Consider the following 60,948-nt stretch of genomic DNA (forward strand, 5'->3'; position numbering starts at 1 on the left):
TCATTTTTGGAGAGGGATAAGAAATGACAAAACGTAATTTACGGAGTTTGTACAGTTAACCACTAAATTGTTGTGAATAGAAAGTCTGCTGAAAACTGGTGAAAGAAGTAGAAACGTCACATATCGGCAGTAGGGCAAAGATGGGATACATCGACCAAATTTCTATTTTAACAGTGAATGATAAATGAAGAGAAGCTATTTACGGTTCTCCAGACAAGCACGCTAACTTTCACAGTGTTTTTTTTATGACATTTGGCCGTCTATGATTTATGTGTAGTCGGTTCTCTCGTATATAGATAGTGATTACTGCTTGGATAAAACAGTCTGTGGTTCCGGTAGGACGTACCTGAAAACAGCCTAAATATAGCGTGGCACTTGCATCTGACATGTTACCCATCCATGGTTCTCATCAGCCCTAAATAAGTACATACGTCTAAAGGCGTCCTTGTCACCGTGAATGTATCCTAAATCTTTGACTGGTTATCGTTAATCTTTATTTGCACCAAGTGACACTTTCACTATTTTTAACTAATTCTTACACTTTACCACCTCTTGATAGCAAATATGGGATGATGTACAATGTACACAGAATTTAATGTCATGTGAGTTTTAATTTCGTATGAAATTTTGTTTTTGAGCTTTGACTAGCAAAATTTATAACTTCTATACGAGTTTCTTAAATTTTCAGAAGAAATTTAAACGAATCTAAGATATCTTTCATCAACTAAATGAAAATATTTCTTTTTTTTTGACACGCTCTAAAGAAGACAGCCATTTTGTTGCGCCACTTTTTTCAATTTATAACGTAACTTCATTGTCTACATTATGACATGAGAATTATTTTCTGCCTGAATAACGCTTCACGGTATATTACACACGTGATAAATACGCGAAACGATTGCATGGATGATTTCACTGTATAACCGGAAAATTTTGTGATAAATCAATGTTTTGCTGATATATTTTCTTGCATTGATTTTATTTCTTATTTCCACGAAGATACATGAAATAATATGCACACACGTGCATCCCGTTTTTCAAGCCACGTCATCAAAACTTCCTTATAAAATAACAACAATCAAGTGCAACACTGACAATGGTAAGGGAGACACGAAAACGGAACACCGGTAAATAAGCATAGTTCTGATAGGCCTGCTTGTTGTTATGAATAGGCAGGTATACTAAAACAAGAAAACGATACGTAAATGACTGTTTAAAGATCAAACATAGATACAAATCTGCCTTATTATATAAGCGGAAATTGTTGACTGTATCTTTGTACCTGTTAATATATTATGTATCAAACAATCTCTTATCATCAGAAAATAATGGTGTTTGTAAGATATATATATACTGGAGTTTGTAGTATACACTAAAGGAGATCAGGCTAACAAACGCAAATTTACAGTCTGCGCTTTCACATCTGCAAGTAACTACATGAAATATGTCTATATACTAGTTATACATACCACCGTGAATGCTATAAACGCTGTTCAGTGCCTGTATAACTGGTGATGGAACTGACAGGTTAAGTCCTCTCATATCTGTGTGTATAAATGTTGGTTGTATTAAAGCGACATCAATGTAAAACAATTTCAGTACTGATTTTAAAAACAATTGCATCACCTATGAACAATGGCAGTCGGTTTCCGATAAAATATGCAGATAGAGAGGTTAATTACTAACTATAAAGAGGATGTCCTTATCTGTTGATCAACAGTTTGGATATGTAGTTTTTTTAGTAAAAAACGATAACGCATACATACAAAACACCATCGTCTGTAATCAAAAATGACTTCCCGCCGAAATCAGTTGGCGATTAATGTTCCTAGAATTATCAAATAACATTTGTCTAGGCTATGTTAAAAAATCGATGCAAAAACGGGATTTTACTGACTGTGTCACTACTGCCGCTGTCATTTCTACATGTCATCAATTGTTCGTGTTTACAAAATAAACTGCATTGTTTTCAAAACTATCGCGTGACGTTATCAGCGCTAAATTTAGAGATGGGTTTTCCGAACCAAAGAAGTGGTCAAGCTGGACATTGGAAATCGGCTGTGAATATTGTATCAGCATCGAAGCGTAACTGGAAGTATAAAGTACTGAAGAAATCAATTAATCAATTTAGTGTTTTAACGTGATCTTTTTCTTGTCAGCCTGTCTCCATGATGTATTGTCTTATACTGTCATTCGCGTTTACATTCTGTTTGATACAATATCATATGGAAGTGTGCATAACAACAAATCGCATAGGAAATGATGAAGACCATCACAAATATGTTGCTAAGGAGATGTCAGAGAGCCTCACAAATGTGTTACTAGGAGATGTTCGAGAGCCACACAAATGTGTTACTAAGGAGTTGTCGGAGAGCCTCCCAAATATGGTACTACCCAATATGTTACTAAGAAGATGTCGGAGAGGCTCCCAAATATGTTACGTAGGAGATGTCGGAGAGCCTCAATAATGTGTTACTAAGGAGATGTCGGAAAGCTTTGCGAATGTGTTACTAACGAGATGTCGGAAAGTCTCACAAATAAGTTGTTGGGGATATGTTGGAGAACCTCACATAGGTGTTATTTAAGAGATGGCGGACAACATTACATATTTGTTACTAGAGAGACAAGTGTTCTCTTAGGAGAGTCGGATTGCCTCAAAAGTTTGTTACTAAGATGTCAGAACATATTGATAGTGTGTTTATAAGGAAATGACCGAGAACCCAGCTACAATGTTACTTATTAGATAATGGAGATTCTAGCCATTGTGTTACTAAGGAGATGTCAAAGAGCTTCGCTCGTGTGTTACTAAGGAGATAATGGATAACCTCTCACAGATGTAACCTTCGAGATGTTGGAGAGCCTCGTTTGTGTGCCACTTAAGGATACTAAGGAGATGACGGTTCACAGTGCCAATGTGTAACTGAGGAGATGATGGTAAAATGTGACAATGCTTCTTATTACCAATGAATTTCTGATCTGATAATGTAGGAACGACACTAAATGGACGACAAATAACAGTGGTGACTTTTATATCGTGGGCTATTTGTCGATTACTGAGTACAGAAAATTATGTTTTAAATATGGAAATGGAGTACACAATGAAAAATACATGTTTGTTATTCATTAGAATTAAATCAATACCCATGTGATTTGTTGCTATCAATTAATTGTTGTATTAAACTATGCATACATGTAGTTATATTTTTCCCGACTAAAATCGTTGACTTCTTCACGTCGAAACTGCCTATCAATGGGGATCTGGAAACTGGAAAAAAAAAAGTCGTTTTATCATAGTTCGAATATTGCGTTCGGTTCCGAGTTAAACAGTTGTGCGTTTACAATATTACCATGGGGATAAGTCAAATCCTGTCGAAGATAGCCGATAAAAGGGTGTTTACGAAATTGTTTTGTCTTTGTAGAACTTTTGATATTAAGATCATGACAATGTGACTATTGACATCCCTGAAATTTGTTTATGAAATAAATTTCAATATCGCTAGCACGCGTGACACGCATTTATGGAGCACTCGGGAAACTTCTGAAGAGTCAGGTTGGAAACATAAAAATTCATAAATAGATATCACTAATTGAAGAGGAAGTCTCATTTACAGTCGAATGTTTTCGACAAACTCGGAAACCTTGATATGACAGTCATACATGTTAGCTGATTGTAATCAATTCTATAAAATTGTACATGTGGGTGCCTATCATATCAATTTGTTACTGTATTGTTGTTTCTCGTGATATAATCTATATTCAAATATGCTATACAGCAACATAAACTAAACCAAAGCGGTCAAAATCGCCAGATTGTGCAGAACGTGTGACGTAATATTGTGTTGTTATGCTAGATCTACGATAAAAGAACGTCCATATACAGAGTGATATCATAAAATAGCTTTGTGAAAACAACCTAAAAAAATAAAAATAAATAAAAAAAAAAAATAGAAAAAATAACAAATGATTATCAAATATAGTAATTTGAACGACAGGAGTTGACTTTTAATGAACACGGTGTTACACTAGAGTCAGAATAACGATCACCAACTGAAAACAAATCTAGATTTCAAAAGAAACGATTAAGGGTCCCCACCTAACTTACATCAAAACATTTTAAGACGATTAACCAGGTCCGTCCATAGACTGAGGTGCAATACAATGAAAAGTAGTCATCAGGCGAAGGAGTTAATGTAACAATGATTACTATAATGATTAGTGATGTGCATTAAATGTATCCTTATAACCTTTATATTGTATTTTCTGTATTCATTTTCAATGCTTGGCAAAAATGGCCATGATGAAAATGTTTATACAGAAGGAATACATGGGAAGAATATTTTCACAAGTCTAGCTCTATTTCGCTCCTTCTTGTCTCCCCGTGTCCTATACCAGTGGTGTAAAAGTTGCAAAAAGCAATTTTGTAGTTTTACATAATTTTTACCGAGAAATACGGTTCCAGTATATATGTACCCTAATGTTGTCACGTGTAACGTGTTTCAATGGATTTTATTCTCCAAAGAACGGACATTGAAAACTAACCACTTTACTTAAAAACTGCTAATATAACTATAAAAGCTTTAGAAAATGTAGTGTTCATTTGTTATTCTTCATACTTCAGCACATCTGGTGACGACAGAGAAATAGCCAAAGTATTTAGAAAAAAAGAATTTTTGTTATAAGTTTATTAAAGACAAAATAAAATGGACGACAATAATTTTCCCGACACTACACTTATATCCTTGCAATGGGAAATTTTCGCAAAAGTTCTATATCGTAAAATATTGCAACGATCGGACGGCACCGCGATTCCTGCATCCCTACAACAAGGTTTCCGACCAGAGTGTGATAGTTTACTCCGGATTCATCATTACGGAAAGTATCCTACAATATACAGATCGTGGTACTACAGATTTGATAGCATTCTTGGACTCGGTTTGGATTAACGGATTGTTTTACAAGTTGTCGAACAGCTTCAATGGCAAGATATGGCGATTGCTCCGGGACACATTTAGTTCAGTAACATCGGGTGTGCTGTTTAGAAGTCGTCTATTAGAACCCTGTGACGTCATGCCACACGTCGGTCAAGGTCGAGTAAAACCTGCATGGCTAACTTAAGTAATGATCAATGACCTTGAAATAGAACTTAACCTTGAAAGGACTCCTCGTGGGTTATATTCACATATCAGGACTATTCCTTGCTGACAATACTTCCTATATACTTCATATTTTTGCATATCGTTCGTGTGAAAAATCGATCCAGCAAAAAATTCATATTTACTTTTACCGCAAAAATACATTAGCGTCCATCGAATCTCAATTTGCTCTTGAATCCAGGATAATTTTGCCGTTGTGGGCGTTATCAATGACGCCTCCGTGGCACCACCTACGTATGTAAAACCATACTTATAAAATGTTAATATATGTATTTGTATTTTCTTTACTTACATTGAAGTGTACTTACGTCGGGGAAACTGCATATATTACTTAGTGAGCGTCTTGCAACACGTACATATTGTATGATTATCCCAATTTAAAGCACTTTGATGCAGGTACAACCAGCTAAAAAAGAGAAATCTTTAATGGAAATAAAGCATTAAGGCTGATATCTTTGTTTAATTGGGTATTATGTGTAAATCCTCTCAAAATGACACCTCAATGCAGAAACCAGTTGGCTGTAGTTAACTTGTCATAGCTGAATGAGCTTACATGACTGCATATAAGCGTACCTTTAGATACCGCCTGGAACGGCGAGTACTCTTTCACCTTACCCAGACAAATAACCAGTAAGTCTGTGTATAATAATGTGGTAATAGCGCTGAAGATGACCATAAGCAGGCAAATTCGGGTGTTTTTAATCCAGTATCTAGCATTCCTTAAAAGGAAGTCCGCCGTCGCCGTTGTCTCTATGGTGAGCCCCCAGTGTATTTTGTCGGCTTCTTTTATTACTCTGTGTTTACACCAGAGGCTATTTGCACGAGCGAACTGAAACCATCATAGATACGTGCAGGGAAATGACCAATATGTTTTCGTCATTTCAGCAGTCAGAAGCTCAAAGGCAGGTCATTTGCCAAATACTTCTTATTTGTAATAGTGAGTTAAAACGAAAAATATTTTATTTCTACAAGTTTTAAAAATTATTATGTGAAATGAAATGCAATAGAACGAATTATCTGAATCGTAACATTTCGACTTTATTGACTTATTTGCTTTATGCTGCGACTGTAACCAGGATGTTGTGGCTTGATCGATGTACGACGCGCAGTCCAACACTTATTTACAAGCAGATATGCGATCAAAATCGTAACAGTCGAAATTCCGATGATTAGTTCAAACACATTATATCTTATTGTGCGCAATTGATTTGTAGATTAGTTTAATAGTAAAAAAGAGATGGGAGTGTTAACAATTAAACCTTCACTGATTAATTTTGTTCTCCAAATCATCAACGTGAGGTGATAAATAGAACAAATGCTCCAATAACACAACCAGTAGAAAATTTGACTATGGCGTTTCGATGACTACGTATGGCGTGTACGAGATGGTATGGAAACTACAGACTTTTGCGACAGCTCTATGAAGTAATGTAGAAAAAACTGTGTGACGAGATAGTTAAACAGCTTAAAGAAATCTGTTCACAAGACGGAAACAATGTACTTCTGTCGATTCGGCAATCCTTTCTTCAATCATTGATCACTGATACGAGAAAGTCTGTACCCCCTCGTCTCTATTTAGAAATCACCCAATTAAATTATATGGGTTTGCTCTGATGAATGATTTCTAAACACCGATTTACTAATCTGGGACTGAGATCGATTTCGCTTTGACCTGGTATATTTCCTGTCTTTAGGGAATCCGCGTCTTTTTGTCATTCATTAAGTCGAACCCCGAATCTCCTGTCTGTCTCTTCGATGTACGATTCGTTGCTGTTCTTGCATCCGATCTCATATATGCATTCTTCGTTAAACGGTAAACCCTTTGAATCGTTTATGACAGGTCTTTGATGTAAAGAATGACTACCTGTACTTTTATTTCGTCCTTTGTGTTTCCTCTCTTGGTATTTGCTTTGCCTTCCAACAGCCTATGTTCACTCTCCTTATTTTAAAATCAGGGTATCCACTTTTTTCATTGCGTTATGGATGCGATATGGTCTTTCCGTCTTGTTACTCTGTGACAAAAGTATCACATCTGTTCTGAAAACGCCAACTTCTGAAGGAATGGTGCCATCGGATGTTGAGACATTGGTCCGTGTACGGTATTTTCTTACAGATCAATACTTTGAGAAAACCGTCATCTTTCTTAACCAGATGGATGCCAAGGAATGACATTCTTTGTTCTTTCTACAGGTGAATTCAATAATGTTGATGGTATCTACGGGAATGGTATATACATTTCAATATTCCGAAATACAAGAAGTTTTTCATGTGGTGAAACTGAGATGTTCTGGTAACGCATTTCAATTCCGGGGCCCAGGTTTAATTATCAAAAATGGGGTGGATTCACCTTCTCGTCCTCTTTCCCTGTGTAATGTTGCTGTCTTCCGTAATAAAGACCCTGAAGTGCTTCTAACCGGACACAAAAATAATATTGTTGTAAAATGACGTTTATACTAAAATGGCTATTTTCGTAACCATCGCACGCGGGTATTTGATTAGTTCATATGATTTGATACCTGTTCCGAGTCACAGTTATACATATAGAACTCGAACTGTTGTCTGTTTGGTCAAATAATCTATATTGGTCCTTGATGTCAATGTCTACACTATGTCCGACATTAAACATGATATCTTGTAACTCCAGTATAAGATATGTCTCTATTTTTCTAAGCTTGGATGTTCTAAAGAGGTTCCTGTAAGTATTTTTAAAACACGTTTATTGACTATGTCTATAAATGGCACGATATGAGGTAGATCTGCAGTTTTCTCAAATGTGTTAGTGTTCTCATTGTAGATCTTGTTTCATATGCTATGCTCAAGTTTTAAGTTCAAATTACAATTTGTTAACATGTCGGAATGCCATTGCTGTTTTTTATTCAGACTATGCATGGCAATGCTTAAAGGCTCAAGGTATGGTGACACGGATAGTTACAGACAATCCTGTCTGAATGTGATGGATAACAACTTGATATTTCTTATTGTTTATATTATTGATCAGCTGTTAAAGACCAGTTCAATACACGTTTTATATATATATTGACGTTGATTATACATTTTATACAAACTGGAATATTTTCTGAAATGTGTACACTTTTTTATGTTATTTCAACGGATTTCTGTAATTAAAGCTAAAGATCATCTTTCCTGGTTTAAGATATATGTCTATATATCTTATGTATATTAAACTCCGTGCAATTCATTAAGATTGATAAATTCAAATAGGAAAACCTTCCAACCAGCGTACGTTACAATATACAATGCCGTATGTTTATCCATTGATATTTAAACACTATAACACAACCCACGATAGAATATGTCTTGGCCAGGCATCGGACTCGTGACCTAAGGCATTAAACTGTCCATGAAAAAAACTCTTGAAATTCCTCACCATTACACTACCAAGAAATCCCCTAACAAGGATGTAAGAAAGACAGTGACACTCTTAGCTAGTAATTCTCGACTTCACCCTAATTCCAAATATCTAATTATGAAATATATTTGCAGAAAACAAATACAACATTTCAAAGAAAGAATGGTTATTTTATCTGATTTAGTTTCAACAGATGCCACAAACAAACATTTAAAGACAAACCGTTTTTATTTGTTTGTGTTCATTAAATTCGCGTCACGCTGACGACGCCTTCAACACATACATAAGAATGTGTACAACAACAAACCATATCCTGATATGTACAGATCTAAATATAAGTGAATGTTGTTTCAAGTTTCACAGAAGCCATTTGTTATTTAGAGTAAGCAGTGTGACTGCTTAATTAAAGTGACATTTCTTACTTTACATCCTATACAACTGACTTTACGCCGAAAATGCCAAACAACCAAAACCATAATGGAATCTGACACTGGATTTTATGTCATAAACATACATTAAACACGTGGTTATGTCAAGCTTCCGCATACAGATTTAATACAGAAATTTATATCCCTAAAGAAAATGGTATAGTAAATTCATATTAAGACAGATTTGTGAAGTTGTGACTGAGCAGCTTTCCAGCGAGTTTTAGCTGGAGCTAATGATGGGTGGAGTGATTTAGCGGAATAAAACGATAGGTTTAACAGATACATACACCGTTTTCTTTACTTCCATATTAACTTCGTGTTCTCTCTCATAACTAGTCAAATGTGCGCTTAATTAACGTTTACTAGGAGTTAATTCAATAAGTGTCACTCCATCAGCTCCATATTGATCTGTGTATGATATACGCCTATCCCCACGCCGTTGTAACTGTTTGAAATATTAAACACATCCCTTGTATGAACTTCTCAAAGGAAAATGACATGAAATATTACTTGCCAATACCCATTATACGCATTGTTATGTCCGGAATTTACACCATCTTTAGTGTAAGTCTAGGAGCTGAAACTCACGAATTGGAAGGAGTGTTAGCCATGTGGCGAATCTGCTAAAATAAGTTACCTGATGACCGGGCACCAATTATTTCATTATGTTAGTAAAAGACCTGTGCTGGTGATCTCTTTACTACGGATGCATTCAAAAGCGCGTAGTCATCGTTTGTTTAGCTTCCTTTCATCTAAATGTTTAACACACACACAGTCACTGTATATACATTTGTATCGATACCAACAGAATCATTTCTATTGGACGTGACAGGGATCAGTCATCTAAAGATCATATATTTGTACGAGCTGTTTAAACCACCCACCTGCTATAGACCAATATATACATAATCGATACCGCCACCGTATCCCTCCGATTGTGCGCGTGAGTTGGTAGCGCTGATATTTGAGAGAGCACGCCCGCCGATTCACCAGTAGCACCAGCAAACCTCGCAAGGAACACGTGGTTCACGGCGAAAAACTTTATCCCGCAAGAAAACTTTCTCAAGTTGGAAATCTTAAGGTCCGTTTTTTTTTTGTGATTTGTGTTTATTACATTTGTGTAAATGGAAATCAGTCATTTGAAATAATATCGAACATACGGATCTCAATAAAGTATGAATTGTGAATAAACAAAAATAATCGTAACAAAATGGCGACAGACACCGATAATATTTCTGGATGGGACAACTCGACTGTTAATGGAAGTTTTGTCAACATGACCGTTGATCCTGTATTGGAGAGATTCCTACCGTGGTCCCCTCCCGCTCTCAACTGGCTTTGGATAGTTCTCATTCCCCTCTATATACAGATATTTATCCTGGCCGTTCTCGGAAACGCCCTGGTGATATTGACCCTAATACAGAACAAACGGATGAGGACAGTCACAAACGTGTTCTTACTGAACCTGTCCGTAAGTGATCTTCTCCTGGCTGTATTCTGTATGCCTTTCAACATTGTACCAATGATGCTCAAGAATTTCATCTTTGGGGAGACAATGTGTTTCCTAATCCGTTACCTGCAAGGTAAGTTACGCAATCGGAGCGAAACTGGGAAGTAATCTTTCTTAGTGTAAACTAGACCATAGATCAAAATGCACAAAAAGGAAGTTTTGATATTGATGTAGACGAGATAAAGTAAAGCATGGTTTATCACGAAGTTTGCGATTATAGAATGTAATGTATATATGTATATACTTGCGTTCTGTTCAATTGAAGAGGAGATTACACTCAGTATGAGAAAATTATTTTGTGAGAGAGAATTCACATATTTAAACTAAGCGTGATAATTTTAAAAGCGATTATTGAATATTTGACAAGTAAATAAAAGAGAGCTATAAATAAATTTTATATGAATGAATAACTGACTTTATGGTAACGACATAGCACTGAATATTACAGATAACGACAATCTCGACAGGACGAGCTTTTCCTAATCACATTTGCGGTCGTTTGTTTCATTTCTGTTATTGATTGAATAACAGAAACTCAGAAATACCAGAATTGATAAAAAGGACAAAAGAGTTTTATCTCTAAAATGGAAATAATATCTGCTGTGTAATGAAACAGAATAATTTGTTGTATTCCATTACATTCTTGTGTAAAAGAACACATTGATCAGCAATTACCTGCTGAACAAAGATTTCAATAACAATTTGTAGAAGTATAACTTTTGATAAGCGTAACTTAAAGGAACACTGATAATGATACAAAACTGTATAATATTCAGCATTGTGAAATTTATGTTGAATGATCGATATTACAAACTACGTAGGACATTCTAGAAAAAAAAAAATAGTTCAAACTATTTACAGAAATGATGTAAAATCTTGAAAAAAGACAAGGAATATAATTCATGATGTTCAGTTAAGATACACATATTCTGATTTCCCATGTCAATTTTAGTCAACCCTGATAAATATTTCAGGTCCGCAAATTACATCACCAATGAAACCAAAAGGCAAACTATCGAACATCGATCACATCTAATCTGATATCGTATAGTCTATAGTAAGATAATGGTTGAGAAACATTGTAAGTCAGCTGTCGACAACTCTCAGGAAAGTAATGCTATTGGTATCAAACCGTGTAATATCGAATCCACTGCAACATGGAAATCATTTGTAAAATCAGGAAGATTACTATCTAGAAATGGAAAGATCACTATTAGGAAACCGAATTCAATACGCTTACCATGCAGCCTGCTAGAATGACGTTCCTTTTGGGTTTGTTAAAGGGAAAGAAAAAGACGTTATGTGAACTATATTCATATTACAGCTGTACCAAAATACTCAAACCCAAAACTGCACAGCACCATTTACAATATAATCAATAACATATATACAAAAAAGGGTATAACGAGCGATGAATAACACTTCTATATTTTGTTCGTCTAGATTTCTTCGATGTCCATAGTGCCAATATTGCTGAAATCTAAAGATAGAGTTAAGAAAATAAGAAAATGTGCATATTTGTGTAATCCAAAAAAGTTTGATAAATTTGTGTAAAGGCCTTTGAGACAGTTAACGTGCACGCGCCTATCGCATAACTGAAGAGATTTAAACTCAAACTTAGAATGTTATTTTTTTTCAAAAGAATGTCAAGCACAGGTGTATATTCTGAATCAACGTTCCTGTCGATAACGATCTATGGTTTTAGATTACGGCAAAACTTTACGGAGAATTTGACCACCCACAAATCTAAAAAAAAAGAAAAAAGAACAACAATGTACAGAAGACAATTAATAGCACCTTTCAATAAGGCTTTAGTAACAGATACGGCTCATGCTGAATGATCCACAGAACTGGATCATAGTTAAACGACCGGAAGGCCTTCAACGTACCAGTTTAACGGGAAAAAGTTCCGCTATTCATACAAGCTGCACAATTACTTCATAGTCCATACTACTAAGGGGCGGGTTTTGTGCTAGTTAAGTGATATGCATACACTTTTAGTAACAGTAGGTCTTGTCTATTTTTTTGTTTTACGTTTTTCGGTCGTCATAATGATCCCATTTGGAACGATTCTATTTCTTATGAGGTTACAATGTTAGACGTCGTTGGTGCTCATTTGTATACTTGTTGATGTTTGTTGCTACTATGTTCTCATTTAGGAACATGGTATTACTTAAAATCAAACAAATTTACACGGCGGATAAAATCGATGAGCCTGGCGCTTACTCTTTCGGAAGATCTGGTCTTATTATCAGTGTACTTTTTAGGCGTATCCATGCAAAAATCTCTTTTGTTCAAATTTCCCCATAAGTTATTGCATTCGGATTTGGATTATGATTATGTTGCCAGGTGTGTATCTACTTGTTGTATGTCTTTTTTTGTTTTGCTCTTTAACCATGACATGTACCTGTAGTATTTGATTATACCTGGATAGTGTACGATGTTTAGATTTTATGCAATATTATGCAAATCATTGTTATTCGTTGTATACATACAGCACGTAATGATATTAATTAAATCATGGAATTTTCCTTCAGGTCCCCCTCCTCTTTAATCTGTTTATTGAACACTCTGCCATTTTACCTGCTGCGAACATTGAAAACTTGATTCTTTTTCTGTTTGTTTTTTTTTTGGGTTTTTTTTTTTTTTTTTTTTGCCTGTAACATTGTCTAACCTTTTTAACGACGTTTGCTAGGAAAGCGGTTCCAGAGTGTTTTACTGGTACATGTTGGCTGTTAAAGGTCAGATTAAACTAGTTTAAATCCGAGGCTTACACATACTCAACATTTGATTACGGTAAAAGTAGACTTACATCTTGGTAGATACATATACATTGTACATCTTTGCCCCACTGGGAAGCGGGAGAGTTCGATAAATGCGGGATGGATACACTTTGTAAAGACGAGTTATTGACGATAGGGAATTACAATAGTTGAATCACTAGCTATCAAATATTTCAAGTTAAAATTTGAGAAAGCTTGTGAAGTTCGTTTCAGGGACCAGGTATTGATCTGTTCTTTATATCAATAATAAAACCGATGTCGATATCAATTTAAATAACATTAGGTACCTATGTATGGAGGTACATGTTTATACACCATTTCGTGAGAAGTTGTTTGACACCTTGACTTGGAAAAGCTGTTGACCCTTGTCGGCAACAGGACGCCATGTCTCTTCATTGTTCTTTGTCATTACGTACTGGGACGTATACATGTATCAGGAATGAACATTTCTTATGTATGTCACCACCTAAACCATTATAAAGTACAATACACAAAGCTGTACAGTAATTGATGATATAATTAACAACGATAAGATCTTAGGCGTTGTAAACAAAACATGATATTATCCAGATCTATTTCATCGTGTTTATTTTACCAAAGCTCTGTTACGTCTGAATATCATGTCAAGAACTGTCAGGTATATCTATCTCCAAATCAACGATTAAGCGAGACTGAAACACTAGCGCTGTGTACGTAATCGCTCTTTTATAAATAGGGAGGTTCACAATAGGTACTGCGTAGTTGGTGATATTCGCGGTGGTTGAATTTCGCTATATTCGTGTCTATTAAAGATTGCGTGAAATTAGATTCCAAGCAAACAATTAGCATAAATCAAAATATTAAAATTTGTCATATACCTAAAAATCACTGTATGAGAGGATACGGACAAGGCTCATTGTAAGTAAAGATAAGGACAAATATCTTTGACATTAAAGATAAGGACAAGAATCATTGTCTGTAAGATTAAAAGAATCTTTTTTTTTCATGGAAAAAAGGCAAGTATGTAAGGTATGTAAGGCAAGGTATGTAATGACATGCGCAAAATCACTGTATGTAAGGATGAGGGCAAGAATCATTGTAAGTTTGATAAGGGTAAGAGTAATTGTATATAAGGATAAGACAGGTAATTATTGTAAGTAATGATACGGGCAAGACTCATTGTACGTTAGGTTATGTATCAACATTTGTATTAGTATACAAGACAATTATTTCATGAAAAAACATCCTGGTCTATATAATTACAAGCGGATCATATAAAATTGTTAGGGATAGACTGCAAATATTTAGTGAATTAAAAGTGCTGGTTACTAACTATAAGGGGCTATATTCATTGTGTTAAATCTGAGGGCAAGAATAATGTAAAGACGAAGGAGCGAGCCATTGTCTATCAGGATGATAAAGCAGAAGTGTGCCATGTTACTGGAAAAGCCATGCATAAAGATGCTACACACATGTTTCGTTTAGACTATGTATTTACACACGTATAATAATACTTTTTATGGAATGGCTTTCCCCAATGTTTACTCATTTTGAAAATGGTGGCTGGTGTCATCGATGAAGTAGAGGACGCTTACTCTTCCGGAACACCTGGTCTTAACCTCCTTGTACTTTTTCATGAGTATCCGTGTAAATCTTTCTTTTGTTCATATCTTGCCCTAGTTTTATCGAATTTGAATTTGAATTATGATCATGTTGCCATGTTGATATTTTCTTGATGTTTTTAGAATACATTCCTTATCTTCAAATCACTGTTGCTATTTATTTCTCTCGGTAGATATTTTAGATATGTTGTAACACTCGTGATTCATGTTCCTAAAAACGAAAACGCTTCCTGTTGATGTGCAGTAGCTTTACATTTCACTTTTTATATGCCTCCTACAACATAATTATTGGCATGTCATTTCAACCCATGTTCGAAATAATTAGCGTATTGTCAATCTAACGATGATATCGATGACGCCTCTATAAATTTGGCTACGCGTGGTATGTCATTAGGCAAGATCCAAATATGTTTCTTTACGTCTCATGATAGAGGTAATGGAGAAGTGATGGGAACGGCGTTTCTTACTTATGAGATAACGCGCGACCTTTAAAACATTCATTTTACGGAACTGCTGGCAGTAATGAAAACCCAGTATATCATTCCTATTAATTAATAATAACATATGAAACTGGCTCATTACCTGACAGTTTCTAATATTTCCTTGTGATTGCCACCTATTTATATTCTAAAGTAGATATTTCTTATACCTGACAATCCAATATCTGCTACCACCTTTCATATAAAGATCTACTGACAGCTGACATTCCAATATCTGTTTACATCTGACTTCCCAAAACCTGCTGACGTCTGCTATTCCAACATTTCCTGACATCTGTTATTCCAACATCTGCTAACGCCTGGCATATCCTCATCTGTCATCATGTGACATTGAGGTCTGACATTCAAACATTTTATGAGGTCTGACTTTACATCAGCTACTGACGTCTGGCATACCAACATCTGCTAACGTCTGACATTCAAATATCAGCTAAATTCTGACATTCAAACATCTGCTTTCGCCTTGGATACCAACATTTGCTGACGCGTAGCATATTAACATCCGCAGACGACTGACATTCAAACATCTGCTAAGGTCTGACATTTAAATATCAGCTAAATTCTGAAATTTTAAATATCTGCTGTTGCCATGCAAACCAACATTTGCTATCACCGTGCATACCAACATACGATGACGTCTGACATTCGAACATTTGCTATCGTCTTGCATACCAAAATCTGCTAACGTCTGACATTCAAATGTCATCTTACGTTTAACATTCGGACATTTGCTTACGCCTTGCATAACAACAACTGCTGACGTCTGACATTCAAACATTTGCTATCGCCAGGCATACCGACATCTGCTGACGTCTGACATTCAAACATTTGCTATCGCCAGGCATACCGACATCTGCTGACGTCTGACATTCAAACATTTGCTATCGCCTGGCATACCAACAACTGCTGACGTCTGACATTCAAACATTTGCTATCGCCAGGCATACCAACAACTGCTGACGTCTGACATTCAAACATTTGCTATCGCCAGGCATACCAACAACTGCTGACGTCTGACATTCAAACATTTGCTATCGCCTGGCATACCAACAACTGCTGACGTCTGACATTCAAACATTTGCTATCGCCTGGCATACCAACAACTGCTGATGTCTGACATTCAAACATTTGCTATCGCCTGGCATACCAACAACTGCTGATGTCTGACATTCAAACATTTGCTATCGCCTGGCATACCAACAACTGCTGACGTCTGACATTCAAACATTTGCTATCGCCTGGCATACCAACATCTGCTGACGTCTGACATTCAAACATTTGCTATCGCCTGGCATACCGACAACTGCTGACGTCTGACATTCAAACATTTGCTATCGCCTGGCATACCAACAACTGCTGACGTCTGACATTCAAACATTTGCTATCGCCAGGCATACCGACATCTGCTGACGTCTGACATTCAAACATTTGCTATCGCCTGGCATACCGACATCTGCTGACGTCTGACATTCAAACATTTGCTATCGCCTGGCATACTATCATCTGCTGATATCTGACATTCAAACATTTGCTATCGCCTGGCATACCGACATCTGCTGACGTCTGACATTCAAACATTTGCTATCGCCTGGCATACCGACATCTGCTGACGTCTGACATTCAAACATTTGCTATCGCCTGGCATACCGACATCTGCTGACGTCTGACATTCAAACATTTGCTATCGCCTGGCATACTATCATCTGCTGATATCTGACATTCAACCATTTGTTTACGCCTGGCATACCGACATCTGCTGACGTCTGACATTCAAACATTTGCTATCGCCTGGCATACTATCATCTGCTGATATCTGACATTCAAACATTTGCTATCGCCTGGCATACCGACATCTGCTGACGTCTGACATTCAAACATTTGCTATCGCCTGGCATACCGACATCTGCTGACGTCTGACATTCAAACATTTGCTATCGCCTGGCATACCGACATCTGCTGACGTCTGACATTCAAACATTTGCTATCGCCTGGCATACTATCATCTGCTGATATCTGACATTCAACCATTTGTTTACGCCTGGCATACCAACATCTGCTGACGTCTGACATACCAAAACTTGCTGACGCCTAACATACCAACTTCTGCTGACGCCTGACTTTTTGATTAGATCTTTTGACATCAGACATTCTAGTTTTCCAGTATCCGGAAAACACGTCACAATACATTCTAACTATTATTATCTCAACTAATGGATGTAATTCCAATATATCTTACATTATCGCTGCCCATTGCCTCATAATAAGAACATATAGGTGTTGAATCGTCGGTCAAAATCAACTTTCGTTTTTTCTTTTCTTATGGCCATTTTGATGGTAAAATGTAGTGTTAATTGAGCTCAAACCTTTATTTTCCTTTATTAATTTCAGGTTCGTCATTGTTTAATAAATATAATATATTAAATTTTTTTCCATTTTCATTTGTAAAATGAGAGCTAATAATTTAGAAAATGTCAATAAAATTAAAATATCCCAAACTTCAACATTTTAGATATTAAAGTTACATGTTTCGTTCGAATTATACACAACACAAAATTATATACATTTACAAAAATTATGTAGTTCAGGATATTGTGGCATGTAGATATCGACTTTAAGAAACATGGATATATGAAAAAGTAACTGTGTTGTTATAGTAACAAAAGACTCGTTAAACAGTGTGATAAACAGACTGTAATAGGTTACATATTTCTCATGTCATTTCTGATGAGTAAGAAGTGTAATAGGAGCAATACTATCTGCCTCCGAAATAACTGTAACTTAAGGCTACCGGTCGTCAGACTGCAAGAGCAGCACTATAGCTTCCCTTCGTAAATCCGCTCGGGAATTCCCACAGCGGCATCTCGGATGCCTCCCGGTGTTGCTTTAACAAATGTTTGTAGGATAATTCATGTTTTGCCATCGTAAAACAAGACATTAAACCAGAAAATACTTTCTGCCATTCGGGTGTAATCAAGATAAGTCATACTCAGAACATAAAACACCAAATCGCATACTTTGGCTACAGCCGATAATGATGGATATGCCTTGCTTAAATGTTAATCAGTATAGAAAACATGTTAATTTTGGCTGAATATGATATATTATGATAGTCGTGTTTCTCCATACATCCTTACATGGATATTAGGTGGGTCAAAAATTAAACGAATTGTGTGTCTTTATCTATTTCTCCAAATAGTCAGATTGGTACCAACATAATTATTGTAGCTATACTACAAATATCGCACCTGTTCAAAGATCAATTAACGCCTTTTAACATTTAAACTTCTCTTGTTTAGAAGGTACCACGAGTAACATAATGTAAATTCTATATGTAAGAGTCTTTTGTGAATGATGAAATGCTTACTTGATGAGACACTAAGGATGTTTTTCACGCCTGGACGTACATCTTTAGGGGTATTAGCTGTTATTGTGAGTAAGTGGTAAAACGTATAGGGTTGGAACAAGATATTTAAGATAAATAATATTTTAAAAAGTTAATTTTCTAGTCTGTTATTGTTTAAAATGTTTAAGGCTTAGTTTTCTAATGTACATCTTTATTTCTGCCACTACACCGCAACATACAGACAATTTAGACTTACTGTTGACGTCATAAATTGGTCACGTGGTCTCCTGTTATCTTCGGTTGACAAATTATTCTTTTCACTTGTCAGTTAACTAGCTAAACTCTTCTCCTTGTGGCAACACGAGAGTCGAAGAAAATCGGATAAACCTATCTGGAGTGCATTATTAAATTATCCACTTGACGAACTGTATGTACATTGGTTCTTTTTTTAGATTAAATTGAGCACGGCATTTAACGTCTAGCTGTTGATTGTAAGTATTTACAGAGCCGAGGTTCCCTCATTACTCTGCATCAAACTGTGCCATAAATATGTTGTTGTTGTATTTACGTCTTACATGAAGAATTTAGAACACTTTTTGTCGTACAACGATCTGTTCTGGTAGGTACAGCAGTAGCTTATAAAATGTTCAAATAATGTTTTACGTCAAATATAAACGCAGTCATGTTTTAAGAGGAGAATATGGCACCGGGATAAATCATTCCTATATGGTTATTTCAGAATCGCGAGAATACACTTCAAGCCTCAGCACAGGTAGTCGAGATTTTAACAGGAAGTCGAGATAAACAACTAAAAAGGAAAGAACGGTCAATAGATTTCACTTTTAAAGATGGACGTTTCAACATTAGGAGTGCACAGACCATGGCTTGTAAGTTTGTAGATGTGAACGTCACACTCAAAAATAACTTTGTTTTTATACCAAGCTTTAGACCACATGGATGTTGAGCCCATAAAATCATCTGGATACCAGATCAGATTCGTTTCAAGGTTACGTTATTTGATCTAATTCGAATAAATCATGTTCGGAAATACTCCGCCTTTAACATATCGTTGTATACAAGTTACATATGTAGCAGGTAAGTATACAGGCATTTAGGCATGGTTTTACGTATACATTTACATCCACTTCGTGCTCAGCAAAGTCTAAATGTACATCAGTCACGAGATCCACGGGATTAATCAATTAAGTCATGGAGTCAAGTCCATTACGTAATGGAGCGTGACCATTTACACATGAGCCTTCTATCGCTCGATATGATTATTGGTTTTAGTCATGCTACAGCGTGCATGATCAAATTCGTGTATAGCTGTGATAGGCTTCAGAGTACCCCATTACAAATGTATATAGTCCGTGGGGGAAAGCTATTTAAGTTCTTCAACCTAATTTTGACATAAAAAATTAAAGTTACATTAAAGAGTGAAGGACCAGCTTTCTGACTGCCTTTTTATAACAAGGCTATGAATAATGCTCTCACCTGTCTGACAAACGGCTCATTTGACTATCCGACGTATATACATGGTATATCTTCCGACACATTAATATGCTGCCAAACATCTTTTTTTCTTCATTTTTCGTTTGTATGTGAGTACTTCTTTTACACATAGTGATTTAGAAATAGCTACGGTATGTTTACTCTTTTTTAACAAGACATATATTAACTCGAGTTTCAACACAAGAGCATTCCGATGAGCTCGGAATTGTTACAAATGGAGAATAACGTGCTTTAATCTGCTTGTACGTTTTCAAGTGTATATAATAAAATTGATCCTCTGTTCATCAGTTTGTATTAATGTAGCTAAGCATTCATTCTTTCTAAAATGGAGAAAACATTAAACGCGTATATAAGTTTATCTGAAATGTTTTAGAAATACATGGACAATGTGAACACGGACAAGCAATACATAAAATGAAGTAATTGAATTATATATATTTTGATATATGGTATTAGATAATTATGATTGTATTTCAATGTAACCAGCAAAATTATAAAGCAATTGTATCATGTAACTGTCAATACAATTTACATAAGACTCAGTCACTATATGTACAATAGATATACTGCCAAGAGCTTAGAACATCAGAAAACTCTCTGACATCTGTAGAGCAATAATGAAAATTGATTTTAGGAACATATATTGAACTAGTACACCAATTGTACAATTATCAAACTCCAAAATCTATATCTCAATAATCATAATTAAAGTTACTGTTCTTTGTGGTTAATACTTGATTAAATTTTCATCCGTGGATAGTTTACACTGAATTAATTCCGAGTTCGTTCAGATGGACCTATGTATTACGTATTAGGCCTGTCAGTCTCTGCTTTGTCCGACAATACTAAAATGTACTAGGCCATAACTGAACCTTACGTAGTTATATACATACAAACATACATCGTATGTATCATCGTGGACAAATATTCTTCATCGAACGTCTTCATGTCTTCTTCTCGATGTGATGCGATTTTTATATCCCGATATTCGTCGTACGTATGTGTCGTTAACAGTCCTTTGCTAATTGGTAATGGGGTTCTTCAATATTGAATTACGACTTTAAATGTTAATGACAATACTATTTACAGTTGACCTCACGTGGTCTCCCGTAAGGTTGACCATATGTCGCTGATTATATAATTTTAGCTAATTGAACAGCCTTGACTATTCGTTATTGATATCAGCAATGCGAGAAGGTTGATCCTAGTGGCACGATAATTCAATCATACCATGTCCACAGAGGTTATATTTGTACGATAACAAAGCAATTTAGACTTCATAAATATAAATCAATATACAAACCATGCTACCCACCAGCGAAATGTAATATGTAAACAGGAATTATAATTGCTAATTAACATAAAAAATCTAAACGAGTTCAATGATCCATATTCTGTAACTTTCCCAGCTTAGGTCACTTGATAAGTCTGGCGTGATAAAATGTGGCTTTATATGTTCTTTATTAGTTGGTTCATAAACTATATAAATGACATTTCAAAACATTCCAATAAGTGGCAAAATGCATATTAACTCCACTTTAAAATATTAAAATAGAATAATATATATATAATAATTTTAATCCATATAGTAGAAATGGAGACATGATTAAAAATCTGCAGCACGTAACTTCGTGCGTTTCTGAAAAAAAAGGAAATGCAAATATGTCAACATTATCCATTTCTGAAACCTATCATTCCATATTTTTTAAACAGATAAACTTTCAATATCTTAACAAAGAGCGGATCAAAGTTATGAGTATACTTATAATTCCTTTTAACCCCTACTCAGCGATTCTTCTATAAATATCGCAATTATTTGAAAAAAAATAACATAGTTATGATATGTTTATTTTATTTAACAACACACAGTAGCTACTGTTTCAAAAGTTTACTTGAAACACATGTTTACTAAAATACCAATCCTTGCCCAGACAATGTTCCATCTTGGTGAGAGCTAACCAGTGGCTATTTGAAAAATGCGTAGAGATGGACATCACAAAAAAAATATTGCATGAGAACGCAATAATATCTCATTCCCATGCATTGATATTTCATAATAAATGCATTTCTTTCGAACGCAGTAATTTTTTTCTCAAGCAATAATGCTAGTTCGTGCCTTCGCAATAATATATCGCTTCCATACAATATTTCGTAATAATTACACTTCGTCCGAACACAGCAATATTTCTTTCCCAAGCAGTAATATTACATTGTCACGTTATACTACTTCGTTCCCTTACAATGATATTGCGTTCCTATGAAATACTTTTTCGTTCCCTCACAATAATTTTTCATTCGAACGCAATAATACCGCATTGCTTTTACCTCACAATACATAATACATAAGTACATGTTATGTTTTCGATGTTCGTTCCCAGCCACAGTACCTTTTACAGCGAAATTACAATAACAAAAAACAACTCACCGATGTCTGATATTTAAACAAAATTTTTATTCATTTATCTAATTATTTATCTTTTGATACATTACTTGTGTTCTTATATCAGAAATTCAGGTTTTACAAATTCATTATGTTTTAGGGAACGGCATTACAGTCGCTCTGTGACCAATTATATATAAATTGAATTAATGCTGTTGAAACACTGATTCATTTTATTTTACCTCATATTTGCAAGACATATACGATATAACTGAAATCCGACATGCTGATTAGTAATTCAAGAAATTCATAATCGAAAAAACTCGGCACAGGTGTCTCCTATGAAACAGAAGACATTGATTCTTCCGGAACACATGGTCGTATTTTCCGAAGTCCCGGGTAAATCTTTCTTTTGTTCAGTTTTGTCCCAGTTAACGTCTTCTGCTTTCTCGACAGCAGCCACCATATACACCTCGGTCAATACAAGTAAGTAATGTCACGTTTTCAAATAACAACAAGGTGTACAACAACAAATCCAACAGGTAAACTAACAACTTGTGTCGATAAAGTTTTATTTTCATGTAATCGAACGTTTGTTTAGAATGCTGTCTTTCAAAGGTATTGACATATAGAGCTATAATACAAATCAAATCAAGGGATATTCTGACACACGCTCTTAGCAAGTTCAAGGACTACATCAGGAATGCTAAATAAATTAGGCATTGCAGAAGTCACATTAGGCATGGCAAAAGTCACAGTGGGAGTAATTCGTTATCATCCTCTCTAAACACCTTTCATAGACCTTGTGATGGAAAAGAGAACGTTAGAACCAAAACACATTAAGAACGTCATACGATTGTTAATACTGGCTGCATAATATTGTCATTGAATAAATTGAATAACCAACACACAATAGTTTTAGTAAGCCATATCATATAAATAAAGCTGTCTGGCCTTGGCGTTTTATTTCTCAGACGGGGCAATTATGTCCACCCCAAACACACTCTTCAGTAAGTTAGATGTTTCTTATTCGGTCAGCTACATCCAATTTGTCTGTATTTTGACTTTATGATTGAGGAGCTTTAGCTAGGAAGAAGTAAATCATGAAAGAAAAAATACACTGTGATGGGGGTATGGTGGTATATTTTAATAAGTGGCTGAAGAAGGTTGCACTGTAAACATTTTAGCGAGTATGTTTATTTACTAAATGGTAGTTTTAGCAGTATTTTTACGACTGTACAAATGTACATATGAAATGAGTTATAAACGTTAGGGAGAGACGGAGTAATGACGATTGTATGTCAGTTTTATGGCTGCCAGTATGATAATATTTTACAGCATTTCTACATTGTGATCATGCTATCATGTTAGTTTGTTTAGCGATTTCTTTGTCGCTTCCCGGGCTTAAACTTTGAGAACGTGAACATACTTGAAATGAACTTAACGTCTGTAAGACAGGTTTTATCGGTAAAATAATAAGTGCATCGATCTGATTCAGTAGCTGTTTGCTCTTTTCATGATACACGTGTATCTAAACAATATGCGATATCCACTCTAAAATATAAAAACAAGAAAATAACACGTAAAAAACGGTTAAAACTGATACTTAGAATACGACATTGTTTACTCTATAGTATGCGATTTTGTCTTTATCTATTTGAATAGTGGCGCATTTGAATTGAATCGAATACAATTGATGCAAGTTCCTCTGAAATTATCAAACATATTTGCTAGTGCACCTCCCCATTTTGACATTGTTTTCAATCAAGTATGATTTTCCTTATTCTCTTGACATGTTTTAAGATTTAGTCCCAAATATCACAAACTAGTCCAAGAAGCACGAAACAGATGTGTTAAACTGCTGAACTATTTGACGCCACTGTATCTATTTCCATCTGTATTGAAATGTGCTGGTCATTTGTGTACCGTTTGTACAATCTGTAGATGTACTGCATCCATATTCTTATGATATGCTTTTTGACTGTGTATCGGTATCCTTCAAAGTATCGCCATGCTGCATTTATTGGTGGATGCAAAAACCAATAGGACTTGGTTATAATTCAAGGGACTATATGATCCTCTGCACGGGGAAAATATCCTTTTGGCATTTTCATTTTGGCTGTAATGTGACCTGGTCTTTTAAATCTGCAAACAACATGTTTGCCAAATGTGAATATAACGATTATATTGGCATATTTCTATATTTCCGATTTGATTAGTCAGCGTACCATTTTCGCATTTTATTTCTGTTTTTATACAAGTTAAGGCCATGGCTGTAATCATTTCTAGCTAAGCCAGCAGACCACAAATACTTAACAGATAAAGGAAGCGTTTTTTCAGGGGAAAGGCACCAATAACATCAATTATGTCGAAATCACTCAGACGTCCTGGTCAAACACAGATTGACTGCCTGTTGATAGGTAATGTAAACGTTACATGTCTAGCATATAATCTATCACTTTCCAGAGTCATCTGGGATGGATAGCGTTTTCATCGGCGTTTTCCTATAGAGAATAGGATACTCGCCAAGGTCTCTTCTGTCATATCAACAGTGTGACAATCAGTTTTAACAATTCTGGCCAAGACAGGCATCTCACGTTGTTAGACTGGTCGGCTACCGTGTGCAGTTTAATTGGTATTAGGTAGGTTTCTAAAACTAAATGTACGCATGTTTTGGTCAAAAGGAGGATATAGAACGTTCTTTTAACGTTTCCTAGTCGGTGAAGTTCTCAAGCAATTACAACAATTATGGACCGTGACTTACCGTAATCCGCTTGCGATATCATGGAACGATCTGTTAGCCCATTAGACATGGCCTCGATACAGCTCGCCTCTATTTAGTTCGAAGGGTTTCGTCTATTTATTTGTTATTCCATTTCTTGTCTTTGTAGCGACAGGGATAAAACATTCTGATGAGGCTAATACAATTGTGACACGGAAACTCTAGGCTATAATTGCCTTCACAGCAATGATGTTTAAAAGTAGGAGGACTTCTGTAATTAAGGTCATTATTCTTAGGTAGAAATCAATTGTTACATAAAAATAACATACTTTACATACATCATTTACCGGAAAATAAAGAGGTACGGGGAAAAGGTCTCCTATCTTTCAGTCAGAACTGTTTGCTGAGGATATAAACGTTATTTTTATCAGTTTGTGTATTACCAATATCCATTTAGGTCAGTCTCGTATGGCCTAAATAGTAGTGCCATGATAAGAAACTCTTAGAAAGACATTAATCTAGTTACCCAGAGACGAGCATGGTACTTTAAGCATTAGTTTTACATAAATCTCAAGGAAAGTGCATTATATTTAAATACACTTGACGGTTTCATTAAAACCCTCCCTTTTGGTTACTATTGCACTTCATCATATATGTTTAGCCGTGTTCCTGAACTCATAGAGGTTCATCTGAAGGCTATTAGGTTGTGCTACAGATGTTGAACAAATATTTATTGATTCTTTATAGTTTCTTACTGTTATTATTACTATTTTCAATTTACTCGATAATCCAACATGCATGTCTACAGCTTTTATTTCAGACTAATAAGTGTTTAAACAGCTGACTAAGTTATTTGCGCCATGCTACATCTGTATCTTATATATACCAGGCAGTAGCAGTCCATCTGGTTATTTTATGATGGTAACACCGTGACCTCTTAGTGGGTAGGCAGGTTACTTTATTACTTAATCCAGACTTTACTCAGATTAAATACTACCGTTAAAGATGTGCATAACGTGCACAGAAAGGAAGGATCTCGTACAGGTGTGTATACTGTAAGTTACACTTGCTGTAATGCTACCGATGAAAACATTGTAAATGAGACTCATTATTTAAATAATATAACTTGATGTGATAAAAAATCGTCATTTTATTTATCAAAATCAAGACAAAAATATACTACATATAGATCTGATCAAACTATAACAACATTGAATAACTGTCAAAACACTATATATGGCAATCGATCATTATAAAGCATTTTGATCTAATAGTTGGATTAAGTATTGATTAACCATACTTAGATATCGTAATTAAGAGGAAATCCTGTATTGAATCAATTCAGATCTATTAACCATCGATGGAATCAAGTTAGACTGACAAGAGACGGAAATTTGATAACTAGTAAGACACGAATTTTATGTGGTTTTAGGAAGACGACTTCTGCTCTCAGGGTCGACATAATATCTAAATAAAATTAACAAATAGTATGCAATACATCGACAAGATCCTTTTATACAGCCGTCCGGTCTTATAATTATGTTTATCATCAAGTGTGTTCAATAATTTCAAAATAAATAAAGTGTATTTTGTTAAATGTATACGAAATGTGTTCTATCGTCATCTCCTAATGCTCTAATAAAAAGGTTTAGGCACCAAAAGGAAGATATTATAAACCCTCAAAGAGCTTAATGATAATTAAGGTTATGAATAGGTACGTTTCCTGAAATAAAAATATAATGTGAAGTGTATGTTATTTGTTTATATGATATTTCTTGGAATAAAACCTGTGAAACTATCAAAATCGGAATAATTGATACGCATCATTATTTCAACAATGTATAATTTCCATTCTCTTTTGTCAACTTTGTCATTTGTCGTTATACATCATTAACTAGTGGACAATCAGTCATATTTCTGAGAAATCCTCTCCAGATCTGTTGATAAACGTGGCATGTAATATAATGATAAAAAATATTTTATACCAGGGATGTTGTTTATGTTTTAAATTTCTGTTTACCATTCCTCCAAGGATAATCACTTAGGCATCATGTTTTTATTCCCTAATTCATGTAACCGGATAATACGTGAAAGACCATTGTAGATACAAAAATGAAACCCTTTATCTTTTCCCCGAACATCAATGTATGATACAGAATAATATCTATTACAGCTAAAAAGTGAAGACGACACTAGGAGACGAATTATCGCTAATGCAAGATTACCAGTCAATCAAAAAAGATGGTGCCAAAGTTTCAGGGACAGACAATTAAATCGAAAATAAAACAATTGAATTACTAAACCACAAGCTTTGTAAACAGCTGTCAGACACACTCCATACCATAAACATATCATTTTGAAGGGTAAAGGTTTAGTAGCATCTTTTCTATGTCGAGATGATTAATTGTAAAATTTACCAGAGTATTTAAACATTTTTTTACGATGACTCAATGATAAATACGTATTTAATGAAACATACTTTGAAACTAAATTTATTCAATTACTATTGTCAATAAAATGTAACAGGTGTATAATACAATTGACTTCATTCTTTACTATATCTAATTCTGAATTTGTATTTAAAGGTGTTTTTCACAACGCTGATCAGCATCAATTATATTTATTCCTCCTTGGTGTTATTTCTTCTGATTACAATAATATAGAGAACGTCCATACAAGTCCTGTATACAGTATCGATATTTCAAAGATACCGCTACGGATGATCTCTCTCGGCTTCCGTATTCATGTGAACTTAAACGAGATTGAAAGCAAAGCAATCTTTATGAAATATCATAACAGAGATCAAACAAGCTCGTACTAAATGTCTGACAGCAGTGTAGCAATTGCAAAGTCTTTGGCATAATCCATCCCTTTGATGTAAGACTGATAAATCCGGAAGTTGCCATTTCTTCTTCACCTCCGCCCTGGGTTCCATAAACAAATCATAGCCCTGTCCAGCATTTGTCGATCTAGTAAACATAAACATTATCTTCATTTAATCAAGGGAATTTAGAAAAGTCTGAGACTTATTGGGTGTCATTTACCCTTGATTCTATCTAAAGAGGAAGTTTATTAGTAGTGTATCAGACGGACCTGTAAACGCTGTGGTGTTTGGGAAGTGCCTTTTTTATCGTACAGCCGGATCCTTGATAGATGACCCTGCCAAGGTCAAGGCACATTGCCAAGGTCGTGGCGTGTGGGCTTTCGGAAGTCTGGCAGTTTAGGCACGCTCAAACGTCTGTGATGAGTCTATTAATACACTTCCATGGCGACAAAACAAATAGATAGACTCTGATAAACGTGTAACTATTCAGATATATAAATGTTGGTGTCAGAGACCGTGCAACCAAGTTCTCACATCGTTTTCGTCGGTGTTTTGCGGATACAATCCAAGTAATTCTTGTTCATTGTATCGTTTGTATTTCATTAAATATTCGCATTAAAGAATCGCATTTCGTACAATATTTATCAAAAATTGTTATTACTTATGTAGTGATATATTCATTTTCCGGACTTTTGTAACAATCATCACTAACTTTCAACGTTGTTGTGTAAGCCGCCGGGTCAGCGGTTTTACACTAGCGGGTGTTGCCATTGGACTCTAGAGATGGCTAGCTAATAAACATTCAGTTAACATGTGGTACCTGATGATTGTCCGGCTTGTTAACCGTATGTTGACGTGCATTTCGTTGTACAAATGTGACAATATGTGGACAATGTGTTGAAAATTCAGAACAGATATCGTTATGGGATAAGTAATTCAAGGACAAACTATTTGCGCTGCCAATATTTCTGGTAGTGTTAAGGACATCGAATAACACACCATTTCATAGTCTAAAGATTAATGTATATTGGAAGCATATCATTTTATCAAATTCTCTATTCCAGTTCAAATACGCCATTCCTGCTATTGATAAATTCCAAAGGCCGCGAGTTAAGACCAGTTATACTAATACCCATGTTTAGTTGGCATTTGTTATCTTATCCGGAGCCTTTCACTACGATAAAAGTTATGCACCATACAAACCAATAGTCATCGTTGTCAACACCGGAAGGAACCTATCGAATGAATGAATTGTATAAACAATGTTGGCATTAAACATATACAATCATTTTCATTGTTTGATATCTATATTTGATAAAACGGGAACTTTGTTACATTATATGAAAAGAGAAAATATGCCATGGCGGTTTTGGTCGATGAAGCAAATATCACTTCCGGAATACGTGCTGTTACAAAACATCTTTTGATAAGTTATTTTTATTTATTTAAAGTCATTTTATTACAGTTGTTTTAGTTGATATAATTCGGGACACATAAAATAAATATCGTGATTTTCGGTTCCATGTCTAAATCAGTAGCTTACCTCGATCTTTTCTGACATCAGTAAGAATAATAGGAAGCATGGTGATTTCAATTTCCCTACTGTGAGTTGTTATTTCTCTAAGAACAACACTGAATCCGCAACTTATGGAGTGTACATGTAACAATTGAATGGAAAAGGTCAAAGGTCTTGTTCCCAAAATCTTTTTATTCGTGCAACATGATAATAACTGACAAACTTACAACATAGGGTATCAAGAGTTGTAGGTTCACGAAGACGATGGAGAAGATTTATTGTCATAATGACCTCATTGAAAAATTCTATTTCCCTTTGCGATACGATGTGTTTGATGCTCGCTATTTCTGTTGATACCATTGTTGTTTGCCTTGTCTTATTGGAAACGTGACATTATTAATCTATTGATCCAGATTCTAATGGTGCTGTCGATGAGGACGTTTACCTTTCTGGAACACCTGGTCTTACTCGCCTTGTATTTTGGAAGGAGTGTCCTTGTAAATCTTCCTTTTTTATATTTTGTCGTAGTTGTGTCGCATTTGTGTTTGACTTATTATTCTGTCAACATGTCGGTAGTCTCCTTTTTGATATTGTCATGGGAATGCTCGTTAAAAATGGATAAGGATTAACAAGATAATATTTCTAGCAAACAACGACGTTTACATTCCCACATGACCACTAAACATTCAGTCAGCATCCATTGCAATGTCACTCAGGCAGTTACATTTGTACGGGGTCATATTTTGAGGTCGGTACGAGTTCCCAGCCACCAACAAGTGTTCATTACCGACGACGACTTTCGGAATTTAAACTTTATTTATAGTCAATGTGACGCAAGCTCCTTTTCCGATTTTCCGCAGTTTTTCATTATTCTGCACATCCATGTATGTTTCAAATCATTTTGACCGTAACCTTATAGGCCTACTTATCCATTTTCCTCTCATGGTTACACATTATTCAGAGCTTAGGTGAAATCAGGAATTCACCATTTGTTATTTTATTGTCCCATCCTCTGAGAACCCTAAACATACTTGAATGCTATTGGTGACTTTAACTGTATAACCTATCTTGGCAAGCTGTAATGCATACATTTAATTCGTTTCGTTGTTTGTAAGTCGGTATTCCGAAATATAGATCTGACATTAACGTATACTCCTCCCTTGGCAACTGTAATAATACGCACATGTACATATTATTACTTTTTCTTGCAACTGTAAAATGTCATGTCTACCTTTCTATGTTCTTCAGATTTCTTTTCTAAATCAATAAACTGTACATGGGCAAACATACAAAATGTAAAGAAAAACGTCAATGATATCATCTTGGTAAACTATTCGCACAGTGGAGAATTAGGAAAAATGCTGAAAAATACAACGCTACTTAGACACAATATATTCGCCGTTCTTAAATCTATAAAAGAAGGTTAACGATGTAAGAAAAATAAAATGCTCTCCTAGGCGACGGACAGCTATGTGTTAGTGTAGTTATATAATGCTGCATCCTTCTAATACAAAAGTGATGGAGATGGATGGTGTGCGTGTCTATGCAATACATTCTCCGCGTGTACCGTATTTCAACATTCGATTTGGAGCTATTCATCATTTAAATAAAAGATATCAAGCTATGAAAATACGCCCTTGAAATGATATAAAAACAGATCAAGGAATTTGCATTTCTTTGTAAACACGACGCTTTCAATTAGCAAAATTGTGACGGGCTCACGTCTTTGCATTATATTATGAAAGAGAAATTGATGCAATCTTACGGATCATCGGTATAAAACAAAGTTAACCCAAGTCACGATTACGAGCAGGATAATACGAATATGGATAACAGGTGCTCTTTATTTTGGTTGTCTTCTATGACGCTTATGTAGATGATATGGATTGTGGACAAAGTTGCGTTTTAGCTCCGAGTATACAAAAGTGGATTTTTTTTTTCAAAATGAAACAAAAGGTGATGCTGTTTCTCTTTTATGATCAGTATTTAAAATCAGTGTCCATCTTTATCATCCAAACTCTATTTTTCATTTTGACCACTAAGCAGTAAAATTATTGAACAGGTTAGTTTGAAAAAAAAAAAAAAAAAAATAGATGGATTCAAAAAGTGGCCGTTTTGAAAAAAGTTTTATCAAAATAGAATATCATGATTAGTTACGTCAATAAAGGGATTCCATAAAACAACAATTTATTTGCATCTTGCATTTCCTTGTACAAGGAGGGCATTTTAGTACGCGTTGGTAGAACATATACCCGACATATTTAATACCGCTTATTGATACAGTTCAGAATGGCTTACTTACTCGTTAAACAGAAGGAGTCCTAGACATGGCACTGGACCAACAATCTCTATATTGTACGAGATATCAAACAAATCGTGAGGATAATCAGATAGACAATACGTAAGGTTTATCAATAAGAAGCAACAGCAATATATATATTAAAACTAAATACCTTTTCATGTTGGCATACCTTAAGGTTACATAGTTATTCCTGATAGTAACATGAATCAAAACACAAGATATTGTTATGTGGAATTCGAAATAAATACAATTTTGATACTACCGTTACATGTATAAAATATATTTTTTAACATATTGTATGTCGCATTAATCATTTTTAATCATCGCTTGTTAGTTATCTTCGAGAGAAACTTCAATTCTCGATGGCTTTAAACTGTGCATCTTTTAGAAGTGAAATAGTAAAACACAATATTTTTAAGAGTGGAAAGAAGACTAGATTGACTGCCAGAACTCTTATTTAGGAAAAGATATGTAAAGAAAAGGTTTTGTAAACTGTCTTATTGATTGGAGTCTGTTTAGTTCGAGCTGAAATAAAACCCCAGAAAAGTCTTTTGAAAAGAGATTAGGCGATGACGACCGTGAATCGATAGGGAAAAATAATTACTGCAAGTCTTGTTTATATCTTCAGTTTCCTTTACCAGACCCACATGAGCTGTCCGATTGTGTCCCGGTGCAATACTACTTGCCTGTCGTCAGAATTAAGTCACAAATGGAAAAAGACCTGACTATAAATGTTTAAAAATGGATAAGAATTTTTAAAAAAGTAAACAACACTGTTTGATTGTAATAAGCGCTGATAATAAAAGAATTCCAGATTTTAATTTTTCTGCCCAAAACTGGTTTGTTATTATCGGCATATACATTACGAAAGGGTTTTCGGCAACAATGTCATAAAACTGTTTAAGGTAGAATAAGTTCAAATGTATCATACCATCGTGACTTCATTTCGAGGGAGCTTCAAAATCAGCAATGTATCCCTCTGGATTACTGACAGTTCCGAATCATCGCTTGTGCATGGAGGTGAAATGGCAATAGAGAAGAGTGTTTTAAATATGTCATTTCGGCTATATCTGATGCCAATTGTGTTTGTATATATGATTGATCGATTGAATGCCGCTTTCTGGTTTTTACCTGACGAGAGATTATGTATGAAACGGGCGAGTGATGATAGATTAGAGAATGCATTCTGCAACTAAATTATGAAAACATTGGGTGATTAACCATTTGTACTGTATGTATTTTTTCTGTAAACTTGTTGTAACACAAAGAAATGTATCAATGATTTACCAAGGGAACACAAATTAGTAATTTGATCTCAGGTGTTATGGTTTGAAATATCTTTTATGGAGCCACAGACTGAACACTCACCTCATGCACTTTTGACGAAAGCTATTCAAGCTAAAACTCTGAAACGTTGCCTGTTTTGGCTATTATGCAAGCAATGGCGTGAATTTTTCAATTCCCAAAGCTGTCAAAATGTAAATTGTTGGCTTTGTTTTGTTCTGATGCAGACGATATGATAGCTGATGTGAGAATACTTCTAGTACTATCGAGAGCTGTAAAGAACTATGGAGGAAAAGGCGTAAAACTTCCGTTTGAATATTCAAATTTAAAGTTTTGATTGATCGGTAGAGATTTTTATTGAAATTCTTTGAAAGCAACATTATAAAACCCAGACATCTGGTTCGGAAACCCTTATACATGTTTAGTAACAACTTATTCAAACTTTTAATCATACGAAGATATTACTATTGAACTCAGAACAGTAGGCGCTCGGCTAATAGTATATATATAAACATATTTGCTTGTTCATATCTAAACGAAAGAAAAGTGTGATTTAAAATAATGCATTGAACAATGCCATTTTTCATCACAAATATATGTTATTCTTGGTCTCTATTAAAAACACGACATTTTTACTTGGAATAACTAAGATTGATTAGATATCGTGGACGAAACATATGACGCTTATCCTTCCGGAACGCTTACAGTTGCAGTATTATTCCCACTCTGTTTTTTAAATCTGTAATGGTACTCATTTTACCCATACATATGTATTTTGAATAAGTTTAATCGATTTTGAATGTTATTTTACATCTAAAGGCACGCTGACATTTTCCTGTTTAATCGATGTATTGAAACTGTAGTGTACGTTGTACATTTTGTTCTCGAGTAATTGCAATACAAATGTAGATGTTATTGTGGCTACACTTTATGTAAACGTTTAACCAATAGATGCCGACATGTTAACAGAATCTTAAACAATCAAATTAAACAACAGAAAATATAAACAAAAGAATGATTGTTACGGAGCTCCTGAATAAGCACAAGGGGAATAAGACCAAGCGTTCCGAAAGGATCGTTGTGCGCTTCATCGATGACATTCGCTATGTAAATCTTGGTCAACCACATTCCCAGACGGGAACAAGTTAAACAATAACAGAGCCACTAATCATTACAATGAGCAGACAACACGCTAGTTTCACATCACACACTATAAAATTCTAAATGATGAGCATTCAACCTGCATCTCTTTCATCTTTTTGTTGTTACATAATGAAGTTTGTTTATTTGTCGCCGACATCTTGCATGTGTAAATTATGTACTTTTGTGCATTTTCATTGCGACAGAGTGCATCCCCGTTTGTTGACACTAGGGTAGGTCTGAGTGTTATTTGTTGACACATCTGAATACATTACCCTGTTGTGTTTATATTGTTATGTTTATAATGTTTTATCAGTATAGTGTTTTGCATCTCTAAATGTTGACGCCGTTGTACATCAAACAGACTTCATCCACATTCACTAATTGAATAGGAAAAACTCTCCTCAGTGCAGTAATTTGAGAAAGGGGTACCGTAATAACATTCCAATCAGAAAAAAAGTTTGACTCTAATCAACGATATCCGTATATAATACCTCTCAAGAGTGATATAACCCAAGTCAGGGTCCACTTCGTGTGCATGCTTATTATATATACCATAAATACATATCAACATTAGATGTAAAGTGAGTAAAAAACAGTGCTGAAATAAAACGCAATCACGTTTTCTGTAAGCCTTCGGGCAGACCGATCTCATGTTTGTCATTCCCGGAGGATTCTCAAATTTACGTGATGCCGATTAGTCACGTGATCATTACTATCATGAGGTCGAACAAGTCAGAATATTTTTTGTTATTCATTGCAGTCTGCTATGAATTTCGTTTGTTGTGTAAGCATGAAATCAAATTATGGCGCCGCAAGCAATGTCAAACGCATATAACCTGATTTAATTCTCCCCTAATCATTTACACGTTCAATATTCTATACATACTTGATGTCATGATCATATCGTGTAAACCTCATATATTATTTATAACATAATACACAAATAATAGTCAACAGGTTTATAAGAATTACTTCTAAATGTACGTAACTTCAAACTCTTTAGCTCTAATCGTCGCACACAATGCATACATATTGATGTTCGAACGGATCGGAAAGACCTTCACAGTACATATAGATGTGTGTCGAAGGCAAATTTAGATGGTAAAATTGAAATTTAAGTGTTTTTTAAACTGACTTCTAAAGATATTACAATGTCTGATAAAACGCCTAATATGGTTTTATAACAAGGTGTCTATGGCTCCATTGACTTACTAGTGTTTATACCACTGACATTTGTAGATTGCATTACTTTATCGTTCTATTGAGACAAAATACCACCCAAGTATTTCAAATTACCAACAGATTTACACGGACGTCACAAATAAAATTCAGAGAATTACGTATTTTTGTTTTTCGTCTAATGAAAATATCGATGTTCAAAAGAATTTGAATACCATATTTTAGCTCATCAACCACATGATAATCAGTATTACCGTTAGGGAGCAACTCATCAATCGGCAGTTACATTAAAAGTATAAATATTCACTTGCTATTTGATAACAAAAACAATTTCCACCACATATATACAAAATATGTCTTTTACATTCGCATTCCTTACTTTCATATAGATTTGAATTTGAATTAGGTAACGTTGCTCAAATAAAACTTTATTGGTCAAAGTAAAGGCGTACATCCCAAAATGAATGAACAAGGTCAATGTTTTACCTATATGTTACATTGGTACAGGTTTTTGAAGTAATTGTTACAGGCGAATCCAAAGAGAAGCCATAAAACCGCAATATGATCGCATTGTCATGTAACTCAACTCTGATGACAAACATACATATATCATGTATACATGTATATCACACATGGGAAATGTGTTTCGTGCAAGAGTAAGTTTGACTGTCATTGTACGACAATGCTGATACTTTTAGCAGCAATCGAATATTGTATTACTTTAAAACATAAATAACAAAGAATACATACGTACAATGTGGCAATGTTGTTTTATTATTTTATTCATTAACAATCTATATATAATTTTTCATATAAAATCCAAAATTTATTTCAGCTATATATGTTCTCTATATGAATCGGGGAAAGATTTTTAAGGCTAGAGTAGAAGTAGGGCATGGAAATTGATAATACATGGTACTGTATATATAGACGAAGTTTCATCAAAGATGGAACATCACTGTATTGTGAAATCGATATAAACAGGGTGAATCATCAGAGAAATCAAACATATAAAACTCAGGCAGTAGCGGTGTTAATATCAGAAGAGAGCTTTATTCAGTGAGCAAGGTTTACGTTAAAGATTAACATGGAGCTAAATTACCCTAAAGAAATACATTTACGACCAACATTTAAGTTTTTCTGAGGTCCGCAATTCCATCTGGTTGGCAACATCCAGTCCTAGATGTAAAGCAACATCTTTGTTGCTTTTAAGAAAGGATAGATAATTGTTACTTACTGTTGATAAAAACACAATGTATTTCGTGAAGGTTGAACCACTCAAAGGATTTAACTGTATGGCCAGTTCAGTAGATATGAGTTTAAGAAATCAACCAGATATCAAATATAACTTTAATTTTTAAATTTTATGAATCTACACGAGCGAAACTTCGCCCGCCTTTCATTGTATATGCATGAAATACATATAATTATGATATACTGTACTTACATGCATGAATGACCTCTCTTCAGTGAGAAAAAAATAATATAGTTTGTTTTTTTTTATGTTGTTTGTACTTTTAACAATGGTGTGGTAAACAGGATTTTTCATAAAGTGACGTGAGCGGATTCTAAGGGTACATTCGCTTTGAAGAGTACATTACAATCGTGCAGACGACAGTAATACCAGTAAATATTGACCATCGGTCAGTTGTTCTTATCGTCGCGAAAAAGATTAATGATCCAACACACTACAAACGTTAGCACTCATAAGCAAATGCTGTCATTTTAGTAGACGCTATTAGAGGTCTGAGAATCCGGCGCCTCAACCAATATGAGGTGGCTATCGAAGAACTAAAGTAATTGGCGTTAACGTTGTATTACGCAGATCAATGATATATGTTAACAAAGGGTCATAATATATAGGGTTCGAGACAAAGATATCAGACCAGACAAGCCGACCATACGTCATCATATTATATGGATTCGTGTTGTGTTCTGTTCAGCCTTAGCAGCCCTTTGGTATAAGGATAATTATTTTTGTTTCTAATTTGGTAATTGGTGTCATTTCTAGCGGATGTATCATAGTTGCAATAATTGAGCGAACATATGTGCGTAACGTAAAATCACAAAAGTCTACAGTGTTGCGTCCTTCTTAAAATTGGTCCAGTTTCGGCTGACTGTTTTAACAGCCAACACAAATTATTCGAATTGATATTTGACAGGAGATATATTCATTCTTGTTATTGTGCTAAGCAGAACGTGTGGATACTTGCTGCAATTGAGCCAATGTTAAAGAAATATGGATTAAGTGCTCGACATTTGAAAAATTTGAAGAATCATAGATGACGTAGATAACTCAAATGCGATGTACATGAGATTATAATATAAAAAATATCCATAAGTCAAATGCCAAAATTCTACTTAGTCGTGTTCCTTACACATGGTACCTCTGTGTAGGCGCCATGCTATATTTTTGCTGATCAGAGAGCGGGTTCATTTCAGTATATCAAATGTTACTTCTTTTCCTTATTTCTTTTAATTTTTAATGCCAAAACGGTGACTAGAAATGAAACCCTGATAGCCACCATAAGCAAGTATCTTGTTTTAGAAAACGTTTTATTGACAAACATATACTCACATAAGATGGTTCTCGTTCAGTACAAATCACATATACTGTGACAAATTTAATCGTTCATTCACATATCATTTTATATATACATACACACACAATAAATTAGTTTAGCATGATACAGCGAGACCCGCTTAATATCATATTCCATTTGTCAGCGGGGAATGTGATAATATGCGGAACGTGACATCAAAAATTGCAGCATTTTTTCGGATGTGTAAACCCGGAATTTATTTTCTGATGCGTCAGACTACTGTGTCATCAGCTAATGTTTATTCATCATTACTGTATAGGCTTCATAATGACACGTCAGTGCAATGCTCACTGTGTGTTCCTGCGACTTCGATAAAATGTGTTCTGATGGTCGCAACTAGCGCATTGCCTACAAAAATAGCCAAAAGAGTGCAAACTGTTAACCTTTGAAAAGCGACATTTTATTGGCTGTTAAATTAGTGGTTCTTTTAAATGGCCAGTCAGATGTCGTGAAACACGGCATAGGGAATACCCAGGTTCAGAATATTTTACAGTCACCAGTGCTTGAGATAATTTAAGCAATAAATAATTTGAAGAAATATCAAAATGTCGACATTCTGATAATATGACCATTTGGGTTTCTAATCTCCATTCCATTCGATACGATTTTTTTACTTTGAATGAATCGTCTGAGAGAAATTATCACGCGTTGTATCGGAAATGTGTTCTCGTAAATTTAAAGATGGCAACATTCGTAATGACGGCATGCCGTAGTTTAGTGTCCCGTGGGTCATTGCAAAAAGAGACAAAACAAACACCATTTATCGTAAATTACGGTTCATGGTTGATTCATTTCTGAATCGTCTATTGCAAAATGATTTTTTGTTTTGAAATAAATCCCAGTATGCAAACTAAAGACTTACTTTTTAAAGGCGTTTCAACAGCACTTTGGACACGCCGGCATGGCGCCGACTCTCACATTGATTTCATCATGACAAGTTCCAAGTGACAAAGGTTTAAAATCCATTTTAACGCTTCTCATTTGCATTAATCTAAATTAAAAAAAAAACCCGCACTAGACTCCCTTCGATCTAGCCTGGACCTTAAAGGAAAGCGTACCAATCATATTGTTCAGGGGTCGCAAAGTTGGAAAAATTGGCCAGTAGGGCAGTGAAATGTTTACATAACGTTGTGACGTATGACCCTTCAGGCATTGGGTTCCTGTCCTCACTTGCCTTTGATAATCGGCGAAACGTTGCCCACATGACAATAAGTGACAGTAGCAGATGTTGGATAACATAGAATATAAAGGGGGGAAAAATCATTATTTCAAGATAACATGATATTAACCGGAAAGTGACATTACCAAACGTGACATTAAGTGGGTTCCACTGAATTGACAAAGATACGATACGCAAACACTCCTCTCACATTGTACGTGTTGTTTTTTAAATTTATTTAATGTAAAAAACGCTATTGTAGAAATATACATTCATGATTTTTTAATGTAATATCAATTGTCATTGGTAATTTCGCGATCATTCCTTTTGAGGCAAAGATATTGGCCGCACTATCAACAAAAACACCAATACTTTATGAACATTTGTTTGTGCATTGATGGATGCAAAAATTTGAAATAAATGAGAGAGCACTGTTTCAACATTTGTTATTGTCATCTTAAACAAAGATAACGCAGTCGATATTAGCACATAACTACCCAGTTATTTTGTTTTGGCGAACCTTATAATTAGTAAACAACCTCTAACGAGCAGCACGAGGAAACGACTGCTTTGTGCATCATGTTGTCGATAGCAGGTCTTTATGTGACATGCTTTACATGCGTTTAGAAACATTAACTTGATGTATATCTTTAACATGACTAATTATCGAGCATTTTAATTACAACATTCAATTACCAATTTTTTTTTTCACCCACGGCAAATTAAATTTTACAAACGCTAACTGCTCTTTGTTATTTATAAAACAGCCGTGTGAAGATTTCCACCACGGCGAAAATAACTCAAAGAACGTTTTCAGATTGTGTGTGAAAGGATAACATCAAAGGTATTCGTGTGTGATAAACAACGATAGAAAATTCTGAGGTGAATAGCATCCTTTTCTATACCAGTTTAGGATTCAATAATTTTAAACGTGAAAATTAAACTGTATCGGGATATCAAGATAATGTTTTGTCGTGGTAGGTTAATGAATGATGATTCTGATAATACGGAAATTTAGAAGGTAAGTTAGGAAATAAAAAAAACATCTGAAATGTCAATTTATAAATAAAGAGATCACCAAAAAAGCCGTTAATTGAATCATGCAATATTTAATTTAGATGTGTATAGAATTCACTTTTCATACGGGTGTGTGACGCATATCACGTGGAGGAGAAATTGAAAATGCTTACGCTTCTGAACTCTACGGCACCACGTAGACTTGCAGATTGTGTCGACTGTAATATATTACCGAAGAATTAGTCTTGGAAATGGACATAAGATAAGGCTGTTGAATATATAACGTAATGACAATAATGACATCATAGTATTTAATAATGGTACAATAGAGATAAGCAATGGCTAAAGCTAGATTATGTCAATACATTTGAAATAATGGATGATTTGTTATGAAACTTTGTAAATTAACAGACTCAACTATGCTATATTTACCATCAGGTTCTGTCAGATTGTATACATAGGAACGTTACGATGCAATACTACAACATATCTACATTGAAAATGGCTTTACGAGTATCAATAATGTGAATTCATATTATACTTCTGTACTGACCATTTTCCCTCTATGGCCACTTTCTGTTTACCATACATAATTACAGGAAGGCCAATCTAAATAACAAAGTAGCATTTTCCAATACTGTAGAGCATTACCTAACAAAATGATTATACACAATAATATACAAAGGCTGTAATATGACACGCTTTACATTATGGAAATGATCTTATTCAAATTTCAACACCGCATAAATGTAATCAATATTCTTTTCCTATCTTATCATGGATATCAATAGATGAGGAATTTCTGCAATGTGAAAAAAACAGAGAAAAAAAAGACTGGTTAATAGAATCATAATCTTAACTAAAACTAATAAAGCCTGGACAAAAAGCCAGAATTGGTTAGTTAAGGAAAGCAATTGGTTGTATAGCGTTTAGTTTGGTTCTTATCCAAAAGATGAAATAGCTAAAACGAATGCCTCATAGACTCCTTATACACCTGCTTATCAAAATGAATGAAAACATTAATAATGATGTTTTAAGATTTAAAAAAAATAATAAAATAAAATAAGAATAAAACGTGAAATCATTATTGATTATTCACGTATTGATTTTTTTTCTATCAATATGAGTAATGAAGTGGTATCCATTAAGAATCATAAATGTGACATATCATAAAAGTTGTTAGTAATATAGATTTTACGTTATCATTTGTCAATCATGGGCTTCCCTCACAGCAAATTTTTTTTTTTCATTTTGTTTTGTACTGGCATATGCCGATAACATGGTCGAAACAAAAATTCAAAATTAAAATCAATGGTATGAGAGCAAAAAGGGTTAATAATCCATTTAACATATAAAAGGAAAGTAAGAGCCAATGTTCCGAAAGCTTCACCGTCTTCCGCTTCTTTGACTTGCGATGTAAATCTAGGCCATTTTAATTACTGAACGTTCTATAATGATACCAAGTTTGCCTTCACATTGGCCTGGCATTTATGGTTGTTATAAAAGACAATGCTTTACCAGCAAATATATTTCAATATGGTATGTCTGTCTGCACGACTGTCATTTATTACTTTCAAAAATAACAGTTCACAGCAGCCTATGCATTGTATAGTTAGATTCCGAACGCATGTTGCTGTTGCATGTCAATAACAACTTGATTATAAGTTGCTTTGCATACGGTTCAGTCATTTTGAGGTGGGTGGTTATCGTTTCCATGACTAGAAGGATGACACTGTAATTGGCGATGGTTGCCATTTATCGTAATGTAGATTACGACCCTGTCATGTTTATACATTTTGTGACAATGTCATGCAAATATAACTGTATTTATTTCCTTCCGCATCCGGAAACACTACCACGTGCTTATTTTTTCCTTAAGGAAGTCAAGACGTCATCGTAAAGTCAATTAATCGAAAAAAAAATATGCTTACAAAGTGGTACTGGTAGGCGAAAGGTTAACTAAAAACCCATAGGAAAATTAACGATCATCCCAGTAAAATATTTCAGCCAATTTTGGTACCAAACTTTAATCATTTAAGACAAGCAGTGGATTATCATGTCGGTTTTAAGAAAACCTTTGTTGTAAAGAAAGCTCAACCTTTGTGTAGAGGGTATATGTTTGCTTTAGTCTGATGTTTCTGATCTTATATTCCATAAAAAGGCTATCCAACATCCATGCTTTATGCAATGTTTTTATTATTTTCAATACAGTTCACTAAATATTCACACGCGCTTTCTGTTCATTTTGTTGTTATAGATAATCAATTATGAATAATAAAATATTATAATACGTATTGCATTATGGGGTCACTTACCTTAAAATGTGGATTTTGACGACATTTTAATTTCCTTGGTTATCTTCATTTTACCGTTTAGGACCTTGCACATAAATGTCGATTCCTAGAAAGACATAACAGCTGTATGATGAGGATGCTAAAATCATTATATGACTAAATCATATCTGATTTTTGCATTGAAAAAAGTGCTACAATTTTTTGTTGTCTTTCATACACTTTGAGTAGTGTTACTCCAACTATATATTTCATTGCTACAATGCCTATTCTTATGGTCATTCTAAATCGCACTATCTAATAAAATAAGATAGATTTACACATATTAGCTCGTTAAGACGAATATAAACATCTCTGCCTCCAGCTGCTCCTCAAATTATTTTACTCAGAGGTCTGATACTAACAAATAACTTTTTCTCATCAATCGCGTACATTAACATATTATGTCTTTTGTACAGCCTTAAAACGCAATTGTTTAAAAATTAACGGATTTTAGAAGTTCTGAAACAGGAAATATGTATATAAAAGAATATTTCCTTTCAAATACTGAACATGTATGAGTTTTTTTTCCGATTTGTTTTGTTGTTGTTGTTGTTGTTGTTGTTGGACCTACCTTGCAACAATTCAGATCGAATCGCTTTCTGTTATAGTAGTCATTACACTCACCCACATATCTGAAGTAATTATTGTGATTTTACAACTGAACTCATCAAACATATTACAATTATTAAGGAGTGCTGTATTGCGAAGTTTTCCTGTTACAGAATGAAGTATTTGGATTTAAAATTGCTGTTTATGTGTTTGCTGTCTATATATTGTTTGGAAGATCATTTTGCCTTACCCACATTACATCCTATATATGATAAACTGATTCCTAAAAGTAAAATTCTTTGAAACAAGCTATCCTGTTTTTCTTTACATATGTTTCAGGACATGTCACCTCTCTTTGGCAATATGTGATTATTTTACATAAAATCAAACGTTATGATCGATCGCAAGTATTGTTCAAATTAAAACGCCTATGTTGTGTAATAAACTTCAAATTTCAAAACCATCTACACAATGTGTTATTTGAAATACCGACTCACCGCCCGATTCAACATAGACTGGAATTATTTAGACTATCACACTATAAAACAATGGAATATTAACACCGCATTTCTAATTCCTTTTAGTGATATCTATTGGATTGTTAGAAAATGAAAAGAAAAGGAACGTATTAATTTCCTTTTCTTGTCTCCATTATAAATGATTAAACAAAGGCAAAGAAAGACATACTATGTTCTATATTAAATTGCAAAAAAAAAAAAAAAAAAAAAAAAAAAAAAAAAAAAAAAAAAAATCAATTTTAACTCTAAACATGCCACTGCTCAACTGTTTGAGATCCACCGTTGTTTTCGTGATGACTGAGTAGATGCTTGTGTTTGTCACATTGTGTGCTTAATATGGTCATCACTTGGTTCTGAAATGTTCACAATGAATGTGCAATACGGATTATTTTCTAATTAAAAAAGCAAAATACTACAATACATTACACCTTCATATACTCGGCATTCTATAACGAACGAAATTAGATTCATTTGTACCTGAAATGAGAATATATCTTTGGTGTTTGGCCTTGTTACCCCACCAAAGAATACTTGCTATCATTATTTGATATTTTTTTAGATTCTGATTCTCATCAACAAACAAATCTCCTTGTCAGTCGGTTTACAAGTTTAACAAATATAAAGTGTGATGTAGGAAACTGGTTGTGATTGAGACGACAATCTACTTCATTTCAACATCACTGTCTTTCCAAGGGTTGATGTTTCTGTCGTGCAAATATATCTTTAGAAAGGAATTTTCAGCAGAAATAACTGTGATCGCCTTGATTTCCGTGTGTGTATTCTGGAAACACTACAGAGCTGCATACGTGATGACGTGCCCAAAGCTCACGGTCATTTCCGCTGTTGCGAAATGGCGGAAATATTTTTTTTCACATTACCGTCGCATTGTTTAAGGGTCAAAGTGCTAAAGTAGTTACCGGTCATAAATCGAACTCGCCATCAACTCTACCAGAATAGTAACATTGGATGTAATGTCTGCGGACCGTTTGGCAGTTCCTTTCTTCCCAATGAATAACCGTACTTTGATGTTAATCTACACATGTTTGATATACGATTTCGACTTGAGCTATTCACGAAAATATACTGAGAGTTTTCAATACATAATTCTTTATAGTACACTGTTGTTTTAGACATTATATCAGCGGAGTTGTAAACCGTCTCACAAACTTATCAGCAGCTTTATAAGCTAGTGTCAGTGTTCTGTGGATTTAGCAGAGCAGCAACCTGACTATATCGCTTTCATACTATTGATCTGAATATACCTTCAGCTCATCTTGACTTCTGGTTAAATTCACCGAGTAGTTAAATCAAATGAAGTAAACGGTAAAAAAATTGTTAATGATTGTATATCATAGAGAGATGTGTACCTCCAAATACCACGTAATTTGTTATCAAACCTGCTTTATGTTTCGAATACAAACGACGAGCTTATATTTTATATTCAATTAACGAAATTTTTAAAATTGTATTCAGTAACTACCGTCTGTGACACTTTGGAAGGAATACGATATTTAGTCTGTCGGTAACAGGAAACAAAAACTTCCCGGCGCTGAAGACTTACCTTTGCTGTTCATTGTTCTGTATAAAAGCAGAAATCTTAGCAGTTAACTTTGGTCTTAATTGATATGTAAGGCGAGTTGTAACCCGAGTCTACAAAATCACATACAACGTGAATGTGTTCCATTTTTGGCAGGAGAATTCTATTAACGATTACTTAAAAGTTTTAGATTAATCAACTTATTCACACTGTGGTAATTTTTTCAGTCCTTGTTTTACATTACAAGGAACATTGTAAGTCTGAAGATGTTGGAGGGTTTCTCTTCTTATCGCAACCAAACAGGAATGCGAACAACAAAAAAGGATAGCATGACACTATATAACCCAACGGAATTAATGTCAGGATCCAACAAGGCAATCATTACTTCACAACTACCTTACTTAATTACATACATTAAAGGCGAGGCCAAATTTAAGCTACTTGATTTCAAGGGTATTTCGTACAAGTTAAGATTTCATGGGATGTTTTCATACAAAATCATCTTATGTTCTTCTATAAATTGTACGCACGTATTTACCATTAAAAAAGATATGATATTTAATTTGCAGAAATTCTTTCTATATCTATCTAGATCGATATACAAATGATCGCGCGGTCCTAATTGTGTCATAACAGGTTTGCGTTGTTATATGCCGAACAGAATGAAATATTTGTGTAAATCATAAAATCAGCAAAAAATAAAGTCGAATGAAACAATAAAATTGTAACCGAAGCAGAAATTTTATTGAACAGCGTACACACTTGTGCATTTACCTAATACTCTGCACGAATTCCGTGATCCAGTGACCTTTCAGTTCCGGTTTCACGATGCGCTCGCTCTATTTAGACGGTTTGGCTAGGAGTATTCGTACCAATTTCGCCTGTCCAAATTGACCATAAGAGATATATTTAGATGCTAACAATAGTTTTTTAATGTCTTTAGAATGGGTTTTTTGAAAGGTACAGAACAGCCAGAAATTTTGGAAATTTGGCGAATATAACTGGTAGAAAAAAGTAATTTTACAGAAATGGTCTATTATTGTTTCTCTGAAACGCATACACATTTTCTTTTTCATTATTTTCACGTGGTTTACTATAAATCCACACACACACGGAGCTATAACAAGGTGTTCCGGAAAGACAAGGAATTTCACTCTGACCCTTAATAAACAATTAATTGATAGGTTTATAGGACATGCCAAGTTTCCGGTTTCCCGAGACCGGGTCTGTTTCCCGTGATGAAGTCAATTAGAGGAAACTTGTTAAACCATCCGTCCGATATTATAACCAAAGACACAGTTTGAAAGAGATGTGTTTGGTATCAAGCTCCACCCAACTGTCGTGTCCATTGTAATCAACCCACCTCTCATCTGATTGGTAGAAGATTCGAGTTCAGATATATCACAGTTTTGCAAATGTGTTTTATTTATCGGACTAAATTACATGACTGAAACACAGCTAAACGGAGTCAAGTCAAAATTGGCAATAGAAAATTATCTAACTAGTTTTGTTAAAAAGTAAATAGTGTCTGAAGCGGCACAAACATCGATGCTCAAAACCTGTATCATCAAATGGGCTTTACTTAGTAAGTTATATCTAAGAATGTTAAAATTTTTCAAACGCAGCTGTCAAACCTGCATCCTGATTATACATATTAATAGATTTAGTTTGAATAATAAGAGAAAGTTACGTTGCATTGTAGAATAATATCAAGTAGTATGAATTTACCATAATATTGGAATCATATCTGTTTACCGTACACAACCATTCCTTTACTTCCATTAAAACTGGCTTCATGATATTTTTCCGATACATTATACGACAATTTTCGTATCATATTCATGGGATTTCCATCAGAATCTGATTGTTTTATTACCTTGAGTTATTGTAATTTTCAATAATATTTGTATTGAGCACTTTATATCAAGTCTTGGTTTATTTTCGACACTAATCCAATAGTTGTATTATATTGCTGGAACGATTAACAGAGAAACTGTTTATTCTTGTCGATGGCTGTGAATTTGTAAAAAAAAAACCATCTGTAATATTTCTAGGTATGACATGTAACACTTGAAACTTAGATTTTCACATTCTAATGACATTTGTTCAAACTCTTAATTATAAAATGATGGAGATGATGGCGTATAATGCAGTTTAAATGTTTATTTTTATCGTTTGTTATTTTCTTCAGTGTCAGTTCTGTACTTATCAAATATCTTCCAATCAAGTCACCGATTTCCATTTCCAATTAAAAAGTGAGCAATGATTGTTCCTGGTAGAATGTTGGCTTGGCAGCGAAAAATACCAGTAAAAAGTGAGAATATGTCAGTGTTTTCACTCCATCACGTTGTTTAGTGCAGGGTGATTTTCCACACCCGATGTATAACTATGTACATGTAAGCTGTTAAGAACTGATAAATGTGTTGCACATATATCTTGACTTTTCCTCAATGCGAACGCGTGATTCCTATTTTGATTAATGGTAAGTTATCAAAATGAGCTTGATTCATCTGACATCAACATATGAACTAATCAAAATTCTCATTCCCAACCAAATTAATGCTTTCATACCATTAATGCATGCGATTTGTCCGGGAATTGACCCATTGTGCCCAGCAATGTCTATGTACTGTTATAAGAACGGACACGTGAATCACAAACAGCGTGATTTCATTTCCAATTGTATATAATTTGTTGTGATCACCAATATCGATGTCTGTTTACTCTGCCTGGATTCTATTTACACTAAATACAAGCACCACTGACCCAAAGGACTCGTGTCCTCCTTACTCTGAAAGGGCAGGTTTAGCGTCATATTCTTGGATATCGCTTTCAAATGAAATCAATTCCACCCTTATTAGGAACAGTGACCTCGATAACTTGTGTAGTGATTTAGATGTAAATATCGCTTTATACGCCTGTTTTGAATGAAACTGTCGCAATTACATGCACAAAGTATTCTTAGCGGAAGGTGATGGAGATGAAATGGAAATGACGACTATACGGTCAGTGTCCGGAACGCGAACCAAGAACGATATTTCTGCAGCGGAGTTGTCCGGAACTGTCAAATGAAACAGTTTCTGTAAGGAAAGATAGATTAGGTTGTTGTTGCAATTTCCGGTAGGTTTTGTGTAAATACACTTCATTCACTGCTACCATATTGTATGGGTAACAAACACATAAACAGAAATATCTTTCTTATTTATTACACGAATATCTAAAATTATGCAACGCAATGTAAGTTACAAGTATCAGCAATCATGAACTCTAATAATGTGTATGGAGATGTATTTTCTGACAAAAAATAGGTAACTTTTCTCTTGAATAATTCTGATAAGAATAGCAGATCTGTGGAGTTAATTCAACAGCCATACGAATCATGTAAAACACACGGTATCTTAAACAATAAATCTACATCAACGTTTCAGTAATTTTCATACATCACGTTACAATATCAACTTGAAGTAATGAATTTCAAAGCAGGAATGATGAGCTTTATAATCATGCTAAATATCATTACAAGTGAAGAGATTTAGAAGACCAATTTTATCAATGCCTTTTCAGAGTTAAAGAAATATATTGGAAACGGAATCTTTATTTCTTGTTGCTAAGCTATAAAGAGTATGATCGATAAACAAAACGTATTATTTTTCCGTAATGTTGATAAGCTGTCAGATGAGCGTGCTACATGTAATAATGGAATGCGATGTCGTGATTTCTCTGCAATTTCATGTGTAGGTTTCAACCTTATATATATATATCAACGATAGACTGGCGACGACTGAATCATCGAGTCATGGGGTTGGGGGATACATTTCAGAGGTGTGTGTGGTGGGGGGGGGGGATACATTTTAGAGATGTGTCTGTGTGTGGGGGGGGGTTTCATTTCATAGATGTGTGTGTTGGGGGTACATTTCAGAGATGTGTGTGGGAGAATACATTTCAGAGATGTGTGTGTGTGTGGGGGATTACATTTCAATTTCAGAGATGTGTGTGGGGGTTACATTTCAGAGATGTGTGTGTGTGCGTGTGGGGGGGGGGGGTACATTTCAGTGATGTGTGTGTGTGGGAGGGGGCATTTCAGAGACGTGACTTGGGGAGTTGGGCCCATTTCAGAGATGTGTGTGTGTGTGGTAGGGGGGTATATTTCAAAGATGTGTGTGTGTGTGTGTGGGATATATTTCAGAGATGTGTGTGTGTGTGTGTGTGGGTATATTTCAGAGCTGTGTGTGTGGGGGGTATATTTCAGAGATGTGTGTGTGTGTGTGGGACACATTTTAGTGATGTGTGTGTGTGGGAGGAGGGCATTTCAGAGACGTGACTTGGGGAGTTGGGCCCATTTCAGAGATGTGTGTGTGTGTGAGGGGAGGTATATTTCAGAGATGTGTGTGTGGGGGGGCACATTTCAGAGATGTGTGTGTGTGTGTCTGGGGAGGTATATTTCAGAGATGTGTGTGTGTGTGTGGGGGGGGGGCACATTTTAGTGATGTGTGTGTGGGGAGGGTTACATTTCAGTGATGTGTGTGTGTGGGGGGGTACATTTCAGTGATGTGTGTGTTTGGGGGGGGGGGCGTTTCAGAGACGTGACTTGGGGAGTTGGGCTCATTTCAGAGATGTGTGTGTGTGAAGGGGTATATTTCAGAGATGTGTGTGTTGGGGATTTGTGAGTTTTTGGAAATATGCCCTCATACCTTGTATCGAGGATTTTTATTTCACCCAGATAATTATAAGCCATTCTAAAATAATGCAATGTGCGAACATCGTGTACGGATACATGTTTAATTAAGATAGCGAATAACGCCTGAGAAATGATGAAGTCGGTACACAAACGGTCAAGCGATAGATTGAAGGTCATAATGACCTTTAACCTATAGGATTGCGTATATGACAAACGTCTATAATAGTATAATCTTCAGACTAACTAGTAATCTACAGTCAATTTCAGGAAGGCGTCTTGGAACAGGTGTTAATCGCAAAAGTAATTTCGGAGAGAAATAAAATCTCGTAATGGAACACGAACGCATCACCGTAATTTATGTATCGGCGACGTTTACACCTGTAGAAAGTCTACACTTTGACATTAAGACATATTACCAAGGTCATGATGAACACCCAACGTGATTGAATGTGCTGCCAGTAATCCTCGTTTGTGATCTACCTTACTTACCATTTTGTGTTATACTGAAGGTTGCCGTTAAGGATGAACCAAAGTGAATATTCGGATTTAATACTGGAAAATCTCGTCAGCGGCAATTAACGATTATACGTGTAATGTCTGCGAACTATATTAGAATTACGTTTCTTTGAAATCGAACGCCTGAAGAAAACAGGCCGATGGTCTGCAACATTCAAATTGTCTATCAATGGGAAATGTACATCGCCTTTGATAAACTTAAAAACTGGTTCTGAAATATAAATAAATTACGATAGGTGTTATTTTTATTGGGTAATCAGATAGCTGAATGAATATCGACTTTCATTATGATGACCGATGTTTCATTTCTAATCAACGTAATTAATTATGGATTCACTCGCCAGATCAAGTGTAGTCGAACTTCGTTATTTCGAAATCGGCTGAACCGTTCTCAATCTTGAGTTAACCGAGTATTCGATTTAAGTGAGATTGAAAGTTTGATGAAAAGTATGACCGGGACAGACGAAATCTTTGGAATAAAACGGGGTCTTCGATTTATACTAGTTCGAGATAATGAGACCCGGCATATGTTTACCAAGTACCAAAGTGTCCTTCCGCGTATATGCTGTCAATGCACATCCATTTACAACAGTGATAAATTGATAAATATTTCACATTAGCTGTAAGATAAATCACATCTTATTGTAGGGCTTTTAATTTTGTAAGATAACGTGATAACATATTGTCATTTTATGTCTAAAACGGACATCGTTAAACGTAGGCGTTTATTGCTAAGCGGGGGAAGGAAGTAGTTACGTGAATGTAGACAGTTTTCCGGTTAGGCTTTCTTTTAGATGTTCTTTGAATTGTGTAATGTTGATGATGCAGTAGCATGACATGTTGCTTCCGTGTGAGCGAACATTAGTATACACAACTGGTTTGAAAATCCGATAACAGATAGACAGATACACGTTGTATGAAAGTAGACATGGCTTCCACTTCAGGTAGTTCCATCATACTTAAGCTGAACGTGTTCAATGGTTGCGACTGTCTCTGTAATTTAACTGAATGCGATAAAGTAATTCTGGACCGTCATCAATAAACCCCGTGTGATTCACATGTGATGGACGTCATTTTCTTCGGTCCACAGTGATATCACAACAGCATGCCTCTATCAATTTAGGTAATTAATTGATTCTTGCCGCCAGACTGTTAATTGTTTCACTTAAGAGAACATGCACTGTTCCTACTTCGTGATATTAGAACGCTGTGTTGTTATGACTGCAAATTTTTAATCTAGAGCTACAATGTTACCATTTTCAACGTGATATCATGCCGTTATGAAGTTAACACTATATTAAATAAACATTTCCTATATGTTCAATAACATTATCTTGTCCATTTCTTTTAAAATTCCCTCCACTTATTTTTTCTTACCCTAAAAGAATAAACGTCTCAAAAATGCACTAATAGTTTTATTTTCCTTTGAAAGCATTAAATCGCCTCCATTCACATATATATAATAATAATAATGATATACAACATTTATATAGCGCACTATCTATTTTGACAAAATACTCTAATGCGCTTCACAATTACATAATAATCTTACTACAAAATTCACAGAACATGTATAACACAGTTATCAACATATGTAACACATTAACCAAATCAAGTAAGTAGTGGTGAAAGTATGTATATACAGGACGTCTGCGTAAGTCTAAAATGCAGACGTAAACAAGTGGGTTTTAATATCCCTCTTGAATTTGGCCAGGGATTTTGACTTTCTAGTAGCAGATGGTAAGCTGTTCCACAAAGTGGCCGCTACCTTTCCAAAGCACCGGTTACCAAAAGTCACAGTCCGAGAGTTTGGAACGCACAACAAGGATTCTTTCTCCGATCGTAGCGATCGTGACGGCCGATAAACGGTGACAAGTTCCTGCAAATATTCAGGAGCTGTTCCATTTATTGCCTTGTTAGTATACATCAAAATCTTGTACTGTGACCGGAATCGCAGGGGCAGCCAATGCAATAAGTAAAGGACTGGTGTAATGTGGTCCCTCTTTCGAGTACGGGTAACTAGGCGTGCTGCGGTGTTCTGTACCCTCTGCAGACGGCTCATTAGTGTATCAGATACACCAACGAGTAACGCGTTACCATAGTCTAACCTAGAAGTAACAAGAGAATTTACCAGTGTCTTGCATGCATCTGTGGTGATGAACTGACGGATACCCCCAATGTTTCTGATTTGGTGATAACAGGAACTGGCAATTGAGTTTATCTGTTTCTCCATGTTCAGAGAGCTATCAAAGTGTACACCAAGGTTTCTCACAGCTTGGACGGCCTCAATAGTTTGGGCACCGACCTTTAACTGGAGACCTTTAGTGTGTTGACACTTGTGGGAAAAGACGATCAGTTATGTCTTTTCCTGATTGAGCTTGAGCATATTTGTGTTCATCCAAGCACTGATGTCATTTAAACAGGCTTCAAGACTTGCTACTATTATGTCCCAGTTGTCTTGAGGTCTGATAACCATGAAGATTTGTATGTCGTCGGCATAACAATGGTACTGAAGGTTATGACGACGACAAATCTCCCCGATTGATTTCGAATAAAGACAGTATTTTCTAGGTCCCAGAACGGACCCCTGAGGAACTCCGAAGTCTAAGGTTTTGCTGTCTGAAACAGTTGACCCAATGGCAACGCACTGTCGTCGTTCATTCAAGTAAGACTGGGTCCAGCGTAATGCATCACCAGTCACCCCATAAGAGTACTCCAGACGCTTAAACAGTGTACCATGGTCAATGACATCAAATGCAGCAGACAGATCAAGCATGATAAGAACCGCTCTACACTTGTTATCCAGAGCGGCAGCAATATCACTGTAGACACGAAGTAGGGCCGTCTCAGTGGAATGTCCTGTGCGATAGGCTGATTGCAAGTTGTCATGAAGACTGTTAGCATTGAGATGAGCCTCAAGTCGCTGGGACACAATCTTCTCCAACATCTTAGATAAGAAAGGGAGATTTGACACCGGACGGTAGTTCTTTAATTCTTCCTTGTTCAGTCCAGGCTTCTTCAGCAGTGGTCTTACAATAGCCTTCTTGAAACACAATGGAACCCTAGACTCTGCTAATGATTTATTTATGATTAAGGTGATCAAGGGGAGCAGTGCATCAAGACATTGCTTCAGTAAAACTGTGGGAAGCGGGTCCAGCTCACAGGATTTCGAGAGTTTGTAATGATCTTGCGCAATTCTTCTTCAATTGTTGGAGTGAACTGCGTCAAAGGTTCACCAGAGAATTGGATATCAGCATCCATAGCAGAGATGCCAGTGTCGGAAGTTGAGTTCACAACATCAATCTTTTGCCTGATTGTATTGATTTTATCCTGGAAAAAATCACTGAACTTGTTGGACAAGATTTTTTCAGAAGAACAGCTTGGTAGTGCAATTTCACCAGTATGTCCCATAAGGTTTCTGGTGAGTCTAAAAAGCTGTCTTGTATCCGATCCACATTCTGTGATTTTTCCTGAATAATAATCCTTCTTACGTTGAATGCCTAGTGAACTGACTGCCCGACAATGTTCTCTGTATATCTGGCAATGGATGGTTAGTTTGGTCTTTCGCCAACGTTTCTCCGCCTTCCTCCGCAATTGTTTTGCATCATGAAATTGTTCATTGTACCTAGGCGCGTTAGGTCTGACAGTAATTACCTTTGTCTGAAGAGGTGCATGCTTCTCGATCAGAGCCTCGATACCAGAGTTATATGCTTCAACAAGACAGTCAACTCCACCCTCAGTAGTCTGAAGGACTGAAGATGAATGTCTTTGTTGAAATCAGGTACAGAAATTTCGCGGAATTTCCGGAAGCTGACCGCTTTTCTGGCACGTTTTGGTTTACCACAATTTAGTGTAGCATAGACAGCAAGATGATCACCAGATAGGTTTCCCTTAGTGTCGCTCAGACATGGATCTGCCACTAGAATTGCTCCGTGGATTAGAGAAGTATTTCCCCTTATGATAATCACATCTAGTGTATGACCAAGTGAATGGGTAGCTTCTGTCACATGTCATCATCCCCCGGGAGTCAAGGATTCCGGCGAACTGTCGGGAATCAACATTAGTGTTATCATCCAAGTGGAAATTCAGGTCGCCAGCGATAATCAGCTCCTGTGGAGCTACAACCTGTTGATAGAGATATGAAGACCATTCATCAAAGAAGACTTTGTTACGGAGACCGTTCCGTTTAGAAGGGGAGGCCTGTATATGACGCACAGTCTGAATTGTGTATTACAAGTGGTGACGGAACACGTCATGTGCTCAAAGTGTGTATAGGAATCCTCGTTGTTGGAATTGAGATTTCTCACACTCAATCCTTTCTTAAACAGAACAGCCACTCCGCCACCACGTCTGCCTTGTCTAGCATTGTGGAGAATGTCATAGCCTGTTGGTATAAGCTCAGCGAGAATTTGGTCATCAACGGTTGAGCCCAGCCAAGTCTCCGTTAGCGCTAGAATATCGATATCCCGAGATGTAATGAAGTCACTGATAGACAATGACTTGTTCTTCACCGAGAGACAATTCAGCGATACTAAATTAAGCAAGACGGCGGGCTTTTGCTGACTCTCCATCGTTGGTTTGATGACAACCAAGTTCTCGCGCGATATAGATGTTATTGGTTTCCACCTGTTAACATCGCAGCGCGGCTGCACAATGGTTCTGATGACTGATACCTCTGCTATTGCTGCTGCTGTTATACTCAATGTTATTACCCTAGTGTATTAGTGGACGAAATGTCGTTTCCGATGTAATATAGCTGAATGGCAAACTCGTCAATTAAAGAATAAATAGAGTTCTTCAATTATTACTTTTGAATATGATATTATGTAATCAAAGAATGTTACTAAAATGTCAAAATGGTCTAAATAATTGTGTCATACCGTTTTAATTAGAAATTTACGTATGACTCGTCGAGTGCTATATAACGAGAATGAGTCGTAAGTACGTTTACAACGAAAGGGATGTTGTCCTGACTATCATAATTAAAATTAAATAAGTGAAATTGAATAAACTATGTTACAAAAGCTGATATCACCAATCTGTATGAAATAACGTAGACTTCACAGAGCAAGACAATGTGGAAACATATACACGACCTATCGGAAGCCTATGAAACAAAGATGGCGACCTACCCAAGCTATGCAATATAACGATAAGATATTGCAAAGATCACCACATAGTCATGTAATACAATAACAAATGTCCGTATCAACTTATACGTTAACAGAACATGTTATTAGAAGTAAACAGAGAAAATAAATTCAGTCAAGATGTAATATTTATCTAGATGTTTTGTTAAGTGGGCGAGATGTCAAAAAGTGGCCGAAAAATCACAAAAAGCTATATGATCTATATACGTTAGAAATTTGAGTCTCTTCGTCCTACATCAACGGTAATGATCTCGTGTGTTGGAAATTAAATATCTAAAATGTGAAATGATTATACTATTCACCAAGTTAGTGGGAGCGTAAAAATAAACTAGAAGTACTTAAACAATAATCTGGCCAATATCAGCCAGGATAAATTCACCAATTCGTCAAAATTATAAAAATTGTCACGAGCTAACGGGAGCAAGCCCTATCAGGCGCTAACCGGAAGTCAGTTATTTATTCTAGTGGTACCATGTATTGCATGTGTATTGAGAGTTTGAATAATGTAAGTAGATGCTTTCAGATTTAAAATCATATACATACTGCTGTAATGACGCCTTTTTTATTCATCAGGTGTGTCTGTAGCCACTAGTTGCTTCACGTTGGTCGCCATCGCTTTGGAGAGGTATTTTGCGATTTGTCGTCCTCTACACTCCAGGAAATGGCAGACGTTATCTCACTCCTACAAAACCATAGCAGTCTGCTGGGCGCTGTCGTTTGTGGTTATGATCCCGATTCCAGTCTATACTGAATTCCGACACCTCAAAAGGGGAAATAACATGTGTATTGAGAGGTGGGAGAACGAGGAGTGGAAAAGGGCTTACACAATCATTATCGACCTTGTCCTACTTATTTTACCTGTGATCATTATGTCAAGTGCATACGGCATGATCGCAATGACACTGTGGGTCGGGATGAAAAGGGACGCCCAAAGTGAAAAGGGTAAGATCAATTATTGAAAATTAGAAAAAAGTCAAATAATGAATAAATAAGTAGTGTAAAACTCGTATTTGAATAATTGATGTGTTTTCTGTGATTTTGATTTGATTGTTGTAATAGCAGTGCATTGTATTATAACCAGGCTATAGACATTTCAGTTCGGTGATGATAGTTCCTGCACTACCCTTATCTACTCGCATTTAAATATTGTCATTTTTTTCATAACACCTTAATTTCTGTTGTAAATATGCTTTTGAACTTTAAATATAAATATATCTCTATGACGAATTATACTTGGAACATATCCTGTTTTGAATTGATCTGAATTAATGTGCCGGGACTATTTTGTTGTGATTAATCTGAATCAGTCGAAGGATATTTAGACCAGACAGAATTATATTGTTTAGTATGGTTGCGTCTCTCTGTTATAGAAGCCATGAATGGCCATACAAGTGTTCGGGAGGAGACTACAGGGTTTATGAAGGATGATGACCTCTCACCCGTCGCGGAAGGATTTAGCAGTAAGACGGTCGCACCAGCCGAGACCACCAGCAATCGGTCAAAATCTAAGAGAAGGTTCGACTTACAGCGGGGCATGCGTCAGTCTAACAGCGAAAAGAGCAGGGCAGCAAAACGACGCGTCATCAAAATGTTGTTTGCCGTAGTGTACGAATTTTTCTTGTGTTGGACTCCTTTATATATTATTCAGAGCTGGATAATATTGGACGAGGAACATGCTTTGCAACACATCTCAACGACGCTTTTAGCATTTATTAACTTAACAGCGTATATCTCTTCGTGTTGCAATCCGATTACATACTGTTTTATGAATCGCAATTTCCGACAAGGATTTTTGTCTGTTTTTCGTTGTGTTCGTAACAAAAGATGGAAACGAGGTAAAAGTGACATGTCGTATTCCGGTAATTACCCTTCAATGTCAAGGACGGCCATAAGCACAGTTCCATCTTACGACAAAATACATGATTCATCGGACAAACCTTCTGATGACATGTGACGCATTCTTCCTACAAACTTGTTGATGACATGTAAATAAAGATGATTTATATACCGACTGAAGACGTGAACCATACCATAAGTACACTGATATGTAAACCTACGTACATATGTCTATGGAATTACATGAAAGCATAAAGAAATGGAAATTGACTGTATATATATACATGCACCTGTATTTGATTGCATGTATACTAATCTGTATTCAAACTTTCAGATGATTTGTCATCACCCCTGAATTGCTTTTGTAAGGTCTTATTGAAGATCAATTAGTTGTTTTAATAGTGATTAAAGAGAACTGATTAATATTGACATGTGATTTCTGGGCAGGCAGGAAATGACCCTGTTCGTGCAGTTATCGTTGTTATCGTTAGACCCGTATCCTGATTAGATTGTTTACTAAGTAATTTTACATGATATTGTTTCAATGTTGATTGCTCGTTATATTATTTCCAATGTTATTTACCGTTGTGTTCTTTCCTAGAAAATTTGTCATGGTATTGTTTCCTATACGATTCAACATTATTTTTACAAGAAGATCAATCATTGCAGTATTTTTAGCTTTTTCCTGACATGCTTCTAATTTTGAGGTTTCTTCTTTTGTCAATTAATGTGTTATTGTGTTTCTCCTCTTGGCCATTCATTCGTTACGTGGTTGTTTCCAAACAAAAAATTCCTTAACGGAATCGATGCTTCGTTTTAAACGTGTGTAGATATCATACGTGAATGTCGATCATTTCTGCAACATAAATATCACTTTATGAGATTTATCTAACACATACCTTGACACAAATTGGATACGGTATCAAATGCGCTTAAAATCATAGGGTTAGACTCACAGAACCGTGAAGATATGCCATTTATGTGGTGGTTGATATCTGTAGACATTTTGATGAAATGAACTCCGTATCGACGTAAGAGAGACATTAAATTGATGTGGAACGCGATCCAGCAAAACGCATTAAAATGCCTGTCAAATTTATTGTTACAGTCTTTATCATATCATTACATAACCGCACCTCATTAGTGGTATATTTTCTGATATTTTGATTAAAAAACATTTTAAACAGAAATACAATGTTCCTGTTTCAGGTCCATTCCAGGAAAATATTCCTGTTGGAGGCTATTATTTTTTTCATCACATCTTGTCGTCATTTTCCTGAAATCTTCGATATTAGATAAAGAATGCATTATTTTCAATTGTCTTCTTTTTTCATAATTCATCGTTATCTTAGATCTCATTTATCAACCAGAAAGTTTTAATGCCATCAGGAATCAACATTATGACACACATCGTAGATAAAACAAATGAGGTTTTGTCCAAACCAGTAAGAACCTTCATGTTATTAAACCGTAGTAAAAGGTCAGCTGAACTTAGAAGTCTCCTTCCGATTCTTGCTGGAGGCAGCTTATCAATAGAATGTATCTGGTTCACGAACACCTTCATTAAAGCACCAGTTGTCATTGCACAGGTGAAAAGGTACAACATTATAGAAATAACACGTATTTTATCTTCAACAGAATCAAAGAAGAATTGATACATTTAAAGAACTCTACGGAATATCTTTTATTTACAAAAAATGAATTTGTTTTTTAGGAAACTTCCTTTAAATATGACATCAATTTTTTTCCTATTATGACTTGTTCTTAATTGGAACCTCACCACTGATACGTCACATGGTGTTGTTACGATCTTCAGTTGACAGCTGTGTCCTCCTATCAAAACAACCAAAACTAAATTTAGACAATTCATACGTAGACGTATTTTCTGAATGTTCATCGCCCTCCAGAACATTGAACTCAATACACTTCATGTACCTTTTAGTGAACTTCATACGAAATATTTATCTTTTTATCAAGGAATTTGTAAATAATTCTCGCACTATGAAACCCAAAACTTACATCTTCATAACATTAGAAATACAGGAGAGGACTGCATTTTAACAATATTTAATTTATTTTTGATCTGATGTAGCATGTCAAAATATATGACACCTCAAAGCTGATTTCTCACACAATGCGTCATTTCTCATCCTCAAGTGAACATTGTTACAAAAGCTCTTCTTTTATGACAATAATTGAGCTCTTCTTTTATGACAATAGTTGAGCTCTTCTTTTGATGACAATAATTGAGCTCTCCTTTTATGACAACAATTGAGCTCTCCTTTTATGACTATAATTGAGTTCTCCTTTTGATGACAATTATTGAGTTCTCCTTTTGATGACAATAATTGAGCTCTTCTTTTATGACAATAATTGAGCTCTTCTTTTATTACAATAATTGAGCTCTCCTTTTATGACAACAATTGAGCTCTCCTTTTGATGACAATAATTGAGCTCTTCTTTTATGACAATAATTGATCAGAACAGATACCTGTAATTACCACACACAAGCCCAATGACGAACTTTAATGAATGAGTTATCCATTAAGGACCTATCTGTTGGATAACGTGTTGCGATCTAGATGGCACAAATCACAATCGTCCAAAACAAATATCAAACTATATATGTAGGAGTGTTTCAGTATTGAATAACAAACAACAATCACATCCTTTTCTCTCTCGCTCCATAAGTCTATATTTCGTTTCCTGACTCTTAAGCGAGACCGACATTTTTACACAGATTTGACACAATATCAAACAATCAAGAAATGACAAGCAGTTTATATATCCAAAACTCGGGGTATGCCGTGTGTTTTAATAATCATCAAGCATACATATCATTGTATAGGTGATTGTGCAAAAGACGTGCAGATGAATAGTTATTTCCAAAACCAATATAGAGTTAGATAAAGTAAAGCTAAAATGAATTAACCTGCATCATTCAGCTGTTTCGCCCTTCTTTGACTTGTCAGTGATTCTAAGGGCCGAAATACACAGAAGGCCACTATAACATCGTCTTTTCTTTCATTTTCCCCACCTTGTACTTCTACACCCCATTCTAAATTGGAGCAATGACTTCGTTCTCTCGTCGTGACAGTTTTCTTCTCGGTATTAGTATATGGTTTTTTGTCTGTACTGAAGCGTAACTCGTACAAAATACGTTAAAATCAAAGAAGAAATCTACGGAGGACGAAATCATAAAAGTGATCGAGTTTCTTGTTAAAAACATCTTTGGTTTGGTGGTAAGATCTTCCATCAGACATACATCTACAGTCTACCTATGAGACTACCCCCCTCCCCCCTCTTTAGACTGACTTGTTTTTGTTTTTGTACAATACTATATTTAGGAGCTTATCACCACAAGTCACAAAGACCTTGCAAAGTCGTTTAATTTCACTTTTAGATATATTGATGACGTCTTGTCTTAAAATAAAAAGAAATCTATCGACCGCCTCCATCGCATATACTCACCAGACCTGGAAATCAAAGACACGGCAGACTC

At 35.4% G+C, this 60,948-nt stretch overlaps 1 protein-coding gene across 1 annotated transcript; it reads left to right on the forward strand.

Annotated features, from left to right (window-relative positions):
* Nucleotides 1-10,161: 10,161 nt before the first annotated feature.
* Nucleotides 10,162-57,564, forward strand: LOC132559424 (cholecystokinin receptor type A-like). Its single transcript, XM_060224037.1, has 3 exons — nt 10,162-10,534; nt 56,184-56,552; nt 56,981-57,564. The coding sequence occupies exons 1-3, from the start codon at nt 10,162-10,164 to the stop codon at nt 57,562-57,564; spliced, it is 1,326 nt and encodes a 441-aa protein (XP_060080020.1).
* The last annotated feature ends 3,384 nt before the right edge of the window (nt 57,565-60,948 follow it).

Source organism: Ylistrum balloti, unplaced genomic scaffold, assembly GCF_031769215.1.
Source record: "Ylistrum balloti isolate Yb309-2 unplaced genomic scaffold, AGI_CSIRO_Ybal_v1 Utg370910, whole genome shotgun sequence".
In the NCBI taxonomy this organism is placed as follows: Eukaryota; Metazoa; Mollusca; class Bivalvia; order Pectinida; family Pectinidae; genus Ylistrum; species Ylistrum balloti.

What these genes read in the sequence shown, in the direction of transcription:
- LOC132559424 (XM_060224037.1), top strand. Translation starts at nt 10,162, where the DNA reads ATGGCGACAGACACCGATAATATTTCTGGATGGGACAACTCGACTGTT. An exon ending in CCTAATCCGTTACCTGCAAG is followed by an intron (nt 10,535 to 56,183) that starts GTAAGTTACGCA and finishes TTTATTCATCAG; the next exon opens with GTGTGTCTGTAGCCACTAGT. An exon ending in GGACGCCCAAAGTGAAAAGG is followed by an intron (nt 56,553 to 56,980) that starts GTAAGATCAATT and finishes TCTCTGTTATAG; the next exon opens with AAGCCATGAATGGCCATACA.